The following is a 72,089-nucleotide window of genomic DNA, read 5'->3' on the forward strand; positions in this document are numbered from 1 at the left end:
ACATTTGCTTTATTTTGCTTATGAGACAGGGTCTTACTATGTAGTCCTGGTTGCCCTGGAACTCACTATGCAGATCAAGCTGGCCTTGATCTCATGGATGTCTGCCTACCTTGGTTTGAATGTATAAGAGATTTTTAATAAATGACTGTCTATGAATGCTGTATATTCTCCTCTATGGGCAGAAGGGTGAGAAGACACATGGAAACCTGAACAGAATCAAAGCCCTTGGGGAGGATAACAGTGATGCTTAAGATAAGCCCAGGCTGAGACAATGAAAAATGCCCTTCTAAGCATGTAGGTGAGCAGGTCTCAACCTATAGATGATGGAGGCCAAGACAGAGGATAGGTAATTGTCAGCACAGCTACACGACACCTCATACATTCTGTAAGTTGGGCAAATAGTCATTGGAAAACAGAGCTACTCTGACAAAAGGGTGACATGACAATTAAAGACAGAAGGACCACCGACTAGTGACAGCTGGAGATCTCACCAAATGTTGCTGCCAGATCCAGAGAGAGCTAGTAATCATGGTGAGGGTCCCTGACAGAAAGTGACAGAGATCTGAGGTAAGGATTTGAAAGACAGCCACCAGAGAGTGCAAGTCTCCAGCAGTTACAGATCTTGAGGGCAGCTGACAGAGTGAAAATAAATCACAGATTGGCAGGGGCCTGAGAAGTTCCAGCCACACAGAGAGAAAAAAGAACAAAGGAACCATATTTTTTATAACAAGACCCTGTCAAGGAGGTGGGAGCACTACAGAGGCGGGTGTCCATCTGGGGGTTCTGGGTCCTATTTCTTAGGGGCTCCACTGCCTCTGGACTCCCTCTCCTGACTATTTGATCCTGCCTGGAATATTTTCTCTTTGATAGGCTCTTTCTCTCCTGCAATCTTCTGGTGGATAGGGGGGTTAGTGGTGGTGGTGATGAATACCCTTCTTTTTACTTCACCTAGGAGCAACCCTTCTTAAAGGGGTCATCTGTATTTTTCAGGTTGACCTAAGTTCCACTGACCTCCCCGCTTGTCCCCTTTAATTCCACCCTTAGTTTCACCAATTCTACAACTGAGTTTTCAACTTGGCTTTTGAAAGAAGCCTTCAGATTCCAAAATTCCTAAACTAACCAGCTCTCTTAAATCACCCCCACACTAAGCCACCTTCTCACCACACTAAACCCTCAGGCTTTAATCCACTCTATCATCCTCATTAAGACTTCCTTCATTTCGGAGGAAAATGAGAAGACTCAGCAGATAAAGAAACTGACTATGAAGAAGGAGAGAACTGACTTCCACAAGTTGTTGTCTTATCTCCACATATGTGCCTTGGTTCATATGCACACATAATACATGAATGTAATTTTATATCAAAATCTATCATCTATCTTCTAATGAGTTTAATTGGAATAACATATCCAGATACTAAATTTTGAGGGACAGGAAAAATGCACAAATCTATTGTGATTACTGTGACTTTCAGACTAGGCAAGATCTCCATTCTCCTGGATGGATCCATGGGACTTGGATTTCTGCATTCAAAATGAGATAAGCCAATATGTATCCTACAGCTTGGGATTTTAGGAGACAGATATCAGAGGCTTCGAATGAGTGTTTAAGAGCCTGGGGGTAGAATATTGACGAATGAAATACGGCCCCTTTCATTTCAGTATGTTCCAAAGCAGCCCCCTAATGAGCTATGATTCTAACAGGTAAATGAAGATTTAGCAGAAATAAGAAGGAAAAGAAGGAAGGAAAATAGGTATGTGATTGAATGGCAAGGCACTTGGCAGCAGTTATGCAGTTTCAAGTTCAGAATCAGACATTCTGCTTATTTTCATCTCTGATCGCCCAGACGTTATTTTGCTGCTGGATGCAACCATTATGGGGAGAGACAGAAATCAGTTCACCTGCATTTGTCACCAGAGTATTGTGTCTGCAACATAAAAGCGGGAGAAATAAAAGATGCTTCTTATTGAATTTTAATTTTGAGAATGTGGAACCAATTTCTGGGCCTTGCAGATGCAGCGAGCCAAAGCAGTATGAAGAAGGCTTAGTGCTTGACACAGCCTATTTCTATGATATTAAAACACATGCTGGCTCCCCAGGAACAGCCACATGCTGGCCACACCCCTTTCCACATTTATAATCACAAACAGCAGATCATTAGTCTACCTTATTTAAGAACCTTTGAGTTATATATTTAAACAGAGCAATCTGAAAAGCTCCAAAAGTCTCAGATAAGATACTTTCCCTCATTCACACCATATCAGGAGAAAAAATTTATAGCTGGCTTTGGGAAAATACCTCTCCTACATAAGTCTTTATTTGCTATGGTATCCAGGGAGATCTCTTAGTACATCCCCATTATTAAAACCAGATAGCCTATCAAGTGAGTTTTCTGTAGTACAACAAAGAAAAAGATAGTCCTTTCTTTAACCTTGCCCTCCTGGAAAAGCACACGCGAGTACAAAACAGAACTGCTGGCGAGGGTAAAAAGATAAGAAAGGGGCAGGCATATGCATGGAGAGTGTTTCTCTTTCATTTTGTCTGGGGAAAATAAGTCTCAGAAGAAAGAATCCAGACACAAGTCAGTCTGAACTCAGTCAGAATTTGAATCTTTGAGTTGTCTCTAGTTTTCCTTGTGGAACAATGAGTTTTTGCCACCCACACTGTAGGGGTGAGAATAATTCCCCCTCTGGTACAAAGCAGGATAGGCAGAATGTAAAGAAGGAAGGGAGTCTTGTATGTGAAGGACTCTGCCCAGGATCTGGACAATGGTCAAGATCTTGTAACAAAGGTTCAATGGACATAGGCAAGGTAATTTAATCTTAGCATTTAATTTTTGATTGTTATTTTAACCTCTATCCCCTGTGTCCTTGAAAAGATCTTCTCCCTTCATGATGCAGGGATGTAGTATCAGTATACACAGTCATACAATATACCCTCCTTTCTCATGTGTCATAGGTGAAGTGTGTCACTGCTCTGCCAGTGAGTGTCCCTGCATACAACTGAGCAGGGGATAGTGACACTGCAGACTGCACTGGCAGTGGGTAGTGGTGACAGTGCTTGCAGTACACTGAGCTCCCAGTCACTGAAGCAGCATTGGAGTCCTAACACCCACCACTTCGCCATTCCTGCCTCTACCTTGGTATATGTTTCCTTCCTTCTGTCTTTCCTTCCCTTTATCCACCTGTGAATTATTTTCAATGGACCATGTTGACAATACAATAAGCCCAAGGCACACAACTGTACAGCTTCATAAAACATCTTGGTATTTTCTCTTATCTCTACTTATGACTTTTTAAATGTATTACTGATAAATTTGAAGCCTCTATATTTCTCTTTCCTTAACTCATTTACTTTTATCCTTTACAGAACAACTTGCTGTCTTAAATATTCTTTTATGACAGGATGTTTTAAATATCTGAAATTTAATAACTTTATGCATGAATATGTCTATAAAAATAAACACTATACAGAATAGATGGGTGATTTCTGCTTTAGATAATCTGGAAAACAGACATAATGAAAAGTTGAAAGGTTCCATTACAAATATCAGCGCAAACCTCAGCTCTGGCTTCAAAGGAAAAGAGAAAGAATTTATTCTGAGCTAAATCTGAATGACTCTCGCCTGGAACCCTGGATTTGTGTTTCCCTGAGTAATATCGTCCAGCATGGAAGCAGTTACACACACTGTTACAGTCATAGACAAAGGAGAGTCATGTATGAAGGTCGTCATACATGAAAGGTAGAAACATCATGTTGGTAGGGCATAACACAGCCAGGAAATCTCTGCTGTAGAAACCCGTGCTATCTGTCAATATTCTTAGCTAAGCTAGTGAGCTCCAAAGGGCTTACCTAACATCTTTAAGAATGTTGGGCCAGATAAAGACAGAGGTGCTAAATGCCTTTTAAGGAAATTAAATATAGATTGAGGTTAATTTTGACTCTGGATCTGCAACATTCCAACCTCCCCACAGAGTTCTCACCAGTCAATCAGTCTTGCAGAATCTTCAGCATAGGTTGTAGCTTTTTCTAGGAAGTTCAGTACACTCAAAGCACTTACCACAAAACAAAAACAAAAATCTCCCGCCACCACCATCAACAATCTCCTTTTTAAAAGAAGGAAAGTCATTGGGGCTATAAGGGAAATAAAGTCAGCAAACAAGAGTGGGGACTGTACTGATATACAGTTATATGGTGTGCTTGAAAACTACAAAAAAAAAGGGGGGGTGGGGGGAGAAAAAGACCCTGAGAAAGCAAAAGGTGAGCAAAAGGAGGAGGGAAAGAGAGGGGTGGGAGTAGGAGTGGGGAAAGAGGAGGGGGAGGGGAGAGGGAAAGGAGATGGAGCAAAGGTGGCTGAGGAAGAAAAGAGAGGAAATAAGAGGGTGAGGAGGGGGATTAGAGAAAGAGAGGGGAGGAAGAATAGGATAATGGGAGGTGTAATAAACAGTGGGGAAGAAAGAGAAGTGGAGAGAATGGAGGGTGAGGAGGAGTGGGGAAGAGGAGGAGGGGAGAAGGGGAGAAGGAGGAGATGGAAAAAAGGAGGCTGAAGAGAAGAAGAAGTGAAAGAGATGAGTCAGGAGGGTGGGAGAGGAGCATGAAGAGGAGGGGTAGAGAAAGGATGGTGAGGCGGAATGGGGAAAGAGGAGGGAAATGGGGACTGAGCCAGGAAACAAGCACTCTGGCAAAGACCTTGAAAAGAATTTGCTTTAGGCTGCAGGGAAGGGGAAGGGGTGGGATGGGAAGAGAATCCCTAAAAGTCCTTCCTCCTTCTTGTGAATGTGTCTCCCTGGGGAAATACTGACTACTTTCCTCCGTATAGAATGCAAACGTGAAGGAGTCTGAAGGTGCCCCACCTCAGAGGTGCTTACACTCTAAAGCCGAGAGATGGTGTCTGAGTTTACCATCTGCCTCTGGGTACCCTGAAGAAGAGAGTGCAGAGTTTTCTATGGAAAGAAAAGGCATTTCCACTGAGGCTCCTTAGTTACAAAATTAAGAAGTGAAAACTGAGAGGAAAACAGCAAAAATCTAACGTGTTATGATTAAGGAAGAAGGAACACTGGGGAAGAAAGCCAGGGGAACATTGCAGAAATAGCCAAGCCCCTCTTCATTACAGCCCCTCGAAATCAAATGGTCAAAATAGAATAAATATAGGCACGTATAAAACAGACAATATTGAAAGAAATGGGAAATAGGAAGTTGAAAACACTTTGGAAAATGACACAAGATAAAGAAAACAAACAGGCAGGTGTTTAATTGAACTAAGTAGAAATTCTAGGATTTAAAATTTACAATTATTGAAATTTAAAACTCAAGGAATTGTATATAGCAGTTAAATGAACACACCTGAAGGTAATAAGAATACAGTATGAACATAAAGACAATTTATGGGTCTATTTCCTACATTTTAATTATCATATAAATTATATCATACCACATATATCCTCAGCAACTTGCTTCCCTGCTGTTAAGTGGTATTTGGAGAGATTTATTGCACAGTGCATATCAATTTTCTGCCATATACCTTCCTCTTGGTATTTAGATAGGTACCAACTTTGCTACCATAAATGATGCTGTGGTCTCCATTCTTGCACATGTCTCCTTATTCTAAGTCCATATATCTAGAAGTAGAACTACAAGCTTAACATATAACATCTAAGTGTTTGTAAACTGCTCTCAACTGTGACTGCATCGACTTATATTAGAACAGTGCAGAAGGCTTCACACAGAGAGCCCTCATCCTTGCCAATGTTTGTCACTGATATCAATAATTGTGAGATGTTATCTGTTGGGAATATTCCCTGCAGTTGCTGTTTGTGAATCCTCTTTAATGAACACTGGGATAGAGATTCCCTGCACTCACTTGCACCCAGTTCCCCTCATGTTAAAGGTCAGATTTGCACTACTCACCTGTGACCCTCACCCCCAATTCCTGCACAGCAAGTCAAAAATTGTAGGACTAGTCTTGATTAATGTGTTGTATAGGTAGAAAAGAAATCTTCAAGGGCCCATTCATTCCTTGGACTACATGTTTTTATAGAGAATCAGAGAATTTAAAGACAACATTTCTGAATTGATCCTTATTGTTCAAGAACTGAATCTGTAATATGATTCTATCCCAAGACATTAATGACCCATTTCCTATAGTAAAGAGAGCATTGGAAGTCCATGGTATATTAAGCAATAGAGATAAGCAAAATATTACAGCAGATAGTCCTAATCAGCCACTTACAAATACAAGGAGCTGGTTGGCTGTGTGCATAGTACTTTCTAACACCCCGGCAAACTGATGGACACAATGAAATTGACTTGGTTGCTCCTAAAATCTCTGGACAAAGCAGGTGAAGAAATGATGAGTTTAGAGATTTGAATTCCCACCTAAGCACTGAGAATCCTCACTGTCATATATTCGAGATCCAATAAAAGTAAAAAAGAAAAATCATAGGTGGAGGATCGGCATGCAGACAAGTAACATGGTGAGAACTATGGGATAAGGAAAAAAAATGGTCATGGATCTGTGGGGTGTTAATGAGGACCAAAAAACCAGAACCAGAGAGCTCCCATTCTCCCCTTTATTACTTTTTAGTTTATTGATGTATTTTCTGATACAGTCTTAGTTAGGCTTTCTATTACTTTGTTAAAAACAGAATGGCCAAACACCAAGTTGTGGAGGAAAGGCTTTATTCTGCTTACATTTCCATATCATTGTTCACCAACAAAGGTAATCGAGAGAAGAGCTCAAACAGGGCAAGAACTTGGAGGAGAAGCTGAGGTAGAGGCCAGGGAGGGGTGCTACTTACTGGCTTGCTTCGCATGGTATGCTAAGCTTGCTTTCTTGTAGAACCCAGGACCACTAGCCCTACGATTGAACACTCAATGTGCCAGGCCTTCCCTGATAGGTCAATAATTAAGAAAATTATTTAGAACTAAATCTTACAGAAGCATTTTTTCAATTAGGTTTCTTTTCTTTCAAATAACTCTAGTTTGTGAATCAAGTTGACATAAGAGTAACCAGCACAGATACTCAAATAAGTTACATAAAACCTTCAGGTTGTCAGTGTTTGTTTATTTTCTGATGAAGATATGGAGTCAGAGAATAAAAGATGGAGTGTTAGGTAGTATGGTCTTCAGCTGAGTTAGACAAGGCCTTCTTAGCTCCGACTTGGCAATCTGCTCCATGGAAATCCTTGGATCTTTTAGGAGAAAAAGAATAAAATCTCTTTGTTCAACTATCATTCCTATAATTTAATGTAATGCTGTGAAGAACATGCATAGTATAAAGAAATGGAAATTAGCAATAAAAATCATTCATAATTGCAGACCCACAGACATCAACTACTGCTACCCTTCAAGAAGGTTTCTTTTGTATAAAGAATGTAAGTTTTAGGGGTGCGGAACACTGTCAGCAAACCTATAACCACAGGGAACAGCAGGCGAGTACCAACAACCCTTCCTGCCTCCTATGTGTTACCACTACCCACGTTCTTCCATGTCCTGGTCCACAGCCACTGAGAGCTTTACTCCATTGTACATTTTTAAAATATTGATCTGGAAAACATTAATACATTAAAAGAAGTGTGTGTGTGTGTGTGTGTGTGTGTGTGTGTGTGTGTGTGTGTGTGTGTGTGTGTGTGTGTGTAACATGACTTGACTTCCCAGAATGTAGGCTAGTGTGAGGACAGGACCCAGATGGCAAGAGACATACTTATAAACAGAATGTGGGATATCCTGTAATTGCGGCAGATCCCTCATATCCTACTACCAAGCATTCAGCTCCAAACCTTTGAGAAGATCATCAGTGACTGAGTCCTCCAAACCCGGCCCAACCCAGCTCAGCCTGTGCTCAAGTATAGTAGCAAAAGTCTGCAGCCACTGGCCTTCTTCTGGGAAGAAAGCCAACTGAGCTATTGTGGTCTCCAAGATGTCTCTGAAGACCAGGGGGATTAGGAATGTGTGCACGTTTATAGATTTAGGAAGAAAACAATGATTCCTAACTTGGCTAGGACCACATCACCAGTGTTTTTCCTGACCCAAGGTCAGTGTTCAATAAATCTTGGTTTTATTGTCTCAGTAATGAACTAGAAGAATGGTAGTTCATTTCTGTCTGGCCTCAGATGGATGAGGACTAACTTTGCCCCATGCGATTCCATTTAGAAGATAACTAATGATGAAAAAGGCAGTTGATCACATGACCTTGTATAAATCTCTACTCTACATCTCAATTTCCATCAGTATTACACGAAAGAACTAGGTTCCTTTCTGCACTTTTGTCAAGGATTCAACACAATCACTAGTTTCTTATGATTCAAGGTTGACCCTCATCTATTCTATTTGACTACCAACTAGGCATCCCACATATGCAATTTTCAAAATTAGAAACTCACACTAGAGTAACAAGGGACAGCAAACAAATGATGTAAGTGGAAAGAAATCACGCACATGTGATCTTGGAACCATGTTTCCCTTTGAGGAGAAGATGGGATTTAATGTCATAACCTCTAGTGGGCAGCCAATGTGACTCCAAGACCTTAAATGTACTTGCAGCTTACTGCACTGCTACATGGGTTTCTAGAAGGCTTACTCAAAAGTCTTCTAAAGACTTCCTTGGGGAAGAAAGCTGGGCTGGGCTGTGCAGACCTTACATCATGTGATGGTTTGTTTATGCTTGGCCCAGGGAGTGGCACTATTTAAAAGAGTGACCTTGTTGAAGTAGCTGTGTTATTGTGGGTATGAGTGTTAATACCCTAGTCCTAGATGCCTGGAAGTCAGTATTCTGCTAGCAACTTCCAGATAAAGATGGGGAACGCTCAGCTTCTCCTGTACCCTGCCTCCTTAGATGTTGCCATATTCCTGCCTTAATAATAATGGACTGAACATCTGAACCTATTAGCCTGCCCCAATTAAATGTTGTTCTTATAAGACTTGCCTTGTTCATGGTGTCTGTTCACAGCAGTAAAACCTTAAGACACATCAGAACCACAAGCAGCTGTGCTCTCCAGGAAAACACAATGAGATTCATATCTGTCATTTAAATTTTTCTATCTACTTACATCTTCTCCCTAATTAAAAAATAACCAGATAAAATTAATATGAACATACCCTATTAACCCAACCATCCAAACAAAGCATTAAGACTTCAACATATGATAAACATCAAAAACATAATCGAGATGTCCTGTCCCTCATCTATTCTCTCATAAGTTATGGATGCTAGCACAGAGGGACTTTATAATTAGAAGATCTCAATTCTAGCAAGAGATACTTCTGTTGTGAATATCTGGTTTATCTTTAGATCTCATTTATCACTCAGACCCTTGATTTGGTGAATGAGAACCCAAGAAACCAAATCCACTGGTGATGTATGGTCAAGTCTGGTCACCAGACCCCACCTCCCTTCCTGCCCTGAGCACCCCACTGTTCATTCCATTCAGCCAGAACTCAAACATCCCATCACCTCTAAGCACCGCTGTATCCTCCGTCATTCACTGGGTCTCTGTCCATGGGTGTTAATTACCATTCCCCAATGTGTGTGTTATTCATCCAGTCCTCCGAATACTCAGGTCCTGTTTGCCTCCTGTGGTTTTTTCATCTAAACTGGATGAAACCAGCACCTGTTCAGCTCTTCCATCTCTTCCCAGGAGCTCATATGCACCTGACCCAGAGCAGAAACCTCACATAAACCTGCAACTAAGGTTCAGCCTCTTTTCCTTCAAGGAAATTGTTTTCTGGGTAGCTAAATGCCTTGCTCATAAGAACAGAGATATTGGTAACTTATCTTTACAGCATGGTGAGGGTTGTGTAGGGAACACTTCAGTGTCAATTTAGATAATTACCATTCTGGCAATATTTATCTCTCCCCTTCTCAGAGAACCTTCCTCTACTGCCCACCAAGTTCTGAAGGCCCTGTCCAATGTGCTGTTTTCTCTCACCATGGTTTCTCATCATTTTAGTTTTTGCATCCTCATAGTTTTCAAATGCATGGCCTCCTCATTCATTATTTCTTGCTACCACACACTTATATAAACATGTACATATGATGTCCTGACCTAGATCCCACCTCCTAAGGTATCTGTTCCCTTCCAAATTAATGCTATCAGCTGGGGACCAAGCAATCAGCATCCAGGAGAATGTACACAGTACTTGCGATCCAAACCCTAAAAGTAGAAGTATATTTTTCTATCTCTTCCATTCTAAGTCTCATGAGGTCACAGAACCCTTCTGTTTTCCTTTCTGTGCACTGTGCTCTGTCCCTGCAAGTACCCCACATATTCATGATGAATGAATTAAGTAGCCTATTAATATGTGCTTGCTAGGTAGGAGGGAAACTTTTGCTAAGTCAACCCTCTCTGATAGATACAGAATGTGAACCATGTCTTTCATTTTAAACCTTCTAGAAGATTCATTTTTTTAAGAAAGCAAAAAAGAAACAGGTGAAATCCATGTTATTTTACTTTATCGAACCCAAAGTGTTCAAAATATAATTAGTTCAACATTAGTCTAAAACTACGATGGAGTTTTTTTTTTTAACCTTAATTTTGTCATCTGCTTTTGCAATCCAGTGTCTTCTGTAATTATGTCATATTTCAGTTTAGATAGTAAGTTTTTATCGGAAATACCCGGTCTATATTTAGGCCCCATAAACTGACAGCTAAAGAACTCATGTATTCGAGTTGTTCTAAATGCAGTTATAAAAGTTTTCCAATATCTGAATCAAGGAATGATTTTTAAATTTAGGTTAATTCAAATGAAATAAAATAAAAGATTCGGTATCTCAACTCTAGTCTCCCTAGTCACATTCCCGGGTGTCTGTAGCTCAAGGGTGTGGTCCTGTCAGTGAAGGTGGCCCTGCCAATCTGAATCAAAGCCCTCAAGCACTGTGGATGAATTTTACTAATTCACCTCCATACTAGGGGCTGGAATTAGATACTTTTGCATCACTGTGACCAAAATACTTGACAGAAAAGATGACTCCATCAGAAGCATAAATCTACTATAGTAGGGGGACAGAACAATTCTCATCGTGGTAGCCAAGAAGCACAGATAAGAGGAAGGGGCAGTGAGTAAGAGGCTTCTAAAACCAACCCCCAGTCCAACTAGATCCTATCTCCTAAGGTTTCCATGCCCTTCCAAAGTAATGTCACCAGCTGAGGATTTAGCACTCAGCACCCAGGAGCCCATCTATGCAGGGTACTTCCTAGCCAAAGCATAGCAGGATCAAAGCCAAAGTTTCAATATTGAATGGTCCAAGGTCTAGGTCCATTCACATCTGCTGCCTGCTCTGCCTTCATCGCCTGCCTCTCTGCCTCTCACTAATGTGTCACTGCAGCCACCTCAGCCTCCTAATTGTTACATTCTTCACTCTCTTCCACCTTATGACATTCATTCTCACCCAGCCCTTATATCTCTGAGTGGCAGTCACCTCGTTTTCTTCTAGTCTCCTTTCAAATACTACCTCTTCCACACATCCCCTCCCAGAAACACTACATCAAAGAATTTCTTTTTATAATTTTAACTGTGAATATGTGTATATGTGAGGGGAGAGGGTATTTGCATGTGTACACATGAGTACAGGTGTCCAGTGAAGCCAGGGCCATTGGATCCTCTAGAGCAAACATTACAGATGGTTGTGAACTATCCAGTGTGAACCCCACTGCAGGTCCTCTAGAGTAACTACTCTTAACTGCTGAACCATCTCTGCAGCTCCCAGTCAGTCTACTTTGAATGGATGGTCCCCACCAGGTCCTGGCGCATTAAGTCTCCTTCTCTGATCTGTCCAGCTCATCAACATCAGTTATCATTGTAATAAACTCCGCCTTTTACTTTCTGAGATGTGCACTGTCCCATTTATTCATCCCATAAAATGTAAACCCTATGGGAACAGATATTCATTTGTTGTAAACCATTGGAGGGAGAGTCCTAAGGTCCTTGGTGTTGAATAAATGAGTTAATAGGAGGGGGGCATTGATATCATGTGGAGATATCATGTGAAGATGATCCAGAAGAAAGACAAGGAGAAGTAATCAAAGGAACTAGAGTACCAAAGGGTTGTCACCAACCACTGCACTTTTATCACACATGCTGCACTCAAAGAAAGGCTGCTCCGAGTAGACTTAAAAAAGAGGGAATTAGAGTACTATAAAACAGTCAAAAATATAAATATTTCAAACACAAAATTATCCAGGCAACTAATGATTGTGAGGTACTCCCACTGTGTGTCCAGATTCACATGTGGATTTTGTTGCCGTCAAATACAGTGTGTCAGGTTGAAGCCTGGGACAACTTTGCTTTGATGATAGCTGGTCTCTATTCCCCAGCCATGTCTACCAGAGCCCCCAAACTACAAATGGTGGTCACACGTTCACACTTGTTAGTATGTGTGTGAATGTTTTGTTCTTACAGTAGCAATCGTGACATTTTAAAATGAAATAAATAAGGTCAGCACAGTGGCTCAGGTGGTAAAGACTGTCTGCCTGAATTCTACCCCTGTCACTAACATGAGAGAAAAAGCAAACTGATATTCTACAGATCATCCTCTGAAGTCCACACACAACCAGTGGCACACATACATACTGTGCTATGGCACACATACACACATAGATAAATCTAGAAACTATGAAATAATAGGTGCTAATAATGTGAATGTGTATATGTTCTTACATGTGTATGTACGGGTACATATGTATATACTGGTAAGGGCAGGTACAGGCCAGAGGTTGACTTTGGGTCTTCCTCAGTCATTTCTTCACCTTAATGCTCCCTTACAAAGCCCTCTCACTGAATATGAGGCTCACCAAGTTGCCTAGACTGGCTGGCCATCGACCCTCAGGAATCCTCCTGTTTCCACCTCCACAGCACTGGGGTTGCAAATCACTATACCCATTTTGTTTTGTTAAATGTAGGTGGGAATAAGGTCCTCATGTTTTCACAGCAAGCATTTTACTGACTGACTTATCTCCCCAACCCTGCGTGCTAGCTTTGTAAATGATCATTGCCAGACCCATGAGTAGCCACATGAATTAAATATTACTATCCCATTGGACAAATGAGGAGACTAAGACCCGGATATGGTCATACCATTGTGGCATGACAGAGTCAGAATTTATCCGTCTGCAATCTGCTGGAGAATAAACTGTTTGGGATGCCTGCTATAGCTATTAGAAACTCGTCATCAGAACATCTTCTGGAGAAAAAAGAAGACAGAATTAATTCAACAAGCCAAGTTAAAACCCATTCATTTCCCAAATAAATTCACAAGTTCATTTGCAGATATGTAGAATCTTGTAGCAATTACGTTGTCTCGAATTTGCTTAATGAAATGACAACTCAGCAAAGCAGCTGCAGAGCTCCGAGGGCCTTTTATTAACATTTTCCTCTCTATAAATCCACCCATGAGTCAAGTTAATGATAACAAATCATTAATGGGAAAGCACCTTCCTGAAACTGTACATCTTGGTCTTGACCTTGGGATCCATAAAGTCTGGCATAAATGCATTGCCTCGGCTTCCCCTCCCATCAGGTGTGACAATCTGGGAGAGACTAATTCAGCCAGGGAGCTATGTTGACAATCATTTGTTTTCAAGCGACACACATATTTCATATTCTCAATGTGCAATCGACCTGCTTAAGTATTGCCATTAATATTCACAATGTGGCTGTGACAGAGATGCATATTGAGAGGCCTATCGGCATTTCAGGCTTTCCGAGGAGAAAGAACTAGATGTTGTTCAGTGGAGGCTGCATGGATAACACAAAGCCGAAACCCCTTCAAATAAGCTGAGCTGGGATTAGAACGTTTACTGTAACAATAGACACATAATTCAAAGGCAGAGAAGGTAACCAGGCCTTAACCCACGCTGAAAAGAGAAACCTAAAACAGCTTAAGAATACAGGCCACCACATCCCCTCATCTTTGCTGCCTCACAAATAATGCCTAGGCTTTTGCCTTCCTCCCTCTCCCTCCCTACAGCTTCTGTTGCCCCATCTGCTCACATGCAGAAAGACCACCAGAGCTCTGGAGTTTACTGACTTTCTTTAAAATAACCCTCTGACAACTGTGAAGTCCAGATTCTCAAGAATAAGTAAATTGGTGTAATTTTGCTCATGGGACCCGTCATGGTCTCAGGAGCCAGCTTTGCTGGGAGCAGATGTGGGGGAAGGTTATAAAGGAAGCCACTTATGGATCCCGGATGAATGGATGTACACCTAAGAGGGTATCACCCATTGGTGTGCTTGTCCTTGGGCAATCCTTTACCCTCATAGCAATGATTCTTAGAAAATTCATTATTTCTCAGTCCAGGTTGTATCTACTGTCAGGGCTTGGAACTGAGGTGTCTCCATGGTGGCTCAGGTATTGGGTGCTTTTTCTCAGCCACTGACAATGCTTCTGGGATTTTTAGAACCTGAGATGTGAGTCTTCACTAAAGGAAAGGCATGGGAGCTGGTCTTTAAGAGTGCCTTACTCCTGGCCTCTTCTGCCTCTCTCCTGCTTCCTATTCTCATGGCATGAGAAGCATCTCTGACTCTCACTCCCATTCTAGTGCTGTTCCTTGCTCATGGAACCAAGCAACTAAGGGTTGAAGCATCTGAAACCGTGAGCGAAAATAAATGCTTCTTCCCTTACATTGTTTATGTTGGTTATTTTGATCTCAGCCACAAACCCAAACAGATAATAGATGATAGATAGATAGAAAGATGATAGATATAAATGAACTGAAAGTTCTTAAACACTTACACGATGCCACAAGTGGAGAATTACACACTGCTGAACTTTTAATTATGTGCCAAATTATTGAAAATATTACATGAACTTACCTTCAAGCTATGTGTCTGATGTCTAAATAAAATATGAATGAATTTCATGACTAGACTTGGGTCTCCTCCACAAAAATGCATATGCAAATATCATAATACTTGTGTGATATTTCCAAATACTGTTAGAAAAAAATTCCTCTCTAGTCTAAAGTGCTTCTAGCCTTCTGGCCTACCATTTCAGATAAGGAACGCTCACACAACCTATGTTCATTTGGTCAATAAGCAGTGAATGAGTTATTAGTAGCTAAGTAACAGAACCAGACCTAACTAAAGGAAAAAGCACAATGAGTGGATGAACAGGCAATTATAAGGGTTTGTGAAGCAGCCAGATGTGGTGAATCATAGCTGTAATGCCAGCATTTGGACGTGAGAAAGGAGAAATAGGGTTCAAGGCTACATAGAGAAATCTGTGTTAAAAAAAATTATAAAAAGACTATGTGAAAGTTACTATAATAGGAAACCATGAGATGTTGAAGAGCCAGCCCTCATAGAGTTGGATAGGTCAGAATGGGAGAATATTTCCCAGGAAAGCCAAGACTGTATTGAGGTTTCAAGGGTAAATAAGAACTAAGCAGGCTATAAAGGAAAAGAGTAAGTAAAAATTTCAGATAGAAGAAATACAGGTATATAGACACTGAGTTGTCAGAAAGCAAGAATTTGAGGGCAATACAGGAATTTGAGCTGAAAAGATGAGCAGGAGGTCAGAAAACAACAACAACAACAACAACAACAACATATCTGTACTGAACTGAAGGATTCGGAGGCTTTTCATCTGTTCTAAACTCTAGCTCAATGGAACCGAAGACAGCCTGCCAAGAAGGCAAATGTAGTAGCAGTGGTTGATTTTACAGTATCCCTTTGGAAACCCACAGCTTGCTTCAGTTTATTAAAGGTTCTGAGAAGTCCTGTAACCGATGTATAAAAACCCTGGCTTAGCCAGGGGTTTCCCCTTTGTATTAGGTTGTGAATCTCATCCCAGGCTAACTAGAGAAAGCTCATCAAATTCAGTTTGAGAAATTCTGCTGTGCGGCAATTGGAAGCCTGTGAGCGCTTCAAAAAGTGAAGTGAAATGACTCAGTTTGTACTCTAGAAATGGCCTACTGCCTCCTGCAGTGAACAGAAGAGAGGCATATAAGCCAAGATGCTGGGAGACTACTTAGGAGACCATCATAATATCTGAAGAAGAGCTGGTAAGGGGCTGAACTGAGGCCATGGCAATGTGGATGGCAACTCTGGGAAAGTCCTGGTTGCCTAAGATCCTAATACAGATGGCTGTCCTGTGTCAGGCTCCATTGAGGGAGATAAAAAACGAGCATGAGACTGAATTGTATTGCGTGAGCCAAGAATGGAAGCACTAGCAGGGGGCGGGGCAATTACCAATCCGTGGCTGGAACTGACTGGCTTCTAAAGGATCTGTCTGTCAGTGAGGAAAATGCCCACTCTACTCTGCAATAGCAAGCCTGCTCTCTGAGAAGGCCTCCCAAGTCAGGATCACTGGCCAAGTTTGCAGATCAATCCACTTCCACAGAGATGTTGTTCTGTTGAAGCAGAACACCTCAGAGGGCAATCAGAAGGGCATGCGAATGCCAAAATGCAGGCTGCCTCTTCTGAATCACACGCTTTAAGTGAGTACTCACTGCATGCTAAGTTGTTTGGTACTTAAATGTCCATCTTCCAGTCCCTCAGTCATCAATTGATATCAAACAAGTCATCCCACAACTATGGTCTTGAAACAGTACTCCCCACAGTCCGGTAGGTGGCTGAGCTCATGTTCTGTTCTCCTGGTGGTATGTGTCAGTCATTTTTCTATCACTATAACAAAATTCCTCAGTGAATAAATGTCACACTTTGGAGATAGCAGTCTATGATGGGATGGCTTTGCCAGTCTAGGCCTGTAATGAGGCAGTGCATTATGGAGAGAACACATAATGAATCAAAAACCTCCCATCAGGTTAAGGAAGCTAAGCAAGAACACTGGACAACCACGGCATAGCCCAGTGACCTGATGTCACCCCAACAAGACCCCAGCTCCCATCTCCTCAGCATATGATTTGATAAAACACTTACTGTTTCCTCATTCAAGAAGCAGGTAATAGAAATTGCCTCACAGATCTATTAGAAGGATTTAAAACATGGGGAGATTCTGCATGGATAAGATAAATTCAAAACTGCCAACCTAGCAAATATACTCACGTCTTTCTGGTCCTGGCCTCTCTTACTTGCTAAGTAAAGATATCAGTCTGTATCATTTTAGTCCAAAAGTGTTTTTAGCCTTATACTTGCCATACCCATCACTGAGGCTTTCTGCCTAGGCTTTCTCTTTAGCCCTTTTAATTGCAGAGGAATTCCACTACATGTGTGCAGTCATTTACATAAACCCACTGCCATTTTCATTGAAGTTATTTTTTTAGTTTCAGCTCTGTAAATTACTCTGACGTCTACATCCGAATCGCTCCCCTCTAAAAGCCTTTCTTTTTGCAGCAATTCCTCCAACTGTTATTTGGTGGTAAAGGTATGTAAAAATATTTATGACTTTTGGATGTACTGATAAACAGTCACCCAAAATATGTTCACCAATTCCATCACAATGCCACCCACACTGGGTTTTGATAATTTCCTTTGTTTTGTTTTGTTTTGATTTTCCTTTGATAGGAATGAAATATATGCTCTGTCTTCTATGACTTAAATTGTCTGCGTTGTATTGTGCAGCTAGCAGTTTACAGTGAACTCTCTGCATATGTGTATTATATTAAATATTTTCCAAAGGTGTTTAGAGTTACAAAACAATGCTTTTTTTTCCATTTCTATTTTTAATGACAACGAAACAGATACTCACAGTCTTTGAACAGTGAAGAATCTGGAGCAAGTCTGGAATATAGATTAAAAAATGGTTACTTACTCTAAGAAGTTAATAATTTTATTCATTCAGGAAAAAATTATAAAAGTCAAACATTCAGTGATCTTGTCAGTAAAAAAAGAATAAGGTATACCCCTTTGGGCAGAGAGAGATAAACACACACACACACACACACACACACACACACACATACACACATACACACAAACTCACACACACACACACAAACATACCAAACATCTATTCATACTCCTTGCAGTGCCATTTTAATTATACTTTAGATTGTTAATTTTATTGTATGTGTCTAGCTGTTTTGACAACATGTGTATATTTGCAGCATGTGTGTACTCGAGGCTCATGAAAGTCAGAAAAAAGTGCCAGATCCCTGAAACGGAATGATTGTGAGCCGTCACATGGGTGCTGGGAACCAATCTGATTCCCTGCAAGAGAAAGAACTGTTCTTAACCACTGAGAGATCTCCCAGCCCCACTGGTTTTAATTCTTATTAGTGTTGCTGAGAACTGAACTGGTATAATACATAAATCACTGTTTTCCACTTCGGGTGGATAAAATAATCCCTTATCCAAGAGGGTACGAAGAAAAAGCAAACATGCCACACCAGAAACTTCCTAGAACTCACCCTCCAGGGCTGCAGTATTTCCAGGTAACTCCACATAAGGAGGAACAAAGGGCCATGAGCTCACGTCCTGGTGATGACAATGTGCTGAACTCATGGAGTAAGAGAGACTTGGGTGTCCCTCAAACAACAGGAACATTCGGCATCAGAGAGCTGAGGAAGGAGGAAGAATCCTGAGCATTAGCTTTGTAAAAAGGTTTCAGCATTTCCATCCCAGAAATGCCTTTTCACTACACAAAAATGCATCCGGTATTCTATACTACAGTCAGCAGTCACCCTTAGCCCAGCTTTAAGGGCCATTCAACATTAAACACTATAGTATGCATCTCTAAGGAGCTTAATTGATGCAGAACTAACTGGAGAAGAGGATAGACTGGGATACAATTAAGTGCTAATTGGGTGGGCCTGAAGCTCAGTCAGCTTTCTCAAATGAACCAGATGAGAAAACACCCTTGGAGCACTTGTTTAGCTAGAATTTTCACGGCCACTCATCCTTGGAAACCTTCATCCAGTTGGTTTGGTGGGAGGTCAGACTCCCAAGAACCACCAGGTAATTCCCAACCTCACTTAACACTACCATGTGCATCTACTAAGTTAGGGGTTCACAAACTACCATCAGATTCACCATAATCACCCGAGATCTTGACAAACCATGTAAATGTTTGTTCCCCACACAGAAATGTTCTCTTCCCCAATTTTGCCATGGTACTATCAAGCAGTCCCCTGCTAATGCTCCTCTACCTGAGTTTTTCAAGTGAGCTTCTGGGGAGTGCCTCGTGCATCCGTGCATCCAGGTGGGCCAGAGCAGGCACAATTGTAAGAGCTCTAGCACCTCCCAGAGGCAATGTTTCCCCAGTATACAAAACCCCATAGACTGGCAGAAATGCTGAGTGAAATGGATAGATGCTTGGGCTGTAATGTGTGCCAGGTGCTCAGGCAGCTCTGGAGAAAGTAAGAAGATTCCTGGAAAGCATGAGCCTATGATGGGCTTGAGTTAGAATTCAATAAAAATGAGTAGACAGGGCATTCTGGGGCCATTTTAGAAAGTGAACTGTAGCAAAGATCTGGGACTAGAACTGAACAAATGACGTTTGAGGCACACACACACACACACACATACACACACACACACACACACACACACACACACACAAAATGAAGGGGGAGCTGTCTGAAGTAGAAAAAACTAAAAGAGAATCTTGATGGATCCAGATTAACAAATGATGAGAATGAAGAAAAGGACTATGAGAAAGAGGAAGAGCTGGAAGAGGAGGGGTGGGCGGAGGGGCAGGGGAAGGAGGGGGAGAATATGATAGCGATGGTGGTGATGGTGATGATGACCGTGACAACAAGCAATGATGAGGATGATACATAATGGTCATGGTGGTAATGCTGATCATGATGATGCTATCAACCCTTGAAAAGTACAAAACACTCTAAGGAGCAAACCAGGACACTAGAAAGCAGCCTGCAGTGTCTTGGCAAGCCCCATGGAGCCCTGCTGTGGATGCTGCAGGTAGGAGTGTTTCCTCGGTACATGTAGCACCTGCTCTGCAGGCTGCCAAGCTCAAAAGAAACCCATCTGCCTTGTGCTGTACAAGGCAACCTTTAAGAAACGACTTGTGTTATTTTGAATTGTGTATATGGGGGGAGCGTGCACAAGTGAGGGAAGATGCATGTGAAGTCTAGAAGAGGATGTCAGAGCTACAGTTACAGGCAGTTGTAAGCTACTGACATGGATGCTGGGAGCCAAACTCAATGCTCCTCAGCATGTTAGAAATGGACCTGGCATCCCAAGAAAATGGCCACATAATCTAAAGTATTTTATCAACGCAGAGAGTGTTACTATTGCAGAAGGTTGTGTAACTGTGTCAAATCAAGTAGGCAAGTGACTCAAAGTCATCCTATCCCTCACTCCAAAAGGCCAGAGCTTGAGCCCACACTCTTAGGTAGTTGATTAACTCATAACGACTTAGCAAAGTACAACCTTTGATAACAGGATACAACCTTAAGTACAAATTTTGATTTCAAGAAGTGCTGATTCTGGAGAAATTTGAACTTCTTCCAAGTGGCTTTTTTAGAGTTGTTTTCTTCTAAATAAAATTTTGTCTTATTTTAGACTTTGACAGAAAAGCCAGTAGATTCTGTTTATATATCCCCCCCCATACAAAATCACTGTACGTTCTTAACAGCAAATCATCTCTCCAGACCCAAGTCCTTTCCATTCATCATTTCAGTTCACAAACCATGGTTGTTCACCATTCTTGCATGTGCTCTATTCTTTGGGTTCAAATGATGGTCAAGTTCTACAGTGAAGGCTGGATGTCTTATGTCCCGTAACAGCTTACCTTCAGCTGCCCTGTACTTGATCTATTAGAGCATGGCTCTGTCGCTTCCATGGCACTTTTCTGTTGGCCAACTGACCTTTCTTTTTAGTTTCTTCATCAGTCTGGTACCAAAACAGGATGTAGATAGGGGATATTTTGTGCCTTTCTCAAGGAGGTAGAAATAGGAAGTAGTTGCTTTGAAGGTATACCTATAAAACACAGAAAGAATTATTAAAATCTTGCAGGACATTAAGCCCTTATGTTGAATGGTCCAAAACCAACATCAGCATCTGATCTCATAACTTGCATTCACTAGATTCTAAGCTCCATGGGAGAAGGTATTTCTCCCCGGGGAGGAGGGAAGAGGAGGAGGAGGAGGAGTAGGAGGGAGAGACAGAGACAGAGAGACACAGAGAGAAAATAGGTGATAGATAGATAGATAGATAGATAGATAGATAGATAGATAGATAGATAGATAGATAGATAGATAGATAGAGGAAAGAATGTGTTTGAATGTTTTTTTTCCCCAACTGATTGAAAAGGCAAAGGAACTTGAGGTGAATGTGGAACTTAACCTCAAGAATTTAGGGTTTTAGGAGGCTTTAGAAAAAAATACAACTTCCCTGGGTCTCTAGAGTGATGATTGCCCACTCTATTATTCTTTCTACAGCTTGGAAAAGAATGTCCTAGGAAATCCTGCCTTGATTTCCTAAACCATACAGAGTGTGGGCTATGTGCCCTCTCCTCCTTCATGCACAGTAACTCATCAGTACATAAACCCCTTCCTAACAGTCAGGATGGGGACAGAATAGGCAGGCTTGGCACAGAAAGGGGAGCATCACTCCTAGCCAGTGATGGAGCCAGCTGATTTGGAGGTCCTAAAGGGCTTTGCTTCAGCGTAATTCAGTTCCACAAAGAGGTTCTATCTCTGTGTCAAGACCTAGCAGGGTGGGTGTGCATACTCACCAATGAATACCTGGGTAGAGTTGAAATCACTTAGAACTTTCTTTAAACTTGAACAACTAAGGAAAAAGAAACCAAGAGCCAGACCCTCGCCATGACAACCCAGGACTAGCAGCACAATTCCAAGGTCTCTTCCTCTAGGACACATTAATAAAAACCCTACTGAGGTGTGAGGGAAACTGGGACCCAATGATGCTGCAAATTAGCCAAGTATTTCATATTTTGAAAAGGTCATATGAACTTCCCCAGCCTGCAGTGCCCTAGAGTGCACTGAGTGGGAAATATACAGGTTCTCCCAGTAAGGAGCATGAGGTGGCTCCCAAGGACAGAAGCTAGGCTGTCCCTAAAGGGGAAAGCCATTTCCTGGATCATATTTTCCATTAACACCAGACCTGAGATTTGATGATATACTCCTGCAGAACTGAGAATTCCACAGCACTGAGGGATTGCCTCGAAGGAGCTAAGTAATTGGAAGAGGCAAAGCATGCCTTGCACGGGCTTGCACTGTAGACTGAGGATGAGGCCTTGGGAAAAAAACTGGGAAGCTGAGACAATAAGGAGGAGGACAGGGTAGATACAGAGAGACATAGAGGGGGAAGAGACAGGATGGGAGAAGAAGGACAGGATCAAAGTAAAGGCAAAGAGGAACATTCAGTTCAGGCTGCATGCTTCTTCTTGAGCCCAAATCTCATGGAGAATTCAATCTTGATGAAGAACTAAAGAAACTATAATGTCTTTTTCCAGACTAACGCCATTCATTTTATGTGCAACTCCCACTGTATATCTGGCTTTGCACTGGGCTTCAGGATGCTCAAGGTTACAATGCAAGAGGCCTATAATGTAGTCACCATTCTCCAGCTCCTCAGAATGGTGCCCGTTGTTGCTGACTTACAAATCTCTCCCAACAAGTATGGTAACGCTTTCTGCTAATACAGAAGTCAAAAAATCTAACACCCATCTGCGATGGTTACTGTTGACTGCCAACTTGACAGGATTTAGAATCACTGTGGGAACACATTTCTGGGCATGACTGTGCGGGATTATCCAGATTAGGTTAATTGAGGTGAGAATAGCAACCCTAAACATGGGCATGGCCATTACACGGGCTGGAGTCCCATACTGCATAAAAAGGAGAAAAGGAGCTGAATGCAAGTATATTTGTCCAGTCCTCTGGTTCCTGACGGTGGACATAATGTGACCAGTCATCCCTGGCTCCTGACACCATAACTTCATGTCTCTGGTGGGGCATAACTACTGAATCTAAACCAAAACAAGGCCTTCTTTCCCAAGTTGCTTTGATTGGGTGTTTTGTTGCAGCAAATGAAACAAGCTATCTTTCTCAGACTCCATTACAACTGAAGGTCCTTACGAGATGTTCTCTGTTCCTACTTTGTGTATGTGTAGAATTAGACCTGAGTCAAGCCAGAGAAGAGACAAGCAGCAAAGAAGCATTCCCTTTGGTGGTATAGATCAGTACAAAAGAGGGTGTGAAGGCTTCCCCCCCAAGTCTATAGGTCACTTCGAAAATCTACCTTTTCCCAAGTGTGACCGGGGCAGCAGCATTCTAAGTGCCTTGGTTCTAGAGAACAGGAGGTGCTCTGGCTGTTTTTATTGGAAACAGCTCAGCCAATGATATTGACAAACATTTAATCACTGGCCGTTTAACAGGAAATAAAATCCACAATATCAGTTACCGCTTTCCATGTCTGAGTATTCACCAAATGGCTGATGTTCATACACACCCACACATTGCATTCACAGTATATGAACATGCTGCATATATGAGTATGTGTATAAGAGTTTCCTCTGAGTTGAAATATTCCACCTTAGACACCCAGGATGTAAACAACTCACAAGTGTCAGGAAATCTTTGAAATTGACCAGATTCACAAGGCTCTTCCTTCCTAAGATTATACCGGCAGTAAAGTCTGCTGACCCTAAGATTTGCCTACATGTTCTGTGGAGAGGTATGGAGATGCAAATCTCACTCTGGTTCAAGGCTGGGTAGGCATTTCAGTGATACAGCTGCCTTTGAGAGGCATCCATGCTCCTCTATGCAACACCTCCCTCATACTGCTATTAGGCACCCAATAAACAGTTTCATTAAATTGGACTGTTGTGGAATCGTTTGTCTGGTCTGTCATTGGTTCCCCACCTGACGTGGGTAGACATTTGTTTATGTCTCCCCAGGAAAACTCTCAAAAAGGCATTGCTAGGTGACAACCGCCTCGGGAGCATAGAGCATAACAAAATAGCAAAATAATTAAACGAGATTTGAGGTTTTATTACCTTTGCCTTTCATATCACTTGCTTAATTACACATTTTAAATGTAATTTTTAGTAATGTGTATGTTTAATAATCAGCCAGCAAAAGAAGAAATCCTGAAAGGTTGACAGTCAGCTTTTAAGAACTCAAATGAGCCAACTCCAGTGTATCATAGGCATCCACATACCCCAGCGGTCACTGATCCTCAGGGCCTTAGATCTGCGTGGCTTCTGTGTGCCTGCCCGGGAAGCCTTCCTGGCAACAGCAGCGTGAATAGACCGCAGTGATAGCATACTAAAGAATCAGAGAGTTAATGCCTGGAAAGATTCTCAGCAATCCAGGGTCGGGAGGCAATAAATGAGTGGGCACACACATTCCCATACACACACAGTGGGGTGCTTTTGACCCATGTTCCCTCGGCTTGCAGACAACCCTGGATAGTGCATCTAGTTGCTGGTAACAGTGACCTCCTCTTTAATGCACCCTGCACAGCCTGTCCTCCCTTCTCTATTTTGCCTCTCCCTTGTTCATCGTGTCTTCCACGGGTCTGTCTCCAAGTAAATTCCTCTTGTCTCAGAGTCTGCCCTGGGGAATATCCAAACTAAGTCAGTGTGGCACTCTAGTGAGGCAAAGCACCTGGAGGTAGACGTCGTGACAGTGTATGCTCACACGTGCTTCAGGGTTTCAGTTTTAAGCATTTATGGGGCATGACGGGTACCGAGTGCTTGCTGTGTGTTTCAGGTGGGATATCACGCATGGTTGTTAGCGCACACAGGTAGAGGAACGCTCCCGGGACACTCGCTTATGGCAATCATGCCATAGAGGCATTTCAGATGATAGTCGAGATCTTTTGGCTCAGTCCCTTATTGGTCAATTAAAGAAACTGGGATGTGAGCAGAGGAAGTGATGTGTCGGAAGGTCACTTGGGAAATCAGCTTCAGCAATGGAACTAGAAGCTGGTGTCTTGATGGCCAGTAGAGGGTGCTGTCCATTCCACTCATTGCAATGGCCCAGAGCCCTTTTGCTTGGCAGCATGGGAAGAAGCTGCTGGGAATTCTATGAAAGATTCCCAGGCCCCTCCCCAGAACTAAGACTTAACGCAGGTCGAGAATTTTCTAAATGAAAATTTCCTCAACAATGTTGGAAATTCTAAAGTTTGAATCACAAGTTGAAATAAGACTTGGTGGAGTAAGATCCCAGGACCATCTGAATTTGTCGTAGCAGCAGCTGCTGTGAAGTGGTACTGTGTTGTCTCTACAGGAGTATTCAGTCAAGACGGGACCGCCACACTCTAAACCTTGCTTCTGATGTATGGCACCTCAGACGGGAGACCAGAAACATTCTCTTAACTACCACCGAAATCGCAAGGGAGCAAGAGAGCTTCAGTCAAGTTATCCCAGTGATGTGCTGCGTTGAGTTCTCATAAAAATCAAGGTCACTGATTTCATTTCTAGCAAGCTTCTTGAGGTTCAGTGCTATTCCCAAGTCCATGTCTGTTTAGGAGAGCTGGGCTTTGATTCCTGATTTTGGAAGGTGGGCGTGAAGGATTCTCACTGACCAAGGGTGGCCCATTAAAGAACAACAAAGGTCACTGTAAAGCAGAGATGTCAAGTTCATGGGGTGCTCAAGAACAGAAACTGGTCCAGGTCTTTAATGTAATGACCTTGTGGGTCAAGGGCACAAGCCTTAAGGGCCAAACTGATTGGTTTTGTGTTATTGGTGGGGAATAATAGAAAGTTATATATGATTATATGAAATTAATCCCTTCTCAAGGTGAGGCCAATACAAATACTAAACCCATGAAAAGTAAGAAGAAAGTGTCCAAGGCAAACAAGGAAAAAATTTCCCATCGATTCCAAGATCTTGGAATTCAAAGCCAATACCATAGGTCAGAACCGGAGACTCAAATCACACTCGAGTTTTATGTCTGGAGGCTAAACATCAATCAATATACGGGAGACTAAACTGAGGAAGAGAAGCCAGTGGGCAGAGACAGTTAGAACTAAGATCACATGTCTTTCCACAAGTCAGTCAGTCTCTCTCTCTCTCTCTCTCTCTCTCTCTCTCTCTCTCTCTCTCTCCTCCCTACCCTTCCTCCCTCCCTTCTTCTCTCTCTCTCCTCTTCTCTCCTCTCCTCTCCTCTTCTCTTTTATTTCATCTGACCAAACTGGCCCATTCCGATACAAACTAGGAAAATGGAAAGAGGCTTCAGTCTCTGTTGCTGTCTTGATCAGGCTTTGAAGAATGAACACATTTAGAGCTGGGAATGATGGTGGAGGGGGCGTGGATAGGCTGGTATCAACAGGAGTGAATGTATGTGTGGTTTCTTGGATGCCTAGACAGGCAAGCCTGGGAAATCTAGCAGGACTTGGTATGTCAGTGCAGAAGAATGTCAGAGGTGGGGAAGGGCGACAAGATCAGAAACAAACTCATGTGTAGTTGGATTGTTAACGGCTTTGATGATCAACACCAAAGAACTCTGTGGTGAGGCTTGTCAATGAACACATGGAAAACGTTGGCAGGGTCATAAGTTCTTTGTGGGCATACTGGAAGCACACCCCTGAGGCCAGGGAGCACGATGGCCCAAGGCTATGTAGGTTATCTTAGGGGCAGGGTGAGGGAGCAGACGCTACAATCCAGTTAAGAAATAAAGCAACCGAAGCCTGAAAACCAATGTAGATCCTCTTTCTACAGAGGTCTGCATGCCCTGTATGAACCCCTGGTACTCATTCCACATATGAATCCCTGCCCCGGTAGTTATTTAACAAAAGCCAAGTAAAGAAAATCCTCTGCCAGGTAAAGATTTCAGGTAAAGAGAGAATTGAAACCTATCTTTTTTTTTTTCCTGAGTATGTTGCCTGCAGGAAAATGCCTGTCCAGCCAAAACTCAATTTCTGTCTTTTTAATTCAAGTGCAAATGGATTGAAGGCTCAGATAACAACATAAAATTGGTTAATCAACTTTCATCCCATATTTATATTGCAACAGGGAGATTTTACAGTTTTCTGCAGCTTAGCCCGGTGTTCTGTGAAAGCCAGCCAGCATTTTATGTCCCTTTAAAATTGCAAACCAGAGTCCCCTCTGCTGTCAGTGACCCACTGCCCCCCCTGCTAACCAGTTCTGGCCTGTCTGGACAGGGCCAGTCAGTTCCGTTTTCATTCTGTGCGCGTAAGGCCCTGCAGGAATAGGTTTTATGTTTTACTGGAGAAAGGAAAATCGTTTTCTGCGCCCATCATCACATCACCACAGAGGCATGCCAGGGAAGTCACAGAATGAGTAAAATTACTGAAAATATTTTAAACTTAATTTTCTGTGTCAGGCAGACCCATACCATGCTCTCATCACAGGCCTGGTTAAATCCCTCTCTTGGCTTCCTATTGTTCACAGGCTTGGGTTAAAAGCTTATAGCCTGACACACAAGGGCCCCTGGAATCTGCCCCTTCATCGATTTTTCTAGAACCTTTCTTTTTTTTTAATCTGAGATGTGGCTGTCACAGCATTGCCACCGGCAATACAACTGTGAGCAAGAGGGACACCGTTCCTCCTTTCACAGGATTTGAATGAAGGAGACAACACCCCACCCCCACCCCCAAGTAATGACTCAGATAACAGTGAATAAAATTACAGTGAACTACAGAATAACAAAACAAAGGACTCAGAGAACAAGTGGGATGGGATGGGATGGAGAACGGAAAGATCATCCTTTCCCTAAAACAGAGGTTGCCAGGCAGCAGGGACAGCATCCTTGAAGGCTCAGCGGAGAGATGGGGCTGGCAGATTGGAGAACAAAACTGGGAAGAATGGCTTGGCAGCAGACTGAAGTGGACAGCAACTGGTAGGACACGAGGTCTGGATGGACAGCCCAGGCGGTTCCTTTGTGGACCATGAATGACAGGGTCAGGTTGCACTGTGGAAGGGGGACTGGAGAAGTTAAAAGTTGAACAATGTCAGGCTTCTTCCGCTGAAGCTGGACTCGTATTGGGAGTGGAATCAGACATTAGAGTATGTGAATGAACTGAGAAACTGTTTGCATCCCCAGCATCCTTTGCTTCCTAACTATTCCCACAGCCCCCCATTCCCTGAATACTTCATAATCTTCTTTTTTTAAAAAAAAGTTATTTATTAAATTATTTTATTTATTTCCTTTCCAAATGTCCCTCCTTCCACGTCCTCACTTCCAGAGTTCTTCGCCCCTCCCCACTCCCCTTTGCCTCTGAGAAGGTAACCTCACTCCCCTACTTCCCATCCCCATCTCCCATACCTCACCCCACCTCAGTCCCCCACCCCCAAGCATCCCCCTTCCCTGGAGCATCAAGTCTCTACAGGAGTAGGCACATCCTCTTCCACTGAGGGCAGACAAGTCAGTCTTGCTACAAACCAAGGGAGGGGACCACAGATCAGCCTGCCTAATCTCTTTGGTTGGTGGCTTGTTCTCTGGAGCTCTAAGGGGGTCAAGTTAATTGACACTTTTTCTCCAATAAGGTTGCTATCCCTTCAATTTCTTCAGTCCTTCCCCTAACTCTTCCATAGGACCTCAGTCCTGACCTCATAGGACTCTTCCCTGACCTCAGTCCAATGCTTGGCTGTGAGCATCTGTATCTGTCTAGTCAGCTGCTGATAGAGCCTCTCATAGGACGACTGTGGTAGGCTTCTGTCTGCAAGCACAGCATGGCATCAGTATTAGTCTCAGTTTGATGACACTGGATGGCCTTTCCTTCAGTCTCTGCTCCATTTTTGTCCCCGCCTTTCCTTTAGACAGGAACAATTCTGTGTCACAATTTTTTGAAAATGGATGGAAGGTCCCATCTCTCTATGGAAGTCTCTGTCTCTATACTTGAGGTGGTCTCTGCAGGTTCCACCTCCTCAGTGTTGGGCATTTTGGCTAAGATCATCCCTATTGAATTCTGGTAGCCTCTCACATCCCCGTTTTCTGGGACTTTCTAGAAGTTCTCCCTGCCCTCTCCGCCCACCTCAGCTGCATGTTTCTATTCATTCTCCTGGCCCTCTGGGCTTCTCTCCTGTCTCTCTCCATACAGATCCTGCCCCCTTTCCTTTCCCCTACCACCCAGATCCATCCTTCCCTCTGCCTCTCACAATTATTTTGTTCTGCCTTCCAAGTGGGTTTGGAGCATCTTCACTTGGGCCTTCCTTCTTGCTAAACTTCATATTGAGATTCCTTTGTTGTGAATTCTCTTTTTAACTCTGTATCCCATTTTTAAATTGGGTTATTTGGTTTTCGTGGCGTCTAACTTCTTGAGTGATTTATATATTTCGGATATTACCCCTCTATCGGATGTAGGGTTAGTGAAGGTCTTTTCCCAATCTGTAGGCTGCCATTTTGTCCTATTGACTGTGTCCTTTGCCTTACAGAAGCTATTCAGTTTCTTGAGGTCTCATTTGTCAATTGTTGATCTTAAAACCTAAGCCATTGGTGTTCTGTTCAGAAAAATTGCCCCTGCGCCAATGTGCTCGAGGGCATTTCTCACTTTCTTTTCTAATTTTCTAATTTTCTCTGACTCAAGTCCAACACAGTGGGGGTCAGGAGGAGGAGTTGTGGGGAGAGAGTTATGAGGATAAAGTGCCAGTCACATAAGCACGAGGACCTGAGTTCAGTCTCCAGCAGCCAGAGCCAGGTACAGTAGTACATGCTTGTAGTCCCAGCTTTTGAGGACTGCGATGGACAGATGGATACCCTGGTCAATCAATCTAGGCAAAGTAGTGATATCCAAGCCCCGATGAGAGGTCCCGTGTCGAAAACAAAACTGACGATGGCTCCTGAGGAATAACACCAGAAGTGGACTTCTGGTATCTTTTTTAAATAGAAGTGTACTTACAAACATAGAAATATGTGCATTCGTGCAGGCACACACACACACACACTCACAACACTCACACACACACACACACACTCACAACACTCCCACACACTCACACTCACCCACACATATAGGAACCTTGACCTTCTCCCCCAGGAGAGTTGACCTTGTTTATTTGTAGGACAATTGCTCAAATATTTAGAAAGAAGGAGGAGGAAGAGGAGGAGAAAAACACTTCCAACTTTAGTATCAAGTCCTATAGGCTTGAAAGTCATCTATAAAATTAAGATTAACACTGCCATGCTAATTAAAACCAAATCAAGTGTACCCATTCCCTGGTGCTCAGGCCTTGTGGGGGAAAAAGAAGAATTCAGTGCCCTATCTGAGCTACCCTAATTATGAGCTCCGTGTATTCTGCAACCCTTTCTCTGGCTTCCTTTCCCAATTAATTTGGTTTTTTTTTCCACACAAATAACCAGTGACACAAAGTTTATTGTGTCATTTGCACTTTGGTTTCTAAAATCTGCAAGCCCACACATACAATTAATATTTAAGAACTAAGTTCTCCCCCGTGTGAGTTTAAGATTAATGATATTTGCTTATTATTGGATGATCTGCCTTCAGTAAGTGGCATGAGTAAGGACTACCTCTCGATCTTAATGTATTTATTTTCATAAGCCAAACAGCTATAAACAACATCAAAGGCAATTCTCCAGAATGGTAACAGGTTATTAACTTCTTAAGCCATTCCCTAATGGCTTGTAAATCTTTAAAATACAGAGACTTCTAAGGCAAAGGAGACATTGGTGAAATTCCCTCTTGCCTTAGAAAGCCAGTCCATATTCGGGTTCGGAGCTCTTGGGAGAGAGCCAGCCGGTCCTGCAGTTTCTCATGAAACTTCTCTGGGATTGAAGAATGAATTACTTCCTCCCCCAAAGCCCTGACATCTTCATCACATTTTCCACCCCTGTTCCAGGTTAGCATTATACACTTGGGCCTCATTATATCATAGATATGTGAACTTGAACCAGAAAACCAGAAACCCACAGCAAGCCCAGGGTTTGTGCCTCAGGGCCCAGATCCCATTGTCTAAGAGCAAGTCTTAGATACAGCTCCTCAATGCCTTTCCGAGCAAGAAGAATATAAAAATGTACCATGACTCTTCTGGAGAATGGGCCTCCCAATCATAACCTGTGAAGATGAGAAAGGGCAAAGGAAGAGCAGGAGCCACACTGAAGGTGGTTGGTGGGGCGAGGGACAGCACCAGAGGTTTCATTTTTTGCCCCTGTGCATGCATACTTGCAGACACATACACGCACACACACGTACTCGCCACCTTGCAGACCTTTCACGGAACAAGTTGGCTGGACTAGATGGCCAAGAAGATCCAGGGATCTGTCTGTCTGTCTTGCCTCCCTAATGCTGGGATCACATTCATGCAGCATTTCATTCGAATGGCTCTGGAATCACGTCACCTTGCTGAGGTTTTTTTTTTTTTTTTTTTTTGTTTGGTGTGGTTGGTTGGTTGGTTTGGTTGGTTTTTTTTGTTTGTTTGTTTTGTTTGTTTTTGGGGGGAGGTGCTCACACATTTGCCACCTCACTTAAGTCCATGCACACAAGGCAGAGCCCTTTAAAAGCAATTCATTGTCTGCATTTTTTTTTTTTTTTTGGCTTAGGAGACAGAGGGATTATAAAGCCAGAGACTAGGCAGATCCTTGCTTTACTTTACATGGTCAATTCCAATTTTTTTTGGTCTGGTTTGTTTGGTTTTGAGGATTATTTTGGTCATATCTCACAAACCCTCCTGTCTCTCTATTCTGTGCAAGCCTCTCTGCCTTGTGTGCATGGACTTAAGTGAGGTGGCAAATGTGTGAGCATTTTTCCCAAGAGCTGGCATAAAGCACACATTCATTGATGGGCACTGCCCTTGAAGGGGAATGTAACTCCAACTGAAACCCCCAGGCAGGAGCCAGCAGGGTTTCAAGAGCCAATTTCAACCATAATCCACAGAGACACAACTGAAAGAAAAGGCCCTGAGAGGTCCCCTCATTGGGTAGTGGTGACCAATCATTTCTAAATAGTGGCATTAGTGAGTGTGAGGACCCACAGGACTCCCGGGTAGCATGGGAATCATTTTCTTTCCCTGCTTCACAATTTTTAAATTGCTTAAAATGTTCAAAATTTGAAGTCCTTAGTCAGCAAGGCTGATGGGCAAAGAGTTGGGAGAACAGCTATCCTTTAGGACTGTGCTGGAGACAGAACAGCGACCAGGAAGGCTGGCCTCCTCCTTATGTCCCTAGTATGACACTGGGAGGGGCTGCATACATCCTGGGTGAAGAAGCAGGTGATGAAGATAATACTCTGCGCGAGCACTAGCCTCCAATCTCCTCTCTCAAGCTGCCACCCGAGACCTAGCTCCTGGCTGGGACCGCTCATTCTTCACGGCCTGGAAAGGCTGCTCCAGTGACTTTTGCATTGTGATGAAATACCTTGCACAGACTCACTTAAGTGGGGGAAATATCTACTTGGCTTAATGGCTTCAGAGGACCTCAGTCTGGTCACAGAGGGTGAGGAGGCAGGGTGAGACAGTTCAGTTCATGATGCATGAGCTTGTCATGACAGACTAGGAAGCAGGGTGACAGACCGAGGACCAATCTGTAACCTTCAGTGAGTCCTTCTTCCAGCTAGGCCCTATATTCTAAACATTTGACATCCTGTCCTAAATACCATGACAAGGTAGATTAGCAAAAGTTTAGTCTGTGGGAGGCATTTCAGACTCAATTTTTAAAAATGTATTTATTTATATTTGTTACATCCCAATATCAGCTCCCCCTCTCCTCCCAGTACTCCCTCACAGAGATCCTCCTCCCATCCCCCGCTCCCTTTCTCTTCTGAGAAGAGGGTGCTCTCCTCTGGGTATTCCCTGGGTATGGCCCTCTCACTCCTCCCAGCATACCAAGCCCCTGAAGGACTAGACACACCCTATCACACTGAGGCCAGGCAAGGTGGTCAGTTATGATAATTGAATCCACAGGCAGGCAACACCTTCAGGGACAGCCCCCGCTTCAGTTGTTAGGAGACCAGCATGAAGACCAAGCTGCACATCTGCTGCATATGTGCAGGGGGCCTAGGTTCAGCTCCTGCTTGCTCTTCAGGTGGTGGTTCAACCTCTAGTAGACCCTAAGGGTTCAGGTTAGTTGACTCTGTTGATATTTCTGTGGAGTCCCTGTCCTCTTCCCCAATCCCTCCCCTAACTCCTCCACAAGACTCTCCCAGCTCCATCTAATGTTTGACTGTGGCTCTCTACATCTCTTTCCATTGGCTGCTGGGTGGTGCCTCTCAGAGGACAGTTATGCTAGGCTCCAGTCAGCAAACATAACGAACTATTATTAATAGTGTCAGGGATTGGTTTTTGTCCATGGGATGGGTCTCAATTTGGGCCAGCTATTGGTTGCCCATCCACTGTCTCTGCTCTTTGTCACTGTATATCATGAAGGCAGGACACGTTTTGTGTGGAAGGTTGGTGAGTGGGCTGATGTCCTTATCCTCCATTGGGAGTCCTGCCCTGCCTGGCTACACAAAATGACTGCTTCAGGATCCATATTTCCTACTGCTTGGAGTGAGCGAGGTACCTGGGTACTAAAGGACATGCATGATATATACTCATTTATAAGTAGTTATTAGCCATAAAGTACAGGAAAACCATGCTACAAACCACAGACCCAAAGAAGGCAAGGAACAAGGAGAGGCCAAGAGAAGATGGTTGAATTCTTCTCAGAAGGGGAAATAAAATAGATTTTGAAGGTGGATAGGAGGAGGGAACTGAGTGGAAGAAGGCAGGGGGAGGAACCACCACAGTGTCTATGGTGAGACTCTAGCTCAGATTCAAATTTTAATAAGGATGATTCAATAACAGATACTGAGATGGTACTTACATGAATAACTTTAGGTGTTGTTTAGTTTTGTTTTGTTTTTTTAAGACATGGTCTCTCTGAATGCATTAGATATCTTGGAGCTCACTCTGTAGATGGGAATGGCCTTGAACTCACAGAGATCTGCCTCCCTCTGCTTCCCAAGTGTTGGGATTAAAGGTATATGCCTGGTTATGTATAAATTCTCTATCTATGTATCTATCTATCTATCTATCTATCTATCTATCTATCTATCTATCTATCTATCGTGTGTGTGTGTGTGTGTGTGTGTGTGTGTGTGTGTGTTTTGTGTACGCTTAGCATTGAACCCAGGCCTTTGCACATGCTAGGCAAGTATTCTAATATTGAACTGGACCTGTAGTCAGATTTAAATCAAAAGTATTGTACCATCCTCATATTTTGAAGGGGAAGGAAAGAAATATAGCTTCTTAGTCTTGTATAAAGTTACATGTTAAAATTTAAGAGCGATACCTCTACCAGAGGAGTAAATCAAATGTATAAAGTATAAACATAAAGTGTAAAAGTCAATAAGCAGAATTTGAGAATGTAACAGGAAAATAAAATGAGAGAGAAACAAAATAATCAGGGAAATGCAGAATGTAAGGTGAAATGGAAGAGATGAGTCAATACGGGTGACTATTGATGACCAAATTATCATTTAAAAATCAGATGTTCTCATAGTAGACTGGAGAAGGGGCATAAGTTATATGAAGTTTGTTAAAATTACACAGAAATATTGAAAGTAAAGAGATAAAAAGAAAGCCATTGTAATCAAATGCAACCAGTTCTCTATATTGAATGTAGTTATGTTTTATAAATTCACCATAACACTAAATTGAGACATTGGTTATGGGAAAAATATACAGGAAGGTTCCTGTAAGACTGTTTTCACAATAACTTCATTGTTTCTCAATGCATGGCATTGTTTTGTGTGTGTGTGTGTGTGTGTGTGTGTGTGTGTGTGTGTGTGTATTGTTGATTTGTTAGCCTTGAACTCATAGCGAGGAGTATTATAGTTCATGATACAGACTTATTTAACGTGGATTTTCTCCATAAGGCACAATACAGATTCCTTGATGTATAAAATGTTACACAGCACTTTAGCACTATGCTTGGGGGTCATTTTAATTATAAAATCACCAACAAAAAGCATAAATTAAAAAATTAAAATATAAGGATTCTAGAGGGGTTGGTGAGATAGCTCAGAAGGTAAGTAAAATCACTGTACAAGTTGGTGACCTTTGAAACCATAATATAGTGGAAGGAAAAACTGACCACACACTTGTCCTCTGGTCTCCACATGTGCCCTCAGCATGTATACACACACACTCACACACACACACACACACACACACACACATCATATACATAAATACATAATTCTGATAAATAAAATTCTAAGAAATTTAAAAATTCCACAAAGGACACTTGTTTATTCTATGAGAACCGAAACAGAGTGGCGCTGGTTGTGTTGTTTGACATCAGCTTGGAAAATACTTATCATTTAACTCAAAAATTTTCTTGCTCTGCACATATCAGAAACTGACCACAATGACACTGTGAGTATTGATTCTGGAGCTACAAATAAATTATAGTGAGTAGACGTAGTCAGAATCCATGAATAATAAAGATCAACTATACATGTGAAAGAAAAGTGCAGCTTCTATATTAATAAATCAATGAACAGCCAATAAATGAAACTGGGACAAATGACTGTCACTATAAGAAGAAAACTAGAACAGAATAAAATTATATCTCAACTTCAATAATGTACTTGAAATTAAACCCAGATGGTTTCCAATTAAAAGAAAAAAGTGGGTGTGCATATATGTGTGTGCATGTGTGTTTCTTGAAAAGCTAATTAAAAGCTAGAAATATAAAGACCCAGGAAATTTGAAGAAGTAGGAGAAAGGGGAAGAATTTGCCTTGCCTAGCCTGAGAGTGATTATAAGCTTAGTCAATTAAGCTAGAGTAGCACTGATACAAGAAGAAACAAATAGATTAATGCCACAAAACAAAATACAGAAAAGAGCCCACACATACACAGAGGCTTAATTCATGACCAAGATGCTACCTACCACAGAATGCTGGGGTGTGGGTGGGGTGAAGGAGAACCTTTGGGTTAACTGCTAGTAATGTCTGGATATTTGTAGCGATGCAACCAACCTCTCTGTGTCCTCAAACCACAGCAGCTGGGAAGTCTTGCAGCAGCAGGATACAGAAGTGCACGGTGGCATGTCCACATAGTAGTATAATGCATTGTCATGAAAACAGTCTACACATATCACTTAAACTCGTCTCAACAGGCTGAACGCCTGAGAAAATAATGCTGACATAGAAGACTAGTGTGTGGTTTGCGTACATCCCTGGAGTTCCATGTGTTGAAAGCTGGTTTCCCATGTAGTGGGTAGAGATAGTAGCTCCCTTACAAGGCAACATCTAGGAAGGTGACTAGGTCATGACAAGCACTGTCCCAGGACCATGTCTAATTCATATTACAGTATTGTGACTACAAACAGATCAAGGCCAGCTTTTGCTCATTCTCTCATTTCCTATATCGCCTAGTAATTTCTCTCCTGACATGTCATTTTGTTATGATGTCAACTGCCATGTTATGACGCAAGATCCTAGGGACCTTCATCAGAGACCAAACACACAAGACTACCCAACTTAGACTTTTTGGCCTCCAAAATAATGAACTGACAACAGATTTAATTTATAAGTCCCAAAGTCTCAGATATTTTGATATAACAATAGGAAGGTGAATCAATGCAGAGTATTACTGTAGAATTACAGTTATACATAGCTTGAAAAATACAAACAAAATTTAAAATAGCATTAAAAGATATTTAAAAGCAAATATTATCTTTACTCACTATCAGGCTGTTTGGATACTTAGTAAAACTATGATTAGAAGCAACAGTATGATTGTCATCATAACTAGAATAGTGAATAATTATGAATTTGGGCAAAGCAAGGCATTTATAATAGATAGCACACAAATGTGGGATTCTCTCACCCCAAGGTTTTAATTCTTGGCACAGAAGCAGTTGTACCATAGTTTTCATAGTAAAGCTTCCAAGTTGCACCATAATAACAAAGTATATGCTTTAACTTTATAATTTTTAGTTTAAAGGTATTTTAACCCATGTGTATTGTTGAACTAATGGTAAAAATTAAACCTAAATCTCTTGTCAGAAAATACTGGGGGACTATATCTCTGGTCCTGTGAGAGAAGAATTCCTTAAACAAAATGTTCAGTGCACAACTACACCATAAGATTTATAACTATCCACAAGAGGGAAGATTCTGAAAATAACAGTAAATGATAGCCAAAGATTGAAAGAGAAAAAAACATTTTCAATGGATCTATGCAAAAAGGGATACATACACAAAATATATAATCTCAACATATAAAGATATAAGCACCTATCAATCTTCTCTATTGATCAGAGAAGTAGAAAATTTCGTTACAAAGTTACATGGTGTCTCTTGTACATAAAAGTGCATTGTGTGATAAAACAAGTGTGGGATAGCAGGCACCATCATTTTATTAGTGGGGGTACAAGGGTATGCAAACACTTTAGAGAGCAATTTGGGGACCATTTACTGAAACTGAAAATGCACACTTCTGAACATTCAGGTAGTCTACCTTTAGGAGTGAGAGAATGGTTAAATGTATGTGTTAAGAGCTTGGAGGAAGAATGTTTTTTTGTAACAATTGAAATGTCTACCCAAAAGTGAATGGATAAATAGACCACGGTATCTTTAAGCAATAGCACATAATCTTTAGCTGAAAGCTTGGTCCAGAAGAGTAAGTCTTTAGAATTTAGTGTGAATAGGCAGGGGAAGAATAAGTTGAGAAACACATATGTATTACGACGTATGGACATATGTTTATGTACGTGTGTGTGCATGCACATGTGTTTTTTTAAAACATTAGCAGACACCTAAAAACTGACAGCATGATAATATAGCCAGTGTGCATATAAACTTCAAAGCGGTGTTTTGTATAGTTTAGAAAAGAGGAAAGAAAGGAGTGAAAAGTGGTCCAGGGGGCTTCAAAGACAGATGTACTCCAACAGCATGGGTTCTTAGCTGTTTTATGAAATAAAGAAAACAAATGCAGTAAAATAATTCCTCTGTTTAAGTCTTTCTGGTATACGGGAATATATTTAGGTAATCATGTTTCTGTCCTTGTCTGCATATTTTAGATATTTCTGAATTCCTACAAAAATATAATAAAATGTAAAAGGGGGAGTATGGCATGCCTCACAAGTGATGCCACAATGTAATAGATTATCTTGTACACAAAAGTTTCTGGGACTTTAATCCTTTTAAGCCTCGTGGCTCCTTAGGGAATACATCTGAGGGAAGAACAGAAGTGCAAGGCTCTAAGGTGGATCAGTCAGTGGCTGGGCTTCACCTCCAAGGTTCTACCTTGTGCCAAACTCTAGTGTTATACATTTTTCACCATGTGGTAATTGCTGTTTATGTGTCTGTCTCCCCCACCAGTCTGGGAGCTCTGGGGCAGTGACAAAATCTTGTTCATATTGTGCCATGCAGGAGGTGACATTACACATGGGCAAAATTGAAGAATGCCGTGCACACCAGCCCAAGGGATGCCCATGACTTAGGTAAACTGGGAGTTTGGGCTTAACTTATTGTGCATCTCATGCAACAGGAGGGCTTGGGGTGCCTTTGGGCTTTGGGGATGAGCCACTGTTAGTAAATCTCTTCCTATGAGTCTAGCGGGCTAGGTCTCCTGAGAAGGACGGAGCACAGAGCAGCCTGTGATCTTGGCCTATGCTCTCTGACTATACATCACAGTAAATGGTGTGAACACTCACAGTGACAAAGCACACATTTACAGATGCTTCTGCACAGGGACCCAGAGGGAACATAGCAGCATGGAAACAGTTGTTGCATCAAATTGGGGAAATTATATCTTTCTACACATCTTCCCAGCTTTCTGCAATATAGTTTTATTGTCCTAATAAAAACTTATAATGAATATAAAAACTATTTCATCTATTGAGTTGATGGAATAGGATGGTAAGTGTCTTAACATTTCAGCAGACTTAATACTCCACCCTTCAAATTTTACATGTAAATGACCAATAAATGTAAATTATATACATTATATATATGTATATGACTGCATATACCTCAATGAAATAAATAATACAGGCAACAGTTCCCTGGGAAAGACAAAATAAAGCACCATTTCTGTAAGAGTCCTAATAAGCTAGAGAGATAGCTTAGTGGTTGAAAGCTCACTGCTTTCCCCCACCCCAGAGGACCTCTGTTCAGTTAGTTCCTAGTACTCCCAATGGATGGCTCACAATTTTCTTAAGTCTAGTTCCCAGGATTCAATGCCCTCTTTTGGCCTCTGAGGATATCTGCATGCACATGCTGTACAAAATTCACACAGGCACACACACACATTTTAACAAAAGAAGTCATCAGGAAGGATTAAGAAAGAGAATTAAGGTTTTCATGTGGGGGGTCCCCAGTCAAGACCAGGAATCTGCATGCTGACCAAGCTTTCCAGGAATTTCTCAGTATGCTCCGACAAAACTGTGGTCAAGCAAGAACAAACATGCATTCAATGCCTACTTAATAAAAGCAATAGCCACATAATACAAGTGCATAGAATTTGCAAGTCAGATCAGTCAAGTATGTGGCACAGGTAGTATTGGTCACCAGGGTGGCTGGCACCAGTTTGCCCTCACACATTATTGATATAAAGGTTTTCAATGAAGTGAAGATGTTTCCTAGACAGGGAAGGGGCCAGACCATCAACTGAGACAGGGACCAAGGAGAAGCCTATGCCAGATCAACTCTACAGACCTGAGAAAGCCACACTACAGCTTCCACTGGGAGGTATTATGCACCTCACCCTCTGCACAGAAGTGTCCCTATGCAAATCGGCATGAATCTCTCTCTCTCATCCTCTCTCTCTCTCTCTCTCTCTCTCTCTCTCTCTCTCTCTCTCTCTGAGGATTTTAATAAAGATTCATTTAAACTCTCTACTCTTCCTGCATTTGAAAAGTTGAACTCTCTGAGAGAAAGAAAAACCACTGGACTGTTGAGAATATGCAAAAGTTCCCAAGAGAAGGACCATCCAGAGATCTCATGGCAATGATACAAACAAGAGAGAGAGAGAGAGAGAGAGAGAGAGAGAGAGAGAGAGAGAGAGAACAAGATAAATGAGGAAACCTTCTAATTTAGATTTCTCGGAAAGTTCTTTAATAATTAGGATAATTATATACAAAAGGATCAAAATCATTGTTTCTAAGTGAAAATAAATCACTGAAATTTACTACTATATAAAAGTCAGAGTTGGAGGGTCACAAATTGTCTATTCTGAAATCTCAATTGGGTAAATTGACCCACTTGAAAATTTCTTCTCAATGCTATCTGCTTCAAGATTTACCTTGTGCAAGTCCCTCAGCACAGGTTAATTGGCCTGAATCCAATCCAAACTATAACATTCTCCTGCCTGAGAATATTCTGTAACTGCCATTCAGTAACTGTCACCTCAAAGATGCCAATCAGCTGCCTCCTGGGACAACTTAGCAAAGCTATCCAAAGTCCATGGAACCTTCTTCCCTTTTTCCCAAAGGTAAGATGTATTCCCCATTTTTATGTAATTGGCCTCTCATTTACAGAGACCCCTCCCTCACAGAGCCTTTCGTTTGCCATTCTCTTATAATAGTTATAACGCTGTTGAACACTTTACTGTTCCAGGCATTGCCCAAGCAATGGTAAGCAGTGTCAATAAGTGTGGAGGTACATAAGTGAGTGGATCACCATGTAGGTAGTGCCCAAAGTAAGATGGAGCATTCCACATCAATCATCACCATTAATCATCAATCAAGGAAATACCCTATAGACTTGTCGATAGGCTACAGGATGGATTCATTTTCTTAGTTGAGGTCCCTCTTCCTAGATAACTCTAGTTTATGCAAGTTAGGAGGAAAACCAGAATAGGATGTAATTAGGATTTAATAAGAGTAAAAAGGGGAGCCATACTTAAATAGGGTTAGAGAGTTTACAGAGATAGGAAGAGGAAAAAAATCTTTCTGTGTACATGCATGGAGGGAGGTTATAAAATGATGGTGAGTCAGCAGCCATTTATAAAGTAGGAAGGAAGCCATAACCAGTGACCAAACCTTGCCAATTCTTGACATTGAGCCCCCACTTTCCCACACACGCCTACATATTGTGATAAATGAATTTCTATATTTTTAAATGGCATTTTGCTATGGCAGCACAAAAGAACTACAGACCAGATCTTGAACATTTCTGGATGAGGGTTCTAGGCTGTGGAAAATGCTGAAACTTGGGGCTACTGAGATAGCCCAAGAGTTAAATGCATTTGTTCGTGCAGAAGAGTCCAATTCCAGTTCCAATATGGTTGCTACAACTGTCTGTAACTCCCATTCAAAGGGATTCAGTGCCCTCCTTTGGGCAACATGCTCACTGTGCAATACACAGACATGCATGCAGGTAAACACACACCTATAAAATAAAATTAATATGCCTTTTAGATGTTATTTTTTAAGATTCCAAGACTTTGAAGTGAGGGCATATTTGATAAATTTGAGGATCATCTTAGAAGAGCTAGCATGGCTGGATCAAAGGATTGACATCAGATCAAGTCTTGGCAGAGGAGGAGGAAAGAGAGGGCAGGAAATTACAGTCATGATGAGACGTCAGCTTTCATTCTGGGGGCAGAAGGATGATATAGCATGGCATGCAATGGCATGGCATACCAAAACACAGGGCAGTGTGAAAGGATCATTCTGGATACTAACTTAGGAGCAGACCTGAATACAATTAGAGAAATGAAGAAACAACACCATTGGCTAAGAAGATGTCACCTGGCAGCTGGGAGGAGAAGCAGTGTTAGGTGAGAGCCCAGAAGGAACAGGAAGAAGAGAAAGGGTTGATGGGCTTCTACATGACTTAAGATTTGAATGAGTAACTGGCCCTTGGGTTCTGGATCCTGGGTTATTAGTAGCTGCAGCAGGATAATGAAGTAAACAGCATGGTTGGATACATCAGAGGTAGAATAAGGAGAGAACAGAGAGACAAATATGGACAACTTGTTCAAAAAGGTGTTTTTGCAGGAAGATGGTAAAATCGGTGGTAGATGGTTTCAATACAAAGGTGCTTTTGATGGGAACTGTGACAACATAATGGAGACAAGCTCAAGTCCAAGTTGATCAAGGACCTCAACATAAAACCAGATACACTGAAATTAATAGAAGAGAAAGTGGGAAAGTGCCTCAAACACATAGGCACAGGGGAAATTTTCCTGAACTGAACACCAATGGCTTAGAGATTCCACAAAAAATTAGACATTGCACTACCCGAGGACCCAGCTATATCTCTCCTGGGCATATACCCAAAAGATGCTCTGACATACAACAAGTACACATGTTCCACTATGTTCATAGCAGCCTTATTTATAATAGCCAGAAGCTGGAAAGAACCCAGATGTCCTTCAACAGAGGAACGGATACAGAAAATGTGGTACATCTACACACTGGAATACTACTCAGCTATCAAAAACAACGACTTCATGAAATTCCTTGACAAATGAATTGAACTAGAAAATATAATCCTGAATGAGGTAACCCAATCACAGAAAAATACACATGATATGCACTCACTGATAAGTGTATATTAGCCCAAAAGCTCGATTTATCCAAGATACAATCCACAGACCACATGAAGCTCAAGAAGAAGGATGACCAAAGTGTGGATGCTTCAGTCCTTCTTAAAAGGGGGAACAAAAATATTCATAGGAGGGGATATGGAGGCAAAGTTTGGAGCAGTGACTGAATGAACGGCCATTCAGAGCCTGCCCCACACATGCCATACACACACACACACACACACACACACACAGAGTCACCAAAACTAGGTAAGATTGATGAAGCTAAGAAGTGCGTGCTGACAGGAGCCAGATATAGATGTTTCCTGGGAGGCACAGCCAGGGCATGCCAAATACAGAGGCGAATGCTAGCAGCAAATTATTGAACTGAGAACAGGATCCCCGTGGGAAGAATTAGAGAAAGGATTGAAAGAGCCGAAGGGGCTTGCAACCCCATAAGAACAACAATGTCAACCAACCAGAGCTCCCGGGGACTAAACCACTACCCAAAGTCTATACATGGACTGACCCTGGGCTCCAACTGCATATATAACAGAGGGTGGCCTTTTTGGGCACCAATAGAAGGAGAAGCCATTGGTCCTGCCAGGTTGGACCCCCCCCCAGTGTAGGGGAATGTCTGGAGGTGGGGTGGATGGGGAGAGGAACACCCTTATAGAAGAAGGGGAGAGGGATGGGTTAGGAGGATTATGTCCAGGAAACAGGGAAAGGGAATAACATTTGAAATGTAAATAAAAATATCCAATAAATCTACTTCAAGATGTTAAAAAAAATGAGAAAGAAAGAAAAAAAGAAAGAAAGAAAGGAAAGAAAGGAAGGAAGGAAGGAAGGAAGGAAGGAAGGAAGGAAGGAAGGAAGGAAGAAAAAGAAAGGAAGGAAGAAAATATGGTGTGGGCTGGGAAGACAGTTTATTAGGTAAAACACCTGCCACTCAAACCTGAGGACCTGACTCTGCATCCCAGTAACCCACACAAAAGCAGCATGTCTATAATCTCAGTGCTCCTACTGAGAAGCAGAAAACAGAGAATTCTGGAAGGTTCACAGGACAGCTACCCTGGATACGTTATAACAAACAGTGAAAGACAGTGTCTCAAACAAGGTGGAAGAACCAATACCCAAGGTTTTCCCGACCCCCAAAGGCATGCTGCCTAGCCTATGCAACCGCATTCACACACAAATGAGTGCATGCACGCTTATTTTAAAGATTACATAATGAAATGAAAACATGGTATAACTCTACAATGGTATTTTATTTCATCTGAAAATATAGTATTTTCAGGGAAATCCATGAAACTAGATGTGTGGGGGGGTATCATGTTAATCAAACTAACCCCAGACTCAGGAAAAATATTAGATTTATTATAAATAGATTATATATTATATCTCATATATATATATATATATATATATTGAAAGCAGACAAACTGTAGGGAGAGGTCTGAACAGCCATGGAAGGCAGGGTGTTGGAGGGACTATGAGATATGAACAGATGTGCATGTGTACCAAATTATGGGAAAAATAAAGGTGCAGGCCATACCACCTGACCCCCCCCCGGAAAAACAAAACACCAATGGCTTATGCTTTAAGATCAAGAATCGACAAATGGGGCCTCATAAAATTGCAAAGCTTCTGTAAGACAAAGGACACTGTTGTTAGGACAAAACTGCAACCAACAGATTGGGAAAAGATCTTTACCAATCCTACATCTGATAGAGGTCTAATATCCAATATATACAAAGAACTAAAGAAGTTAGACTCCAGAGAATCAAATAACTCTCTTTAAAAATAGGGTATGGAGCTAAACAAAGAATTCTCAACTGAGAACTATTGAATGGCCAAGAAGCACCTAAAGAAATGTTCAATATTCTTAGTCATCAAGGAAATACAAATCAAAACAACCCTGAGATTCCACCTCACACCAGTCAGAATGACTTAGGTCAAAAATTCAGGTGACAACAGATGCTGGTGAGGATGTGGAGAAAGAGAAACATTCCTCCATTGTTGGTGGGATTACAGACTGGTACAACCATTCAGGAAATGAGTCTGGAGGTGCCTCAGAAAATTGGACATTGTACTACCTGAGGATCCAGCTATACCTCTTGGGCATATACCCAAAAGATGCTCCAACATATAACAAAGACGCATGCTCCACTATGTTCATAGCAGCCTTATTTATAATACCCAGAAACAGGAAACAAACCATATGTCCTTCAACGGAGGAATGGACAGAAAATGTGGTACATTTATACAATGGAATACTACTCAGCTATTAAAAACAATGACTTAATGAAATTCTTAGGCAAATGGGTGGAACTAGAAAATACTATCCTGAGTGAGGTAAACCAATCAGAAAAGAACGCACATAGTATGCATTCACTGATAAGTGACTATTAGCCCAAAACCTGGGAATACCCAAAATACAATTCAGAGAGCACTCAAGAAGAAGGAACAGCAAAGTGTGGATGCTTCAGTCCTTCTTAGAAAGGGGAACAAAAATACTCACAGGAGGAAATACGGAGTCAAAGTGTGGGCCAGAGACTGAAGGGAAGGCCATCCAGAGCCACACCCCACCACCACCAGGGGATCCAGCCCATACATAGAACAAACCCAGACAATATTGCAGATGCCAAGAAGTGCATGCTCAAAGGAGCCTGATATAGCTGTCTCCTGAGAGGCTCTGCTAGAGCCTGACAAATACAGAGGCAGATACTTGCAGCCAATCATTGAACTGAGAATGGGGTCCCCGATGGAGGAGTTAGAGAAAGGACTGAAGGAGCTGAAGGGGTTTGCAACATCATAAAAAGAACAGCAATATCAACCAACCAGACACCCCCCTCCCAGAGCTCCCAGGGACTAAACCACCATCCCAAGAGTACATAGGGATAGACCTATGGCTCCAGCCGCATATGTAGCAGAGGATGGCCTTGTCAGGTATCAATGGGAAGAGAGGTCCTGGTCCTGGGAAGGCTGGATGCCCCAGTGTAGGGGAATGTCAGGGCGGGGAGGTGGGAGGGAGTGGGTTGGTAGGGGAGTATCCTTATAGAAGCAGGGGTAGGGGAGATGGGATATCGGGTTTCTGGAGGGGAAACTGGGAAAGGGGATAACATTTGAAATGTAAATAAAAATTATCAAATAAAAGAAAAACTTTAAAAAAGAGAGACAAACTAGGGTTGGACAGACTCATCATGTTGGCAAGAGGATAATAGCTGAATATTTTGCTCATTTTTACAGAGAAGAACACCAAAGTACAGAGAGGTAAAGCCACTTTGTTAAGTAAACACAGCTGATACAGGAATCACCATCTGCCAAATAAAGACAGTGTTCTTAATGACCCCTAGTAGTTTACTTCCCTCTCCTTCAACTCCAGTTCAAGTTCCAGCTCACCTCTTCTTTCCCATAGTTAGAAGTGATCTCTGCTTCCTCTCTGTGACCTCCCATACCGATTAATCTTGATGTTTTATTACAGCTATTCATTTCCTGTCTCCTGCCATATTGCAAATGCCTTGAAGGCATGGAGTAAGCATTATAAACCTATTCATCCTACCCATCCATTAACAGGGGGCCTAGGAAGAGATAGGAGCTCGAACAACATTTACATCAGACCAGCGGAGGGGGGAGGGAGTAAGACAGAATGGGAGAGAATTCCTGTGTCTGAAAGAAATATAAAACCTCTAGCAGTTCAGAATCCACAGCTTGAGACTAAAAGAGGAGGGAAAGAGGAGGGAAGAAGGAAAAAAGAGGAAAGAAAGAAAGAATAAAAGGAGGAAAGGGAAAGAGAGAAAGAAAGGAGTGAAGAAGACAGGGGAAAAGAGAGACAAGGGAAGGAAGGGAGGAGAAGAAAAAGGAGTTCCTTTTTGCCTAAGTCCCCTCACAGGACTGACACCTTCATCCTCCCTCACTAGAGGACTGCATTTACTTTAACACATCCTCCAAGGGGTTGCTACCCCTTTACTCTTGTCTCTGCCTGTTTCTCAGTTCTGGTCTGAACCCACCACGTCTTGTTAATAATAAATCAGACACGCAGACACTCTGCAAAGGGGAAGGCCTTCCAAGTGTACACCTGTTAGGTCAAGAAACACCTGGAGAGGAATTTTACCATCTGCTAGGCAGCAGCTGGGAGGAAGCTCTAGGAGGACGCATGCATTTCAATTCAGGAGCCTCGGTGGGTCCCCTACTCTGTGCCAGATCCTGTGCTAAGCAGACAGAGTGACAGGAGGGGCCAGAGACTGTTTTTATTGTCACTGGGCTCAGTTCTTGTGAGACGGGTGGGGGGAGAGAGTAGCAGAGCCAGAGTCAGAATTATGTGATCATCTGTGAACGTATATCATTCATTTGAATTCCTCAAAAAATTCTGCTTTGGAGACTCAGATACTGATTAATTTAAGCCCACAAGGATCTTGACTTAAGTTTATACTGGATTGATAAGCAGAAGCAGGAGTATATAAGGGTGGGGCTGGAAACGTGGCTCAGTTGGTAGAAAACTTGCCTAGCACGCAGGAAGCCTGGGTTTAATCTCTATGATCATAAAACCGTGCATATATATAGCATATATATATATATATATATAAACCATGTATACATGTATATATGGCACGTGTCTATACTTTAAGTGCTAAAGAGGTAGAGCCATGACGATCAGAAGTTCAAGTTATCCCCCACTATATAATGATTTGGGTCAGATTGGGCCACAAGGACCCCTGACAGTACTTCCTGCATTGTAGCAGTCACTGGACCATTGCTGTATATGAGACCCATCCATGGCTCCCTATCCCCTTGAGGAAAATGTCTAAGCTCTATTGCAAGGCCTGAACCCTGTTACCATGCCCTCTTTCAGCCTCTCTAAGGACATTTTAAGGACTCTCTATCCATTTGGGAACAGTGTTTGCTTTGTTTTGTTTTTGCACAGGAGTAAGATGGTGTTAACTCCTCTCCCTGCTGTCTTAACTTATTCTGAGTCGCAGTTTTCTTATGCATGCCTCTTCCTCCAGAGAGAGAGAGAGAGACTAACCTATACCAGTTCTAAATCATTAACCAGTTACTGTGTAAGAAGAGGGCTCAGCAAACAGGCAATAGAACAAGGAACAGCCAGTAAAGGTTCACCCTGGAAGTTTTCAAACCATGGTAAAAGTTGGTCTTATCACCAAAACATCTGAAACCATTAGCCTGAGAGAGGCTTCAGCTTGCAAGCTTTGTAAAAGCTACCTGGTGATTCTAATTTGCAGTAAAGGGCTAGGACTAATAAAATAGAAAATGTTTAAAATATTTGTCTAATATAAACACAAAAGTCATGTGTGTGTGTTCATGTACACATGTGTATGTGTATGTATATAGGTATTTATATAGGGGTTGTTTATATATGTATAATTATATACAGTACATATATAAATATACATATATGTACATATATATGCAGATAGGAAGGAAGAGGAGAATATTTGAAAACTTGTGTTACTTTCTCTGAACTTTCATTACAAGTGAAGAGTGCTCTGGCATTCGATTTGTTTTAATATCTACCTGCTTTTAAGATTTTATCACTTTCTTCAGTTTTCAGAAGTCTAAGTATGATGTGCTTTGGGAATAAGTACTTCTTTCTTTCTATTTATTAAATAAAAGATTCACTATGTACCATAGGCAATAATCCTCCTGCTTCAACATCCCAGTGCTAGGGTTGTAAGTATAATTATCATGTTCAGAGATCTCTTTGAATTAATCCTTCTTTGAGGTCTCCTGGCATCTTTTCTATATTTTGTTTTTATTACTCTCTGAGTGGTTTTTCAGACTCACCTTCTTTCTCTTCTCCTTCTTGGACTTCAACCACACCGATATTTGATTTTGATTGTGATGCTAGAGGACTCCCTGCTTTTCCTTTTGCTTTTGGTCTCATTGCTCTCTGTGGTTCTTCTTGCATAACCATCACCTTCTGTACTTAACCTTATTCTTTCTCCCACTATCTCATTCTGCTAGTGAGCTCATCGTAAGCTTCTATTTCAGTTCTTTTGCTCTTTACTTCTAAAATTTCTACTTCGTTCTCCATTACATCTTCCATACCTTGTCAATGGCTCTCTCTTTGTTCACTTGCTCTAGGGACTTTTGAAATTGTTTGTTGAACACATTCCATTATCTCTGCTTTAGAATCTTTACAGGGTCATTGTACTGTCTGTCCTGTCTGCCTTCTCTATGTTCCTATCAGTGACATTTTCTTCCCTCCCAGCTTAAGGTCCTTCCATTACTGGTTTGTTACGTGATTTCCTACTGAAACCTGGACACACGCTGTGAATTATGTGAGGGTCTTTTTCAACCTATTTTATTTTTAATGGTAAATATGAATTTGTTTCACAAGGCAATGTCTTTCACTGAAACACTCATTAAGAATTAAAGTCATATTATTGTGTAAGACAAAATATAGTCAGAGTAACGGTACTGTACATCATGGGAATTTGAGGGTCCAGATATTCAAATTCAGATCACATCTCTACAAAATTGTTTAAGTGCTTTTCTTAAAGAATAATCTAGAAGAACTTCTCTCTGGTACAGGCGATCAGCCGCACCTCCTTCTCTGACCCAGATACTCCAAGGTTATTTTTTGACGGTACTTCCATATAGAGAAAATGATATATTCTGACATCCAAGTACCAAAGACAATGAGGATTCAGAAGCAAAAACACCCCAGTCTCCTTCTTCCATTTCACTCCAGTATTCTAGCTAATTTTCTTAAGGAGAAAAATTATCCAGAATTTTAATGGCTCCAAGCAACAAAATGTGGGTCATATAGACAGGAGTTTGGATGGGACGGACTCAAATAATTCCTGTGGTCAGCCAGTATCTTAGTTGAGCTGCATTCTCTTGGACGTAGTTGGGCATTCCTGGAGACTTGAATTCCTAGAGGTTGGATATTTGGTGAGTCTAAGAGGGTCCTGGCTGGAACTGTTCATCTTGGTTCCATATGGTCTCTCAGGGGCTCAAAAGGAACTTACATCTAGTACCCTACCTCTGTTTTGCTATTAATGATCCATGGTACACCAAAAGCAAGTGTCCCGAATACTTTCTCTCAACAAAATTCATCATACTGTCTCTCTCTTTTTTTTTTTTTTTTTTTCCCTCGGGGCTGGGGATCGAACCCAGGACCTTGCGCTTCCTAGGCAAGCGCTCTACCACTGAGCCAAATCCCCAACCCCTGTCTCTCTCTTTTTATAGGGCTAAGGATGGTTGTGAAGATGAGTCGTTAACACAGGCAAGGGAATCTAGCAGACTTGCCTTCAAATTTGACTTTGACCATTTGTTTTGTAGGTAAGTTTGGGGAAGTTAATTAAACTCCCTAAACTTCTGTTCCTTGTCTGCAATACATGAGTTTGAGAGGTTTTGCACAATGCCAGGCACATGGTTCAAGGGTGCCTTTGATAGTGGCTTCTTCCCTGGCAGAAGAGGGAGAGTTCTGACCCAGAGGCAATGGTGCCTACAGCTTACAGCCCATCAAAGACAGAAGCAGATTGTTTTCTTTGTTAAGTTTTAACTTGAAGCAGACAGAACCATCCCTGTAAAGTAATTTATTTGTTGCCTCCAGGCCCATGTTGGGAAGAGCTCCCTGTCTATTCCAAGCTGATTTTGCAAACATTAACATATGTCAAGAGCTCACACACAGCCAACGATGTAAAACTCCTCTTCCTTCTTTAGGAGAAAGGAGAACAAGGGAGACTAAATGAACAGTGCTAGAAAAAGTCAGGTAGTAAAGACCGGACATCAAGCAGGGTGGGCTATGGTTTCTGGGTCGGATGGACCATGAGCCCTAGTTGGGAAGTGGGGAAAGAGGCTTCCAGGGGAAAATCTCAGTAAGAGGATGTTAGCAAGTTCTTTGCGTGGCCCACCTATTATGTGTTACTGTATTTCTGCCTACTGTTTATTTTCGTTCACTTGGAGATAGTATTGCCGATTCTGTAGCCTATGGAACTGATACAGATAAACAATTAAACAATTTGCTCAGCTTCATGCAGATAATATAAGACAGAACTGAGATTCAATCTCAGGCACATCTGATTCTAGAAATTGTACTACCCCCCACCCCAGGACCATTTTTCTATATCACAGAAGTGTTCTTCAACTTGATTTAATATTTAGGTTTCTTTCCAGTTATGAAGATTGAATCCAGGGACAGTGTTTTCTGTTGCTGGCTATCTCTCTCATTTTTAAAATATTCTATTGGTTATTTGATGTACATTTCAAATGCTATCCCCCTTCCTGGTTTCCCATCCAAAATCCCTCCATTCCACCTTCCTCCCCCTGCCTCCACAAGGGTGCTCCCCCACTACCCCACTTCCACCCCACTGCACTGGGGCATCAAGTCTTCACGCAGAACAAGGACTTCCCTTACCATTGATTCCATACAATGCCGACCTCTGCTACATATGCAGTTGGAGCCAAGGATCCCTCCATGTGTATACTTTGGCTGATGGTTTAGTTCCCTAGGAGCTCTGGGTGGTCTGGTTGGTTGATATTGTTGTTCTTCCCACGGGATTGCAAACCTCTTCAGTTCCTTCAGTCCTCCTCCTAATTCCTCTGTTAGGGTCCCCAGGCTCAATCTGATAGTTGGCTGCAAGCATCCACATCTGTATTGGTAAGCCTTTGACAGAGCCTCTCAGGAGACATCCATACCAGGCTCTGGTCAGCAAGCACTTCTTGGCATCAGCAAGTTGTCTGGGTTTGGTGGTTGCATATGGGATGGATCCCCAAAAGGCTGTCTCTCATTTTTAACTTTCTTTCACCAGGCTGGGAAACTGAGACTCAGGGAGAGATTAATCAAGTTCCTAGGAGCACAGGACTGTAAGGAATAGTGACCTGGAATGGTCTTGGTTAGGGGCTTACATATATCTAGGTCTTCAAGTTAGAACTCAGTGAAACTCATGGCTGTCTTTCTGTCCATCACATTGATCTAGCAACACTAATATCACCACTCCTAGTCTATCATCCACAGGCATCTGACTTGCTGGGCCCTGAATATTTTGGGCCGTGATGAGTATTTGTCCAGCAACTTTCCTTCAATACAGATCTAGAAGCAGGCATCATCTTTGTCTTCTTCTGTGACCTCAGGGCCCTTCCTCAGCTGATCCCCTTCATTCATAATTAAAAATTTGCATCATGCTTGTAGGAACCATGTACATTGCTAAGACCAGGAGTGTAAGTTGCATACAATCTTGCTCTCCATGAGCTTCTATTCAATTCGATCCTGGAGTGATGTAGACACAAATCCCAATCACAGAGTAATGGGCTCTGATCACTTCTCCACACGGCTTCAACCACAACAACAAACCACTCCGACTTTCTATGCAGAGAGTGGGCCATTTGCATTTTCAAAAAGTTTGCTAACTGCTGAGGACAATGAATTAGATGGAGCACTGAAGGTGGCTGTCTGTCAGGCAGGATGCTGAGAGAATACGGCAGGTGACCAAATGGAGGAAGCAAATACAGAAATGCAGCAAAGGTAAAATAAAGGCAATAGAGTCAGAAAGCATTAGGAAGGTCTCGTGAAGGGCAGAAAGACACTGGTGATTGATTGGTAGGGTGGAAGTGTAGGAGGGTAGAAGAGACTGGCAGTAGTGATGGGCTTGATTGCAGCTCTCAGGTTTAGATCCAGGGCAAAGGAGGTGAGCAGAATTATATGCAGAGCATGGAGCCCTCTGCAAATGCAAACCTTGAACCAACTAATAGGCTGGAAAGGAGGAGAAAATAATTACCAACAAGCTGCAGTTCAATACTTCCTGAGCTCCTTGCTCTGATTGTCCCGACCTCTGAGATGTGAGGCACTGTCATTGACGCGAGAAGTAGAGGTTACTCTGGGATGAAGATTCACACACCTGAGTGCTTCAGGCTTTTATGAGAGAGAGGGAAAAGGAGGCATACTTAACTCAGAATCAAAATTGCATTAAACTTCTCTCATAACTGTGAAAATCATGTATCTCAAAACAGAAGAGTACCCAAAGAAGAAGGAGCAAAGGAACCTTCTGGAAGTGAACAATCTCCCAGAAGTCTGTTTCCAGTGGTTCGGAGATGAGGTCTAAAGTAACACACATCATCTATATCTCAGTTTCTCTGCCTATGATTCTCTGTGCTTCGTGTATCAAAGGATTTTTGAACGATCTCACACTGTCTGTCTGCAAAAGACTTTGCAACTTCTTGGAGAAACGGCTCAGTTTGGTAAAGTGGCTGCTGAGTTTGGATTCCTGGGACCTACATAAAAAGGACAGCCTGCTTCTGTAACACCTGTACTGAGAGGTGGGCCATACAGACAGAGGTCAATTCCTGGAGCTTCCTAGCCAGCCAGCCTAGCTGAATAGATGACCTCCGGGTTCTGTGTCAGACCAAGTATTAAAAAAGTAAGGTGGAGAGCTACTGAGGAAGACACCTAACACCTCTGGCTCCAAGGATAGTGGACCTCAGGTAACTAAAGGAAAGGAAAACCACAGATAAGGTAGCAGCAGTGAGGATGTAGGATGAAGTCCAGGACCAGCTGACATTAAAGAAACACCTAACGAAAAACCAGCACGAATCAGTTTGGGCTAGGAATTGTTCACTGACACTTTTTGGCAACACTGATCCCAGAGCCTGGGAAAAGGAAAGTCCTTACTAAGCCAGGCATTTGGCTTGGGTATATACTGACTAAGGAACTAGACAGGTTTAAGTGAAAGTTTGGTATTATTATTTCATGGAGTGGATTGACTCTTTTCAAATGATGTTTGCATTGGTGTCATACAATGCTAACTAGTGAACAATCCTTGGTAAGGAGGTCAGACTTGGATAGTGGTTGACAAGGGTTTGTTTATAAGCCAAGTAAGCTTCACCAGGATGGGTATTAAACCAAGGGGATTTTCATGAAGGTTGTTTGCACACATGCAAACAGAATGGGGCCTAGGAACATTGGTGTCACCTCTGCAATACACTGACATGTCAGTATCTTTAACATGGTATTCAATTATCTTACAATAAATTTCTACAGGCTTGTGAGAGCTCTTTCACCATTCCTAAAAGATCTTACTTGCTAGACAACCCAAGGGACTTGAGGCTTAATTTCAGGTCATCTACTCAATGTTAGACAGTATTGGTCCAAGGAATAGACACATAGTAGGAGATAGATTGGGCAGTGTCTTTGCTAGGAGATGAACTATAAAAGCCCTACACTATACATCAGTAAGGTTGCATTTGAGTATTCATTTATTGATGGGCTCTTTATATTTTGAATCACAAAAGTCAGGTATACTTAAAGGGGTGCACTGGACAAAGAAGGGATGGTCAGGAGAAAGGAAACCAGAATAAGAAGCTCAAACTCACAACCCTTTCACTACCAAGGCAGACTCCTGGTGAGATAGGCATAGCCACAGAAAGAACCTATTCAGGTGCTTTGGGACTGGAGGGTTTGTGGTAAGTTGATGATAATTAACTTCTTAATTCTTCTTAACTTCTTAAAGTTATACAACCTTAGTCTAACTAACAAAACTGGGCAGTAGACCCAGATATCCCCCAAAATACAGAGGAGACCTTCTGGTTGGAGTCACAGACTTTGGGGTGATAGTTGTCAGGGGTTCTATTTAAGTATTTTTGAGTTTCAGAAAATAATTCCAATTTAGTTTTCCAAATGGCAGATTCTTTTTTCTTATTTTCCTTCCTATTAATAACTTTTTTAGGATGGACATCAGTGCACTTGCATTTGTGTATGGCTTCATTAGTTTTCCCTAAGAGCTTCCTGCAATGGTTTGGTATGTACTTGGTCTAAGAGATACGCAGTATGCTGGCAAAACATTATTCCTAAGTACAACTGTGAAAGTACTTCTGAATAACAAAGCATTTGAATGAGTAGACTAAGTAAAGAAGCTCAGACCACAAGTTTCAGGGAACCTACCTAAGCCACTGAGAATTCTAAGGAGCCATACTTAAGCCAGTGAAAATTCTGGGGAGCCCTACTTAAGCCAGTGAAAATTCTGGGGAGCCCTACTTAAGCCAGTGAAAATTCTGGGGAGCCCTACTTAAGCCAGTGAAAATTCTGGGGAGCCCTACTTAAGCCAGTGAAAATTCTGGGGAGCCCTACTTAAGCCACTGAGAATTCTGGAGTCTCTACTTAAACCACAGAGTCTATTGGGAATCTAAACATGGAGGAAGGGCAAACTTGACGTTTTTTTTAAGTTGGAAAATCTGTCCTCTCCTGCATCCAGATGATGATCCAGATGATCCAGGCCTTCAGACTCAGTTTGGGGAATTATAATATTGGCTCCCCTCATCCTAGAATTTGTAGGTTTTGGGGGAATTCTACCATGAGGACTCCTGTGCCTCTAGTTTGCAAAAACTATGGGATTCCTTGATCTCATTTACATGTATGAATTCCCCAAAATAAATTAGTGTCTATAAGTATTCCATAAGAATACTTATTTATCTTCTATCTATCCATTCCCCCCCCATCCAATTGGTTCTATTTCTCTGGAGAAGCCTAATATCCTACTGTATATCACAACCTAAGCTACTAAGAATAGTAAGATTACCTCACCAGCCACTGATGGTAGCAGATTGGCATTAACTCCAGAGTTGGATGCAGAAGGTCACAAGTCCAAAGTCAATCAGAGCTACAGAAGAGTTTGAGTACTATTTGCATAACCTAGTGAAATTCTGACTCAAACTTTAAACAACACATACAAATGGATGGACAGACGGATGGATGGATGGATGGATGGATGGATGGATGGATGGATGGATGGATGGGTGGATGGATGGATGAGATAGATGGATAGATGATAGATAGGAAGATAGATAGATAGATAGATAGATAGATAGATAGATAGATAGATAGATAGATAGACAGGCAGATAGACAGATAGATAGATAGATAATAGAGAGATGATAAAGAGATGATAATAATAATAGATAGATAGACAGACTGGCAGACATAATAAATAGATAAAAATGACCTGGAGATCCACCTCAATGATAGGACATGAGATATATTTAATCCTCACTAAAGAAAAAGGAGGGACAGAACATAATCGTTCACAAGATTATTATATTAGATAGTACAACAAGTAAAAATGTCAAACACATAGTGGGTATGTAATAAGTTATACTGCTTACTTTCTACTAAAAAGTTTTAAAAATATATAGTTATGGCATTTTAAAAACAATTAGTATTAGAAGGTCCTTGAGTTGACAATAAAGGCCTTATACAACCTTGTAACAAGAAGTATGGTAAAATAAAGTCCAGTTTCTGCTGCCCGAGTAAAAAGATCAGCTATCAATAGTCATTAGTGATTTAAAATTGAATCACTTGCAAACAATCAGTAGAAGGGCGATAATTTTTCATGCTCAGGAAGGATGACCCAACTGGGACTTCAAAATTAACAGCAAGAAATAGTGTTGTCAATATGACACCAACGCAGTCCATAATTAATCAGATCCCAGCCCCTCTGTCTGCTGGGAAATCTCCAGAGTTTGTTTCCAGTGCCTTGAAAGATAAAGGTTGACCTTGCCTTACTTGCCTAATAATAATTTATAGATGTGTAAACATTTACCACAACAATTACAGGTCAGCCTAATGAAATGCCAGGAACACAAGTCATGGAAGACCAGAGCATACATCATGAATTCATATTCAACCTGCAAACTGGAATCTGAAAATAAATGACACCAAGGCAAACTCCCAAGAACAGATTTTTCTATGGACTCACAAGGTGGAGCAGGGGTGGAGCAGGGGGTAGGGGGTGCAGTGTTCTAAAGCCATGAAAGGATCCGGACACACACAGGTCAGGTCTTAGATGCTAGGTCTTTGATATCCTTCACTTGGAATTCACTTAACCTTCCAGGAACCGTTTCCTCATCTGTCAGGTGGGTGGATGACTTCTTGGCCTGGCAGATATGAGTGTTAAAAGTACCCTCATTCATTTATTGGATAAGTAATTATTAATTATCATCTATATTCCAGAAATCTAATGTTTAAAATAATACCCAGCCTCTGAAACGAAATGGTGAATATTTTCCTATATTTGATTTATCATTACCCATAAATAAATAGCAGGCTTGTGATTATGAGAAATCTATTGTTTATAATTATATAGGGAGCAGGTTTATTGCAGAGAACTACAGAGAAGTAGGATGCTAAAAGAGGCAGGAAGCTATCAGTACCTCTCTCAGATTCCCAGGAGACAGGTTTGTGGGCTTCAGCAAAGAGAAGATAAATTAAGGATCCCATTCTCTAAGTTTACATGAACAGGAGTACTAAATGGAAAGACCTGAAGGTAAGCTGAGGGTTTCACACATGCCAGCCCTTTGCTGAAGAATATTTACATCACATCATCTACTCCCTGAGGAGTTCTATTGAATTTGTTATCCTCATTGAATAAGCAAGGAAATTGTGAATTCAGAAGGCTAGATCCAAAGAGTATAAAGAAGTGGGAAAGACTTCTAAATATACAGTAATGCACTGGAGGGAATTTGCAAGCATGCAAGACTCCCAAAGTCTAATGGCAAAATCTAAATAGTCTGTCACTCACAATAAGAACTCCTTGTGTATATGAAGACTTGGAGCCTGAGGCAGGTAAGAACATCCCCATTAACAAAACAAGACAGGTCGAAGATGTCACTCAGCTAAAATAATGCTTGTCTAGCATACACAAAGTCCTAAGCTCAGTCTCCTCTAGCATCCAGTAACCTGAGTCTGATAGTGCCTGTTTGTAATCCCAGCATCAGCCAGATGAAGTAGAAGGATCAGAAGTTCAAGATAGGTTATCTTCAGATACATGATAAGTTTGAGACCATATTCAGGAGATCTTTTCAACAGATAAAGAAGAGGAGAGAGGAGGAGAAGACAGTAGGACACACCCAGCACCAATCAGGCTCCTTGAAGGGTTCAGTGTATGGAATAGACTTTAAATTCCAGGGTACCAACTTCCTGCTCCCATATCCAGCAACTGAAATCATTAGAGGGAATGTTCTAGAAAATGTCATTCCTTCTGTCACATCACAGGCCACAATTGTCATCTGCATTTTAGCAAAACCTGATCCTATTTTTTTTTTAAGTGCAGATACAAGGCAAGTATCCTGCATGCCACACTGGAGGAACACTCTGTCTCTGATTAATCCTTAATGTGGCTCTTTAGTGCATGTACTCTTCTCCTTAAGTATAAATCCCATTTGTGAAGAAAGATTTGTTCCAGTTGATTGCTTGCTTGGCTACAAATCTCATTGCTGATTTTTTTTCCTCCTCCCTCGTTACTTAAAAGAATCTCTGATTGTTAAGCATATTCTAAGGTAGAAAATCTTAGTTCTGATCAGTGGATACATTTCCTGGGTAATCCATGCCCATTTAAACCCACCCAGATTTGGGCCATGCTTCAAAACAGCTCTTACCTGGAAAGGCCAGTAGCACAAGGTCAAGATCCTGACTGCAGTTGCAACATGGCCCCTGGCTACAGGTTCTACACTTCTCCGTCCACCATCACTCGTATTTTGTCAGAATTGTGTGAACTACAATGAAACCTTTATGCAAAGCACTTAAAACAGTACCCACCTGTGGCTTACTAAGCTCCCTGCAAACATTAGCTAAAATTACCATTTTCTTTTAGTAATGGGGCAAGGCAACGTGCTAAGTTCTGCTCTACAGCTGACCCCTGTTTCCGTGCTCCTTTAACCTGGTGTATCCCACACAAAAGGTGGAGTACTTTTTAATGTCAGGAACCCGATTAGAATTTTTCAGCTTCCCCTCATTCTGATTCTCATATGAAGGCACAACAATATGATATTAAGGTTGAGAAGGTGGTGTCAGTCCAGAGCCTGAGCCGGTCAACCTGGATACTGCAGATCCTCTGAGGTGTTGCTTTCTGAACCTCTTTAATCTTCCATCCCTCTTGCTCATTAACCTCTGCAACCCACCTATATTAGTTAGGGTTTTACTGCTGTGAACAGACACCATGACCAAGGCAACTCTTATAAGGACAATATTTAATTGGGGCTGGTTTACAGCTTCAGAGGTGCAGTCCATTATCATCAAGGCAGGAGCATGGCAGCATCCGGCAGGCACGATACAGGAGGAACTGAGAGTTCTACATCTTCATCTAGCAGAATACTGATTTCTAGACAGGTAGGATGAGGGTCTTAAGCCCACATCCACCGTGATACACTAACAAGACCACACCTTTTAATAGTGCCACTTCCTGGGTCAAGCATATACAAACCATAACCCCAACTACATGGCGCTGAGTGAAATAGAGTGCTGACATCAGGGAGGGCATCATGGAAGTGACATGACTCCTGCTTGGGCACAATGAATCCCAAAGACATTTGATAAGGTATGTGTGAAGGGTGGATGTGGGGGTGGGGGAGCTAATGGGTTCAGATGAATCCCGATTGTTTTCCAGGATGAATAAAGAACCAAAGGCAGTAGACAGCAACCACATCAAAAGTACCTGGGTGAAAAAGGACACAAAAAGGCACATTCCTTTATATGAAGTTCAATGCTAGGGTAAACGTCATGCTACTGTGGCTGCCAATGGAAAACAAGAACTGTGGGAAAGGGTGGGAGAAACTTCTAGAAGATGGGAATGTGCCATAACTTGTTGGGGTTTTGGATACATGATAGAGTCATCAGTAGCTATTCAATTGTATTCCACTAGACAAGTTTTAAAACTCAGAAAAATGCAGAGTTGAGAGGGGAGGAGTGGAGCTCATAGCAGGTGCCATTACATAGTCAGGATGAGGTGGGGCAGGGCCCAATCAAGGCTACCACCCATGAGGTCTTGAGTGCTCTCATCACCTGTCCCTTGCACGGGTGTGGTCTAGGCTTTGGGATCTCTAGCAGTTTGTGCCACTCCATCAGTACCCCACCTTTCCCTCCATGTTCTAATTATTCACATCACCCTTGTCACCTCATCTTCCAGCAAGTATAAAGTTTTAGCCTCAAAAGAAAGGATCCAGCTCAGATGACCTGCCAAGTATCTAATTCCTTATCTAGTCATTGAGAGCTCATGTCAATGAGAGAGATTCCCATGAAACTGAAACAGGGGATGAGGCAAGTGAAGCTGCCAGAGGCTCCTATACTCCCCCACAACAAGGAAGCCAGGGCCTTTCTTGAGTTTGATGAATTTTCTGTTCATACTGTTATAACATGACCTTGATGCCATCCCCAGTCCTCTGTGAGGCCCAAGTCCATATCAGTGCCAGACATGACTTTTTGGAATGTGCATATGTACATGTTCTCTCTCTCTCTCTCTCTCTCTCTCTCTCTCTCTCTCTCTCTCTCTCTCTCTCTCTCTCTGTCTATGTTTACAGGTCCATGTGCATTTTTCTAACTATACAGTCAGAAGCGAGAGGCTGACATTAGGTGTCTTCTTTAAATGTTCTTGTCCTAGTTTGCTTTCTCTTGCTGTGATAAATATCATGACTAAAAGCCATTTGGGGAGTCTCATGGTTTCCATTGCCATGAAGAAACACAATGACCATGGCAACTCTTATAAAGGAAAACATTTAATTGAGGGTGACTTATATGTATGATCAGAGGTTTAGTCTATTGTCCTGGCAGAGAACATAGAAGTGTGCAGGCAGACATGGTGCTGGAAAGGTAGCAGAGAATTCAACCTCTGGATTGGCAGGCAGGAGGGAGATAAAGGGATACTGGACTTGACTTGAGCTTCTAAGATTCCAGACCTACCACCAGCGACATACTTCATCCAACAAGGCCACACCTACTCTTAACAAGGCCACACCATCTGTTGGTACTACTCTCAATTTGTCTATGCGGGCCATTTTCATTGAAACCACTACAGGGAAGACTGGGTTCACTTGCCTTACAAGTCACGGCTCATCATCAAGGGAAGCCCAGGCAGGAACTCCAAGCAGGAACCTGGAGGAACTTAAGTAGAGACCACAAAGGGGTATTGCTTATTGGCTGGCTTTTCATATATCAACCAGTTTGCTTTTTAATACAATCTAGGACAAACTACCTAGTGATAGCATCATCCACAGTGGCCTGGTCATCCTACATGAATCATTAATCAAGAAAATACCCCCATTAACTGATGGAAGCATTTTTCTCAATTGAGTTTCCCTCTTCCCACATAACCCTAGCACATGCCAAATTGACCAAAACTAACCCGCACAGTTCTCACCTTTGTTTTGGAGACAGGATTTCTAATGGGACCTGGAGTTCACTTACTGATTTCTATAGACTGACTGGCCAGAGCTTCCCAGGGATCCATACTGGTCTCTGCCACCTCAGTGTCGGGATGACAGGCATGCATGCCCTGCTTTGTTCCATTCATTCTGGGGGCATCAAACTCAGCTTCTTATGCTTGTGTTGCAAACCGTTTTCAAACCACACTTCCACAAACTGCACTGTCTGTCAGAAAAAGCACAGCACCTAGAAGCTCAGTGTATTTATTCCATCGAACATAACGTAGGATTGTTATATACACATAACACAAGGAGACAGCATTTGTCATACACATCTGGATTAAGGGGACAGGTTTAGCTAATTCTCGGAGGAACAGTCTCCTTCAAGGTGCAGTCTTCAGGCCATAAGTACCCAGGAGGTGGACATTTTCTGCACACATTTTCAACACTCAAACCCTGTCTCCTGACCAAGGCTTTGCCACGTCTCTGAGCCTAAGGCTCTATATTCCTTGGCATAACTGTTCCCATGTCAAAATATACACATCCACTCAGAGCGTCACTTAACCCTAACGTCCTCTGATCCCCACACTAAGCCATCTTCTCCAAGCCATATCCCAAGTACGCGGTTCATTTTCATTGGAGTTTAACATATTTTGTTAACTCTGAATGGTAAGAGTAGCCATTCTTGGAATTACTAAAATATATTATAGCCCATTTTACCTTCATACTTTTATACATATTATAACTCTTTGCCTAGAATTTATTTCTTTTTTGAATAGTTTGTTAATTCTTCCAGTAGAGAAAGTATCTTGTGTATTGTATGAATGAATCACCTGTCAATTAAAAAGCCAATGGCCTCTGGCTTATGCAGGAAATGAGAGGGGGGAACACTCAGGAGGCAGGAAGGATTCTGGGATAGAGCCAGGCACTGGGAGGTCCTCCCAAGAAGATGTGAGGAGACAGATACATGGTACCTGAGCACAGATATCCAGCCATGTGGCAAAATGTACGGAAAAATAATTGGGATATTTTAGTTATGATCTAGTCAGAGTAGTGGCCAGTTATATGGCCAAGGTATTTATAAATATATTCTGAGTCTGAGTCTTATTTCTGGGATCATGGGGCTGGGAAGAAGAATTGGGCTTAACTTTTTCATCTTCCCAAGACTAGGCTGTCCCTACATTTATAAGTGTAATTGATCATGCTGATCCTATTCCTACCTCACAAAACAAACAACACTAGGCACCCATACAGCCATTCCTGTCACTAGTCAAAGCAGTTTAGCATCAAGGCCTGTCTGGGATCCTTGGCAGAGCTGCCTGGGCTCTGAAGGTGAGGCTGCTGGCCCCCCAGGTTAGCCTTGTCTGTTGCTTGAATGCCCTTGCGAAGGCAGAGACCCTTCATTCTTTCACCCTCAGAGTACACAGTAGGTACTCAACAAATGTTGGCTTATGGATAAGGTACTTACATGCACCCAAGCTCGAGTTAATAGAACAGTGCTTTGCACAGATCTTCCCTTTTAGGTCTGGAATTCCCTACTGAAGAGGACCTTCTGATCTGGGCTGGAAAGAGCTGACATCCTCCCATCATTCCTCCTTTGTGAACAAGATCTAACAGTGATATTGAATCTAAGTCCTCTGCACCATTGGGACTTGGAGCAAGGAATTTAACCCAACAACTCAGCAATGAATTGAGGAACTAGATAATGTCCCCATGTTTTAAAGAGTTTTTCACCCTACTAAGTTTCTTTTGTTGAGATCTTTCTACTTTTGTCTTCCTCTTCTTTTTTGTTTTAATTTTTAACTTCCTCCCAAACAAGAGACATGGAAAGGAACAGTAAATATGAAGCATAGAGCTTTTTTAACTACAGACACTCTCTGCCCTTGCAAGGGCATTCAAGCAACAGACAAGGCTAACCTGGAGGGCCAGCAGCCCCACCTTCAGAGCCCAGGCAGCTCTGCCAAGGATCCCAGAAAGGCCTGTAGGCAGGGTTGCCATGGTGACAGAGCTGTCACAAGTCCAGGGTCTTGCTGGGTAAGCACAAATGGATAGCATGCTGGATCCCTCTTTTCATTTGAAAATTACCACTAATTTGCAATTAGTTGGGGGAAAATTAGAGATAGAGGAAAGGGAATTGCTCCTTTCAGCAAACAACCGCAACCATGGAAAATTGACTTTTCTCCTGAGTCATGATGGAGGGGAAGGAACAGCTGCTACTGAAGAGAACACAGGCTTCAGGCTTTAGAGGCACCGGGTCCTGGTCTTCTCTGGTGTCCTGACTAGGTGACCTTGGGAAAGCTTCTAGAGCTCCCCCAGCTTTACTTTTCTTTACCTGTGAACCACCTATAAAAACATTTACCGGCCTGACTGGTGAGAAGGTTCACAAATATAAGAGAAGCCGTGTCTTTAAGCACCCTCCCTAACAGTAACTGTTACCATCATGATTGGGGCTTTCATTCATGCTCTGTCTGTCCCTCTGTCTTATACCATCTTTTTTGCTTAGCTAATTTATTCATTCCCATTAATATTTATTTATCTCCTCTCTGTTTAAACACCTTCTAGAAACTACAGCCTGTCATATCACAGTCTTATGAGCAGCTCTCTGTAAGATTTAACTATATCTGCCTACAGCTCATAGGATCCTCCAACACACTATCTTCAATAGGACTATCCCCATCAGCACCTTCCAATCTGCCAACTGGCCTCTTGTTCCTTGTTTGAGGAGGTAAGGCTCCCAAAGCTAAAATACAAAGCAATATCAAAAGTGGGGACTGTGGGAACAGCACAACCCAAGCTCAGCTAATTCCAGAAGAAGTCTCTGAGCTCTTTTAACAGTCTACCTCAGAGGTTTCATTCCCAGGATCCTCCTGTGGGATAAGCACCTAGGGACTGCTTGTAGAGCACACTGGAAGAATAAGAAATGCTACCTCCAGTTTTCCCTGGAAACAATTCATTCTGCCAGAAGAGCTTTTTTCTCCTTGTCTTAGAGTTCACACATCCTCCCCCCCTCTAGGTTACACTTCCTATGTATGTAAGATTGAGTCCCATACGTGCTTGCTCTTTCTGTGTTGCCATTACACCCCAAATCAAAAGGGAAGGGCCAAGAATAAATAAAGAGGACAGAGGTAACATAAAATTTTAGTCCAGTCTCTTCTTCCCTCGTCTATGAGATTTTCTAGCATCCAAGTCCTACCTCTCATTATTCATTTGACCTCAAACAAGTTACTGCTTGGAGCTTCAGTTTATTCATTTGCAAGGGAAGAAATGAATAATTATGACTTGATATTTCTATGATAAATCCCTGCTGTTTAAATCTGAATCGCAAGGCCAAGAGTAAACACTGTGCTTTTTTGTAGAGAGCAGGACACAAACTGTGAAGGGGAGCTGGAACTTGACAATGATGAGAACAGAAAAGTAAAGCCCTTAAGCTTACACAAGACAGACAAAAAGCCAAAAGGAAACAAGGATCACCATGCTACACAAAAGCATTGGCAGTCCAACAGAGCTGTCTAGTAGCCTTTCCAGATCACCTTCCTTTTAGAAAGGATGGTGTTGACTAATGAAGAATTATCCACCCACATTGTAAGCTGCGGACAATTGTGAGTTCCATTACCCAGGATCTTGGCCAGGATTCCTCCTGGCTCAATCCCAGATTCTGAAAAGACTTTCACCCAGAGAACAGAGCACTTGGAAAAGAAATGGTTAATTAGGATGCAAAGCTGAATGGTTAATTAAGCCCTTCACCAATACCAAGATGGACTAACCTAACAGTATATTCCTTTTCTGTGGTATGAGGAGGGGAAGGGAGGAAGAAGGAGGAGGGGTCAAGATGAACATGTTCTGACAACTGTTCTGCTGTGAGGTCACTGGAGAATTGATCTTACCCCTCTGAATTCCATTTGCCTCTTTGGCCAAACATATTTATGGGACATGTCTAGAATAGCCACAGGCAGCCTTCCACCTACGACATCCTTGATGACGAATACTGACCATTGTCAGTGCGAGTGATGTGGATGATACTTTATCTTTATAACAAGAGCAGATCACATTTTTCAAACATTAGTTCTACCAAACACAGGGTCTTACCATGCGTTATTTCATTTCATCCTTGAAATAATTGACAGAGTATTCCTATTGTCACTGGATAGATAGACAGGGTAAGTAAAACTCAGAATTAAACAATTTGCTAATGGTTATAGCCCTTATACAATGCCCAAACCAAAATGTGGACCTGGTAGCCACCCAGAGCTACCATTCCTACCCCAATAACACATCAGCTTCACTACTCTGGACCACTAAATGCCACTAAATGCATCTGAGTACTCCCAAATAGCTTTGGAGCTACATTCTACAGTAATATTTAATAGTAATTTTAATAGATTATAGGCATTACAAATCCTAGTTTACATTTGGATTTCTTTCTAATAAGAATCACAAAGCATAAGGCATGTGAAGAAGTAGTTTGTATCTGTCACACTAAAGCATGACCAGTCTTTGATTAATACTGGTCTTCAGCTAGCGTTGGCTCTGGTTAATAATTCAGTGACCACTGGATCACTTTCATCATTGTCTCTCACTCTGAGCAGCCTAGGTGTGGCCTTCCAAAGGCAAACAGTCATTGATCAAAAGTGCTGGACCTAAGCCACAGCTCCTTGTGTAGGCCTGTAGTCTCATCTACTTGGGAGGCTAAGTCTGAAAACTCCTAAATGCAAACCCTATCTGTGCTGCAGCCTTGGGAGCTCAGCGAGGTTTTGTCTCAAAAAGTTAAAACATGAAAGAAAAAAATTGTTTTTTTAATGTGAAAAGAGGGCTTGATGATAGAGTTTAGTCATGAGCACTGGCTGCCACACATGAAAACACAAGACAAAGTAAATCATGTCTCCGTACTCATAGCTCACGAACAAATATTTTTGAGTGTCACATATGAGTTCAGTCATCCAATGAAGTCTCAAGCTTTGCTGAATAGGACAAGCCAAGATCAAGACAGGTCATGTGTGCATGTTTGCTATTTAATTTGACTACACCTCTTAAATGCTTATGGCAACTATGGTCCTCTATCCAGGCTGAGCTACATACAAAATCTATGAGTACAATCAAGGAGACACCTTTGTGTCCCCACTGCTTTACCTACTTGACATCTCAGAGATGAAGTCCTTGGCCTTCAAACCAGTGATTAGTTTGTCTTTGTTGAATATTCAAGGTGATACTTTAGGATGTCAGTCTGAACTTACTTCATAATCTCTCCACATATGAGTCTATTTATCAGTAAAATGCACTGAATAATAATATAAAATAATATTTACTTGCTGTTTTAGAACAAATATCTTCAGATATAACCCATAAATTATATAATTCATACATTTAAGCTATGGACATGTTTCATAATCTTTCCATATGATGGTCTACCTCTCAGTGAAATGCATTGAATAATATCTACTCACTTTTATAACACAAATATCTTGAGATATAACCCATATGTTATATAATTCATACATTTAATCCATATAGTTCAAAGACTTTTAGTTCATTCGCAGCATATTCTACAGTATGCACCCATTGCTATGATCAATTTTAGAATATTTTCATTACCTCTTTGTCCTAGTATCACTTCTGTTGCCATAATAAAATATTCTGATGAAAAGAAACTTATGCAAAAATAACATTTTTATTCTAATTCCAGTTTACAGTCCATCACAATGCCCAAGTCAAGGCAAAAATTTTAAACAAGTCATATCACATTCACAGTCAAGAGCAGAAAGAAGAGAATGAATACATGTTTGCTTGCTTGTGCTTTCTTGCTTGCTTGCTCAGTTTCCCACCCTTATGTGGTTCTGTGACTCCTCTTAGGGAATGATGCCTCCCACAGTGGATATGGTTTTCCTACATCAATTAACTTAAGACCACACATATGTGTTCGCGCTTGGACACTGGACACACACACACACACACACACACACACACACACACACACACACACAGAGAGAGAGAGAGACAGACAGACAGACAGACAGACAGACAGACAGACAGACAGAACCACAGACCAGCCCAATATAATCACTGAAACTGTCTTCCAAGGTGATTCTAGGTTGTGTCAACTTGACAATTAAAGCTAGCAATCACAACCCCAAACTTATACAATGTTAGCAATCATTTCCACTTACCCACTCCTCCCAGCCTAGTTAACCATTAATTCATATTCCGTCTCTCTATATTTGCTTAATCTGAATATTTTGTGTAAACCTAGCATATAACATATGGGCATATATCAGATTAGCTGGTCTATAGGCTTCAGTGGATGCTAGCATTGCAGACATTCATATTACATGTCCAGATTTTATATAAAGACTCAGGTCTTTGGCGTTGTGTATCAAGAACTTTTACATAGTGAGCCAGGTCTTCAGCACCCTACTGCTTTATATTTCTGAGCAATATTCTGTTGACTAGATAGACCACCCTCTGCCCATTCATGGGTCATTAGACATTTAAATTTGTTTATAATTCTGTACTATGACGAGTAATGCTTCTATAGTAATTTATGTACATGTTTTATATGAACATGCATGCATTTATCCTTGATAAGTTCCTAGAAACACAATGGCTGAGTTATGGGGTAACTCTATCACCCACTCAGTAGAGGGACTGCAGGATATTTTTCTAAAGTGTCTAGAATATCTCAATACAATGCTTTGAGAATTATACCTCTTTTCCTATGAGATTTATAGTTTTAGCTGCCATATTAAATATCTGAGCTATTTCGGTTAGTTTTTGTAAGTGGTGTGAAATAGGGTGTCCAATTTCTTTTACATGTGGCTGTTTTCTTCACTTTCTGACATCATTTGACTTTCTTAACATCATTTCCAGAAGCCCATAGGATAATAATTGAAAGTTTCTAGCGTGAACATTCTTTCTACCATCGCGGGCCACCTTTCTCTTCATTAGATCATTCTAATACCCTTAAATAGTATTTTACACTTTTCAGAGTATAAACCATTCACTTAATTTGCTATTTAGTCTTCATTATTTTATTCATTTTGATACTATTTTAAAAGGAATGTGTTGCTTAAATCCAGTGTCTTATAGAAGAAATGAAAGTGGACTCTGCTTCAAAAGGGAAAGCATTCAGCCTTCATAATTATGATATCACTCATATTGTTTATTAAGACAGATCCCCTGTATTAGATTGAAGAAACGACCTTCCTTTTGTTTGAGGGTTTCTTTTTTTTTCATGAAGAGGTGCTGGATTTTGTCAAAATTTTGATAATGTGCTTTCTGACCTTTGTTTTATTAATGTAGTATATCAAATTAATTGATCTTTAAATGTTAACCCAACTGTGCATTCCTAGAATAATTCCCACTTGGTTACTGTGCATATTTTTATACATTATTGGATTTGGTTTGTTATAATTTTGTTAAGGGTTTCTGCACCATATTATGAGATATTAGTCTGTTATTTTCTGGCAATATCTCTGCCTGAATTGTATATAAATAAGAGTAACGCTGAATCTCAGAGTGAATTGGAAATTACATTACTTTTAATTCTTGGAAAAGTTGCAAATAATTGCTATTAATTCTTTAAATACCTAGTAGCATTCATTCATGAAAACCATCTAATCTTGGGCAGTTCTTTATACAAAATGTTTTATTCCTAATTCAACTTTCTCATGTATTGTTTTTTTTTTTTCCTTTTTCTTTTTTTCGGAGCTGGGGACCGAACCCAGGGCCTTGCGCTTGCTAGGCAAGTGCTCTACCACTGAGCTAAATCCCCAACCCCCATGTATTGTTTTTTATGACCTGCTTTGTGTTCTTGATTCAGTTTCAGTAGTTTTTATATTTTTTTCCTAAGCTTTCTGCACTGTTGACCCGCAGTTATTAATAGTAAAATTTTATACAGTACTTATTTCATTTTTAGTTTTAGTAATTTGAGCCTATCTAATAGTTGTCAAAATCATAGGTCCTTTTGGATGAAATGACATCTTGTTGAGTTGATTTATTTTCATACTCTTTTTCTATCTTCTACTTTTTAATTGACTTCCAGTCCTTAGAGGTCCCTTCCTTCTACCTGCTTCTATAGTATTCCAATTACAAAATTTTCACTTGCTCTGTTAAATTCATTCTTTGGTGTTTTGTGTATTTTGATACTATTTTAAGTGGAATGTGTTACTTAAGTCCAGTGCTGCACGGAAGTGAAGCAAGTGGACACTCCTTAGTGTATGTGTATTTGTGTGAGGTGTGTGTGTGTGTGTGTGTGTGTGTGTGTGTGTGTGTGACTGCAATTGATAAAAGCAGAGGCCATGAACTTAAAAAAGAGCAAAGAGGCAAGGAGAGTATTATAGGAGAATTCGTAGGAAGAAAAGAGAAGGAGGAAATGATCTAATTATTCAACAATCTCAAAAATATGTAGACTAAGGACCTGGCCCAGGAATTACCTACACAGCCTGAAGAATAAAGTGCGATAAATTACTTTGAGAAAAGAGAAAGTATTCGATCTTCATCATTAACTTAGTTCATTTGCAGCTTAGTTTACTTTTCTGTCTTAACTGTCTTCAGGTAGAATGTTGGAGGTTTTACTTGCAAACTCTCTCTTTTATGTCTATATATATTTGCAACTATAAATTCCATCTAAGCATTGATTATCACTTGTATGTCTTGATGTGTTGCCTCTTCTCTTCCATTAACTACAAAGTGTATTATAATTCTATTTATGATTTGTTTTAGAGCCTCCAGTTATTTAGGAGTGTATCAAACTCCTTATATCTAATATTCCTTCACATTATGTAATATTTTTATTTGTGGTGTGTGTGCATGCATATGGGTTTAAGTGCCTGTGGAGGCCAGGGGACAGTATCAGATCCCTTGGAAGCCTGGAGTTAAAGAAATTTGTGAGCCCTCCAATATGGATGCTGGGAACCAAATGCAGGTCCTCTGTGAGAGCAGCAGGTTCTCTGAGCCATTTTCCCCACCCCATTCCCAAAATTCTTTAGGTTTATGAGCTTCACAGGTGACTTTCTTAATTGCTATTTTCATTCCATGATTACCAAAGGTTAGCAAAGAATATTTTGCACAATTTTAATTCTCCCTACATTTATCAAAACTTGTCTGTAACCCAGAATACAGTCCTTGCTAGAGATTCATCTGAATCTGAAATGTTCTTATGTTTCTGTATTGAGAGTTCTTCAGCTGTGTATGGGCCTAATTTACAAATAATATTTAACTATTTCCCAGTTTCTGAAATACAGTGGTTTGGTGTATACCTAGCATTATTTTGTTAAGGGAGGTAACAATGTCTCTGTTTTCATTTCTTACTTTAGTAATTTGGGTTCTCTATTTCTTTTCTTGATGGGGTTTTTACATCTACACTTTTCTGCTAGCCTTTATTTGACATGTTTTGAAGATGAGTTGTTAGGTGCACTCCTCCTTTCTTTTTCTGTGTGCATACCTGAATACTTGTGCATTCATGCATGTATGCATGTGTGCTCATATGTGTGAGAGCTTATATATGTGACTTCCTGATGGACTGACCTTCCTACCATTATCAGACATCCCTCTTGAACTTCCATAACATTTTTGAGGACTAAAGTCTAATTTATTTGACTATAGTATAGTAACTTCATGTTTTGCATTCTTATGAGGAGTTAAATGAGTTAATCCCTATGAATCACATAAGAAGGCACATGCCACAGAGTGGACGTTTAATAAATATTAGCTAACACTGTAAACAGTGATCTACTATCAGAATGCCTAGTCATGCCTGATATCAGCTAAGCTTCACCACATCCAACCCTGAGGCACACATGCTCCTCTATACTTCATTGAAAAAAAAATGGAGGAACAAAAGTCCAAGTAGCTTACCCAAGATGGTGTGGTCCTAAGTCCAGATGATGATTCCAAAAGACTCTGTCTGATTCTAAATCCCATTATCTTTTCTGCATATTATGTTAGACAATATGACAAAGGACTCACTCGTGCAATATTAACTGTAAAGCCTAAAAGAAGACAAACTGTAGTGGTCAGGGACATAGTCTTAGAACAGGCATGGCTGTGCACACCTATAATCCCCAGTACTTAAAAGGCCAAAGCAGAAAGTTCACAAGTACAAGGCCATCTTGAGCTATACAGAACTTGTCTAAATATATAGGAACACTAATTGGGAGGTCGTTATAGAATTTGGCATAACTCTGGATCCAGTACTTACTGACTGGAAGACCTACAATAATTTCTTTCCCTCGGCATGGCTTTTTCCTCACCTGTGATGCTGATGGTTTTGCCCCCAAAAGTCATTAGGAAGGCTAATAGCTGAAGATGTCAATCAACCTTTTGACTTTTGCAAATGTACTAATATAAAGGTGACTGCAGCTAGTGCAACAATAATGTTCAGTGTTACGATGACTAGGTAAAGAGAGATGTGCATTATCACATCTAGAAAGCTCAAGAACTCCCTTAAGGTGGAGAAGAAAAAGACAAAAATACTTTGGAGAAAAAAAAGAAAATGTGTCTCTGGGTCCTGGAGGAACTGAAACATCCTGAGGACTATGACAATTCTAAAAACCACTGAGTAATATAAAAAGAATCCATATAGGCAGGGACATGACTGGGCTAAATAATATCAGAACAAAGGCACCTGCACAAGCAAGTGCTTAACAGCCAGGGAATGGAATATGTGCTTGATGGCCCCCTTCAGCATGGCCTGACCCTCCTCGAGAGTACTCTCCTAAACTTCCATAAAACTGGAAGCAAGTCAATAAAGCAAGAACAGATGGCCAAGATACTGCTACCTCACCACACAAAGACCCACCCTCCCTTCACCACTGCTTGTCACCACTGCTGTCCTGCTTGCCCTTTTCTCTGATGAGCTTATTCAGAGATCATCTGCTGAGTGATAAAAGCTCCATGGGATGCAGAGGGCTGATTTTTGGAAAGGAAAATCCCAGAAAACTAAAGTTCCCCTTCAGTTTCGTGATCTCCTAAGAATACGGATTTCCTCCACACACAACTGTGATGGTGTCTCTTGAGTCTCAGCCAGCGGCAAAGGAGCCCATGACTCAGCTGAGACAGGGGAAGGGGGAAGAGAGAATGTGCTAGAACCTCATAAGTCTACTCTAGAGAGAAGCCAACACGGGTGCCCAATATTTCTTCTCTCATCAGTTCTGTCATTTTGATGAACCCATTCCGAGCATCCTGACCTCCAGGTTGTAGGAACTGAGGGGAAACAGCATACACTGCCACCACCTGGTCCAGACTCACTCTCCACCCTGCTTAGGTAGAGAATGACTATTGAGTCAGAGAATTCACAGCTATGACTTCTGTTTTTCCTTTTGACAATCTGGGACTTAAAAGAACAAACAAACAAACAAGCAAACAAACCAGGCTCCATATAATCCAAACAAGGCTTACTTTCCAAAGTTCATAAGGCCATAATGGAAAGCAGCAAAGGTACCCAGCTGCTGTCAACACTTTCAGTTGACAGGCATGGACCACCAGCATTTCAATGTGAGTGGTGAACACACCAAATGTGGCAAAGATGAATCTCAGGAGTTGGGGATTCTCTTTCAGGTCAGAACGCAGGCCTATCTCAGAACAATGGAAAACAAAGAGAACAAGGTTAGACCAGTTTGGAAGGGGCAGGAGGCAGCTGTAGGCTTTTCCTAGCAGCCTCTCACACCTGTTTTAGTT

Source organism: Rattus rattus, chromosome 17 (genome assembly GCF_011064425.1).
Source record: "Rattus rattus isolate New Zealand chromosome 17, Rrattus_CSIRO_v1, whole genome shotgun sequence".
In the NCBI taxonomy this organism is placed as follows: domain Eukaryota; kingdom Metazoa; phylum Chordata; class Mammalia; order Rodentia; family Muridae; genus Rattus; species Rattus rattus.